We start from the raw sequence: 72,089 nt of genomic DNA, 5'->3' as shown, positions 1-72,089 counted from the left end.
TTAGCAGTTATTGGTTAGTACTCATGACTCCAGATACAAATTCCATATCTACAAAAAAATCTGCACCTTTCTTCCCATGAAAATAGAAAAAACAGGTGTGATATTACTTTAACACAAATGTTTTGTCTACACTTCTTATTTATGTTTATGTTAATTATGTTTATGTTAATAATCATTGCAATCAATTCAGTTATTCATTCATCTTCAGTAACCACTTTATCCTGGTCAGGGTCATCATGGATTCAGTGAAGGAAACTATAGTACTCAAGGAGTCCTCTTTTCTAAGCATGTACAATCCAATGCATTAAGTCCAGTCTCTTGTGCATGAACTAATGACACAACAATATAAACATGCCCCAGAAATATAATTGATCATTATGGTCTCTTGCAGCATGGTGGTGCAGTGGGTAGTGTTGCCACCGCACAGCTCCAGGGTCCCTTCAGTCCTGAGTTTGGGTTAATATCTGTGCACTGCAGTACTATGGATGCAAGGCATAAACTCTGTACCCATAAAACTGTTTATGGATACTAAAATCATGGAACCAGTTTAACAATAAGGTCTTCCTAAAGAAATGCCTGAGAATATCAAAGCTACATCTGTATTATTCATAATCTTCACATTCATGCCAAACAAACTAGTCATTTTTTTTCCAGGCCTGATGATACACAGCTCAGCTTTATTGGTGATGTCAGGTTTTAATGTTTGCTGTGATTGTTGATTAAAAACTCCTCCATATGCCTCATAAAGTGGCACTGCCGACCACAAAACACCAGAATACCCGTAATGTCAACACAAGGCATTTAAGCACCATGGACAGTGCACACAGTGTAACCCCGAACATGCAGAAGAGGTAAGGCTAAAGTCAAGCACGTGCTGCTGGGAGCCACTCATCACAGCAGTGACACACAGCAAGTGGCTTGTGCTATTGATTGCTCCTAACCTCTAATCTTTATCTGCCTCTTTCAGATTCTTCTGCAAAGCAGCTCAGTGGTGAGCTCCCACTCAATGGCAAGGCTTTCCAAACACTGAGATATCTTACTCTATCCCTCTCTCCCTCATGCCCCCCTTGAATTTAGCATTCTTCACATCTCACTATATAGGATTCATCTGTTTTTGTTCACACTAGCCTTGAGATGGTGCAACATCATAATCGTAAGCTAACTTATTAAAGTCTTTGCTGATGCAAGGTCAATATAGACAAACCTGCTCTGGCAGAAACCTTTAGAGTGGTCGTAATTTCAATCAGTGTGTTCAGGGCCATTTTCGGTACAAGAAGCATAAGCAGTCACTTAAGGGCTCTGAGCCACCAAGGGAAGTCTTAGGTGTTTGTTAAAAAGGAGAAAAAAGCGTTAAAAAAATCCTGGACCCAAGATTCTGGCAGTCAGCATGGGGATCCAGATGAAATCCAAAATACCAAAGGTTTGTGTGCAGTGACATGATCAGGATGAAGCATGCATACTTCTCTGTAGCTGAGAATTAAAGAAATATTAAGACAGTAGATAGAGAAGCAACCAGCTCATACTAACTCATTGGATTTAGTCTGTTTTCCTACTATTAAATTTGTTATAGATGTTCAGATGAAGAAGTTAGTGGATAACTGTTTTCCCTGTTCACAACACCTGATTTAACAACCCTTCCTGAGATGAAGTGTGTGTGTTAGAACAGGAAAAACTGTAAAATGAGCAGGACAGGCAGTACTCTAGGACCAGAGTTGGGAACCTGGGAATAGTAAAAACAAACCTAGTAAACTATGTTATACAGAAGTGTTGTTGTGGACTCTCCTTTTTGGCTGCGAGCGCAGCTAGGTATTTCCTATTCACAATTATAAACCACCCTTTACTGATGCTGAGTCACTCCTGGGTTCATCGTGGGGTCGTAACAAATATAAAGCTTTATGCAAACTCATGTAAGTCTCAAGCATATTCAAATACTACTAAATACTGATTATTCAGCCAAACTACAGTAACATCAGCGAAACTAATAGTAATGTATAAGTATGTTAATATTATGTACAGTTGTCACATCCAAATCCACCACCAATCCAGGAGCCACCACAATTCCACACTCAAATCCAGTCCATATATTCTATTGTTAACTGCACCTGTTTCCTGTTTAGCCTCATTTGGTCAGTATAGTTAAGCTACTCACTCACTTCTAATCTTTGTGTGGTGTTGTATTTCTGAGAATTGTTTTCTCTCTTTGCTGCTACCAGTTTTGACTTTTGCTTTGTTTCTTCTTGATTTGGATTCTCTAATAAAGCTCTCAGTTTCATCCAACTGCTTCTGCTTCGTATCAGTAGTTAAAATGAGGAACAGAAGTCTAAACTCAGCAGTGATGTTTTTGGAGTCTCAATGTAAACAGCGTGCTATGTTCTCGTGTTACCTAGCTAGTCTCAATGATTGGAATAGACAGCCGTACTCTGTTTGTCTGTTACTTGTCAAGTACAATTTCCTTTTAAACAGCCAGTTTTAGGTTCATTATAGTGGAATACAACTTATTTATCTCAAGCTGTGTTGGTGTAATGCTTTACAGAATGCTAATCCTTTTACAAGCAACAGGTGCTACACTATTATATCTATTATTGAGTTCTTTTAGATAGTTTGACTGTTCATTTGAACTGAATGAGTTTAATCCAAACCTCAACTCAAAAACAAGTATAAATAATGTCAACTTTGAAGTAGCATATTCTGTTAGTGGAATAAAAAATTGTATGGCTCCTATAAACATCCAATTTCAGCATACTCTTTTTCCAACCATTTGAATGCATTACCATTGAGCAAAGTGCTTTAAAATTATTTCCCAAAAGACCTTGATGCTTTGAGCATTGTATGTTGGCCTTATCTAGATTAGAAGATTTGGGTCATTGGCAAGTAAAGCTTTTATTGCTCAACCTGTAGAAAATCCATATCTGAAAGACATTGAAGAAGAATACAGTTATAAACTTAGAATATGTGAGTGCCTTCAGGAATGTCATCATATATCATTCGTGTCAATGTCTTATTGATGTAATACAATTTCAGGAGCAAATCCATGCAAATTTTACTTCTAATACCCATCTTTCACTTTGTTTGGGGTCTTCTGTCTTCTAATTGACTACAGAGAATATAGGCATTCTCCTCTACCATAATAAGTAATAACGAAGAAAACTGACAGCTGCTTCATGGTGCTTGAGAACTGTGCTGCCCAGTGCCACAGGTTTAGACTAGGCTGTCCTGCTGGAGGTTTAATGAAAAATATTGAACCATCTCAATGACCCTCATGCTTCATTAGCCACTACTTGCAGCCAAGGCTGCTCCCGAGCCAGGCAGGTGGGTGGGTGAAAAGAGCACACACTCATACCACCGAGCCAAAACACACATTTAGGTCCCACATGGTTTAGTGAGCAAACATGAGCTGGAATACTGCAATCTTAACATCAGCTATCTTTCTGTGCAGTGTTATGATGATTGATGTTGCGCTTGCAGATATCAAACACCTGGTTCCCACAGATGGGTAGATCCGAGGATGAAACGGAATGAGAGCACAAAATGGCCGTCTGGGATTGCTGACAATAGCAGATAGCACAACTCTACTCCTAGATACTTTTTGGATGGGTTTCACAGCCAGGAGCAGGAAAGACAACCTTCTTGGAATCAGTTAGTTTTAAACTACAGAACTATGCCTTTCAGGATTCATGCCAAATTCTGTGCTTTACCCCCAACACTGTCATCTGCGCACTGTCCTGATGTATAGATTTGAAGTATAGAGTTTTTCCTCTGCCAGTGGCTTAGCTATAAATCAAGCTTTCTAAGCCTTACTACTAGGTGGTTTTTCAAATAATGAAATTATGTGCATAGGGAAAGTGCTTGATGGTTGTTTTCTAGACTCTTCTTATTCCGTTGTAAGTATAGGCTACCTTGCTAAGGAATGGAGAACAGAATGGAGAGCAGACTGGCTGGTAGTATAGTAGTGTAATTGCTATAATCCTTTCATTTAACCCACATTTAAAGACTAAAACATAGAATTTCATGATCGCCTATTTTGACACTTTTTTGTGTCCTCATGTTGAGATGTAAGACGCTGCCCTAGTTCTAGAAATTTCTATAGTTTGCAAGGGCATTCAGGCTTCTTCCAGTATACCCATTCGTTGATTGAAACACACCCACTTTTTAAGGTAAATCAGAGCCTGAATGTTTCCCTGTCAGAAAAGGTTCAAAGTAGAAACCCTTTGGAAGCCAAGAAACCTTGGAAGGATGTACAAGCCATTGCATAATATATTGATTCATTCAACTAAAGTAACTACTTTATCCTGGTCAGGGTCTTAGTGGACCTGGAGCCTATTACCGGAACACCGGGCTTAGGGCAGGATGCACCCTAGACAGTACACCAGTCCACCGGGGAGCATCACAAACACACACATTTGCCGACATGATTTATAGAATAATATATTCATAATGTACAGATGGATGAGAAAATTAAAGGACAGAACAACAAGTGATTTAGTAAGATGATGGGCTACCACAAGCCACTAGAACAGTTTTAATGTGGCTTAGCATATATTCTAGTCTCAAAAGATATTCCCTTAGTTGTTGCTTTGATGCTGGTGATGAAGAGCAGTATTTAACTATCCATCTGTAGGTGTTCACTTGGGTTGAGATCTGGTGAATGTGAAGGCCATAGTATATGATTTTCATTTGATATGTTCCAGTGCCTTTGTTTTCGTTTCAGCCCTGTCTCCACCCCTGTCTCCACCCCTGTCTTACCATTGGTTTGTTCCCCAAATGTGTGCACCTGTTCCATGTTAAGCCATTAATTAATTTGTCCATTTACAACCTGCTGTTTCTGGCAGAAGTCCTGTTGTTTTCAGGCAGAAGTCTTGTCGTTTGTCATTTGTCCTTGTATAATCCAAAATTTCAGTCCAGTCTGCTGTTAGTAATGGTGGGGCCCATGCTAGTGACCTCTATATGTTACAAACTGCTGGGTTTTTATAAAAGAATTTGCATGCTTTACTGAACACTTTCAATGATGCAGTTCCACACAATAAAAACCATTTACCTGTGCAGCTAATCAGAGTAGGCTTGCTTTAGTAATACACGTTTATTGCTGAGGAAATCAGCCTCTCAATCATTTCCTAATGTATTGCTGTATTGTGATTGAAATGTTCAAGTCTCTCAAATATGCTGTGTCATTTAGAAGGTAACAATGCAGCATACAATGTATACTATATGGGCTGGACTCCTAATGTTATAAGCTTCATAACAGTAACCACATATTTTATTTTTGAATGGCAGTGTGGCTTATTGGGCACCGTGACGATGTGAAGATTTCAAAAGGCCTACGAGTCAGTGCAGAGAAAGCCTTTCCCATTAGCACTGTCTTTACTACCTCACGGATTAACCTTTGCCTGTCATTTCCATTAAACCTTTTCACCTTGCTGCACTTTTTTATTATACAGCATTATACAAGGTTCATGGATGAGCATTTGGAAGCTGCCTCCAAAACATTTGTGGGGATGTAGGAGCAGGCCGGGGTGACTTGCCTTTACATTTTACAGCTGTCCCAGCTCAAGCACTCCATCATTATTTAATGAGCTCTTAGGCTGGAATGTCATTTTAAAGCGACATGGGGTCAGTGATTAAAATGCAGTCCAGCTGGGCTGTACCCTTCTCTTACATGCTGCTTTTTTTTAACTGATGGTACTCTTTTTCTCTTTGTATCCGTCTCAGTTTTTTCTATCGCCCATTTTCTATCCATTTCTCCCTTTTGCATTTGTAATTAATCCTAATGCTCAGCTGTAATTCATTAGAGTGGGAGTGTTTGTGGAAACCTCTTTCCTCTGAATAGAGTGTATGACCTTGTTCATGCTGGGTGGGTGAGAGATCTCTCCCCATGCGTTAATTTGTGCTGTCTTTCCTCTCTCTGTCTCTCTGCCTGGTTGTGTATGGGGAATATCTATGAGGATGACCCAGGCTACTCCTCATGTAAATGGGCTCTGTGTGGTAGACATCACATCTAGTTATCACAGGCCTGTGAGGACCCTTCTCCCCTCATGAAGGAGAATTAATGCTGACATGTTGTGCTTTAACGTCATAGTAATTGTTTCAATTCACATGTGATGCAGTAGGCTACAGAGCTACAGCAGCAAGAATTATGTCAATATCCAAGTGCATACGGACTTGAACCAATGCACCACTGCACTAGGACATAATATAGCCTATTTAGCTGCTTCAGTCTTCATATTATTAATCTCACCCTCCAAAAACCTTTGTCAATCTTTGTCGAACTCAGTTAATTTTGTCATTTCATTTTATAAGCCTGTAAGCTGGCAAAAGTGGAGGCGCAGCAGTAAACAATCTGCAATCTGTCCCCAGACACATCTCCTTGATTTTACAACGTCTTGGTTTAAACTGAACCAAAGCATCCAGCCTAAAGCTTTCCAGAAGTATTACTCACACCATGAATTCAGTCACCACATGCCGCTGTACAATTTCTGTCCATTGTAGAAACTAGGGCAGTTACATAGATTTGTAAGGCCTTGTCCAATTGGCTAAATGTAACACAGTCACTGATAACTTTGTGGTCTTTTCAAATGCAAAAGCATTATCACACACACCAAAAAACAGACATCATGCAATCCCACCATGCAACTCAGCTAACATTTTAGCTAGCAAGCTAAAGTTGCATTGTTTTGTGGGAAAGGTGACAGCATCAACAGGTTGTTGAACCAAGAGCTAGAAATAGTAGTCTGACAAGGGGATAAATATAGCATCTGTGTTGTCCACACTGATTAGAATTTAAAATGGTTTTACTCCTTTATTACAATGGAGTGTACTAGTTTAACAAGCTTAACATTTTAGAATACAAAGATCTTTATGTAATCAGGCTCTATATGGATGATGAATAAATGAGGTATCAAATGTAGCATTGCATGAGGACAGAAAGAGGGCAGAACAGAGATACCACACATAAAGGTAGGGAGGGATGAAAATATTCTAGCATTACATGAAAAAGTTAGATTAATCACAGTTATTCTTTATTTCCTTTTCACCTCTAAAAATCTCATTTAAAATTAAATCTCATCAAATTAAAATTAAAATTACATTTTAAAAATGTAAAAGTCTCAACGTCTGTTTGCTTTTGATCGTACAAACGGTCTGTGTAGGAGGTGAAATGAGAAAGAGCAGGATGGAGAGGCCACAAATGCTGAGAGAGAAAGAGAACATTACAAATAAAAGCACAAGGTGGGAGGTAGTGGAGACAAATTAGCCAAAACTCTAATAGGGAGCTTGGAAGTAGTCTGATAAGTTCTATCTTTAGCAAAATGCATATGGAGCATCAGTGTTTGGAAGAAACTTTTTGGGGGGAAAAGTAACTGTAAAAGTTAATTGTTGTTAATCAGTTCAAATCTCTTATGTTTAAACTACCATATCAGCTAATATTGCATATTTGCTGATAGAGGTATAGTAGTATAGTGTATAGAGGTATAGTAGTATAGTGTACATGCATGCAAATGTGTACACACAAAAGTGACTTCTATTTACAGAACTATTACTGGTTCCTCATTATTTGCACATCATACACTACAATTCCTAATGGTTAAACTCTAAAGTCCTAGTCTTAGATTTCACAGAGGACAGGGGAGACATGTCCACCTTTAGTGCTTGTAAAGAAGTGAATTAAACCCACACCCCTGATAACATTTGCTGAATGTATCCTAAGATGTATATTTTTTTAAATAGAATTTTGATTACATTTAGTAGTTAAAGTAGGCTTGACTATAATATAAGCATAGATTCCTGGTATAATGCATACATATTGTTTGGTCAGACATGATTGGACAGTCAATAATGATACTCAAACCCTGTCATACAGAGGGGTCCAACAGTCTGAGAGCACTATTTTGCATTCTTTTTTAATTTAATACAACAAATGTCATTACAAATTATATTACTGACAACAACTTGAGTGAAAAGCAGAATCTTTGAAATATTTACATGAATTTCAGAGTTTCTTAGTATTTGGTATGTCCCTTTTTTGCTTTAATGAAAGTGTGCACTTGAGCTGGCATGGACTCCACAAGTTTGTGTAAAACCTCATGATCCATTTTAGATCAAATCCATCAGTGTCGTCTGAATACATGCTTCAGTAGAAGAGATTAGACATGAGGAAAATCTGACCCTTTGTGCAAAGCAGTTAACATGGTCAGTATCACAAATTTGCTTACATTTATACTGGACCCTAGAAATAGTGCAGTATCTTGAATATTAAATAATTCAAGGTATTGAACATTTACTTTCTTTGTTTTAAATATTTCAAAGTTCTGTTTGTTTCCAATTTAACCTTCCCTTTATTTCCAATTTAAAAAAAAAAAACAGATTTTAAATGTGGTCTCAGACTTTTGGACCCCACTGTATATTTATCCTTAACTTTTTGCCCTTGTTCTGATCTCCCTTAGTTATTGTACAGTATTAGCATGTCTTTTTGACTGTGACTGTGTTTTTTCATTGTTGGCTTTTAAAACTCTCCCACCTGTATAAGTAAAATCTGTATAAAATTTTTTTTTAAAACCCTGTATGTCATCGTGAAAATGTAGACTGCACTGCACAGTGTAAGGAGCAGAATTAATTATATATCACAGCAGGATTCCTAACTACACCTCTTAGCAATGAGTTCATTCTAACTCATTCGAACTTTATTTTTGCACTTGTGCCATGATCACAAATGTCAGCCAGAGCATGTGCAGTAGATACAGCAGGTCGGACAGTGTGTCTGCTTCTCGCCCACCCATAATGGTCGTGAACATTTACTACTTCATGCTGGTAGCGTGCGCGTTAAGAGCTATTACCTGAAGTGCAAGTGCAAGATGGAGCATCAGACACTATCTCAAAGTGTTAAGTACAGTGTTATTAATAAATATGTAAAATGCTGAATTGTAGTCATATAATTTGCACAAGTATATAGATATTACCATCATCAGGAAAAGATTTGAGTGATGATTGGCTGAGCTATCTTTTCCTAGCTAGCTGACATTAGCTAATCCATCATGTTAATCAAAGTAATCTAAGTACAAGTAGCTAATATAATGTACCGAATGAAAATATACTGGTAAACAGCAGTCAACATTTACATGAAACACAACCTATGTATCTGCTCTCCATGATTTTCATCTAGCACTGTCACCTGCAGTAATTACCCATCTGAATGAAGAAGTGCACTGTTTTATGCTTCGCTCATTCTGTTGGTGGAGTTTTAAAAAGGAGTGACTGGTTAACCTTAACTAGCTACTTTGTGTGTTTGTTAAGGTCATACAGTTAATAGTAAATTATTATAAAATTTAGCTAGTGTTAGCTGTCTTGGTTTATGCCATCACTTTGTTCACTCGTGTTGTTTTCCTAATTATAATATCAGTAAAATGAGCTAGCTTAGACATCAAATTGAGCAACATACCAGGAAAAACTGCAAAGAACGTCCTGCTGAGGGTCTGTTAGAACAGTTTACAGCAGAACACGAAAAGGCTTAGCTACAGAACTGTCAAGAGCCTCGGGTGCGTGTTGGAAAGCGTGTGTGTTCATGAGGCTCGACTGTCATGTCCAAAACGTCAATCACCTCATTAACCATAACATTATATTTATAATTTCTATAAAACACATTTATCATAAGGAATAATATTGGGGGAGATATCAAGGTCAGCTGAAACTGTAAAGACGACTGAACACTATTTCCAAAAATAATTTGTGGAGATACTTAAAATGTAAGTTTGGCTTGTTTTCTACTCACTTATATGGAAATGGGCGGGGTTAAAAATTGTAGTGTAGCTAGCCACTAGAGGGCATCAGAGACATTTTGGCTTCACTTCTCCATCCCGGTTACTACTTCCACCCATATTTACAGTCATTGGATCTCCACTACTGAATATGAACTTCCCAGTTGCCACTGTGATTTCTTTAGGCTGGATTGAATCAGCAAAGAACTTGCCTGAATGAACTTTGCTCTGTCTATGTGTGTGTGTGTGTGTGTGTGTGTGTGTGTGTGTATGCATGCCATGGTGCATTATACACTATAATGTTTTGTTCCACCACTCATTAGCCATCAGCATAAAGACTTGAGGGAATCTTCCAGTTCCTGCTTGCTGCTTGAATGAATGTAGCATGCAGGAGTGTGGACATGATTACGTTTCGATATTTACTTCACCTCATGTAACATAAACAATATTTTATGTGGAATAGCTTACTTTATTATGCATCGTGCTGAATGAATTAGTCAATATGCAGCCATATCAAACCGAGAGCCTTGTTTCGAACAAAACTGTATCATTACACTCACAGTAATTATACTGTATACTTTTAGTTACTCTTTTTTACTTGTGAACAGAAGAATGGGAATAACCTACAGTCTGCAATCTCTTTCGTTTAACATTACTATAGCAGACAGTGGTGAAAACATTTTCTAGTGCATTTCTGTAAATAATAAATATCACCTATCATCTCCTTTCATCTTTTCATAGCTGTAATTGTTTAATTGTTTTTCATAGTTACTAACAGCTATTCATTTGAGTTCCCTTGTTAGCTTGCTAGGTTTGTCACTCCCATGCTGTCAATGAGTTAGCTATGAAATGTTTTGTTGCTCAGTAGGGCACTCAGATTGCAGTCCCTTGCCAGGTGCATCTTTCCTCAACACTCTTTTTTTTCCACATTGCCCGCCATCTGGTGACCTGTGGGCATGTGAATACATATCAGTAGCATGGTTGAGTGGTTCTTGTCCACCAGGAGTCTGCATACCTCTAAAAGAAATATGGAGGTGGGTGATTGAAAACCTGTAAAGTCTGTTTAAAAAAAAACTTGATTCATGCTGAGCTCCCGTGAAAATGCTCTTCACCCTTTTCCTTTTTATTTTATCTTTTTATTGTCATTGTGTTTTTGTAAACTAGTGCAGGTCCGTTTTTGGCTTTGTAGGCAAGCAGGGGGAGTGAATGACCAGCGCTCTCTTCCACCCTCAATACCATGACTGAGGTGAGACCCTTGAGCAAGGCACCGAACCCCCAACTGCTCCCCGGGCGCCGCAGCAAAAAAGGCTGCCCACTGCTCCGGGTGTGTGTTCACGGTGTGTGTGTGTGTTCACTACTGTGTGTGTGCACTTGGATGGGTTTAAATGCAGAGCACAAATTCCGAGAATGGGTCACCATACTTGGCCACAAGTCACTTCACTTCATGAAAACCCAGAGCATCTCATGTGGGCAGCTACAGGTAGCCAATGGTGGGAGTGTAGCATTAGGGTGGTGTAGGAGAATTTGAAGAGGTTGAAAGCAAGTCAATGCAGCTGCGTTCTGGATCAGTTGCAGGGGTTGGATGGCATGCAAAGGCAGACCTGCCAGGAGTGATTTGCAGTAGTCCAGTCTTGAAATGACAAGGGACTGAACAAGTGCCTGAGTGGCCTCTGTGGATTGAAATGGCCGGATCCTTCTGATGATGTAAAGTCTTGCTGGGATTTAGTTTCAGCTGAGGAGCTGCCAGCCATGATGAGATGCCTGCCAGATATTCTGACATCCATGCAGAAACATGAACGTCTGAGGGAAAGAAGAGGATGAGTTGAGTGTCATTAGCATAGCAGTAGTGTGAAAGACCATCTGAAGATATGGCCTCACTGATAGAGCAGGTATAGAGGGAGAACAGAACTGAGCCTTGTGGGACACAAATGGAGAGTCTGCATGGAGCACATGAGGATTTCCTCCATGTATCCTTCCATATAGGAGGTAAACCATTGCCATGCTGTGCTGTGAATTCCGAGGATAGACAGGAGAGTCTTATGATTGACTGTGTCAAGGCTGAGGACTGATGACAGTTTGGCTGATCTAGCAGCGTGAAGCTTCTGATTAATGGCCACAAGGGCAGTTTCTGTGGAATGTGCCACTTTGAAGCCAGATTGGTTAGGATCTTGGAAATCATTTTGAGTAAGATAGAGAGACAGTTGATTTTATACAGCATATTCAAGAATTTTACACAAAAATATAGAGAGAAGTGACACTGGTTGGTACTTGCTGATCTCTGAGGTGTCTTGGGGTTCTTCAGGAATAATCTTAAATATCTAAAATTCAGATAGTGGTTTTCATGGGAAACTAGCAATATCCTATATGGCCTTACATTCCTCTGCATGCAGTCTATCTCTTTAAAGTAGACATGTAAATGAAGACTATCATGGATCCTAGAAATCCTTGAGTCATAAAAGCAGCTGTTAAAGACAACAGAACATTCTGAGCTACAAGATCTAGATCTATCTAGATTTAACAGGCTTCAGCTTTAAAATGGAACTCAGTTCTGTGCTGAAACAGCTTTCTGCTTTTCTGCTAACAGAATCTGCCACAGTTTTGGCCTGTTATGCAGGTCCGTCAGATGTTTCAGCACAGAAATTGGTTAATGACTAAGAGGTGGAGTGTTTTTTTAAATTATTACTAACTCTATGTAACATGTATTTACATAGAAAAAATACACAATGTATTATGTTAACTGAGAGAGAGAGAGAGAGAGAGATTGGAGGAACATCTTATCCCCTTGCACTTACTGGCAATATCTGGGCAGCAGGTGTTTCACTGGAGGGAGTCCAATCACAGGGCATGTCTGTGGAGCATGCCAGAGCTGGAGCCAATCAATTTCAGCAAGAAAAAAAGTTCCCACCTTCTAATCCTGCAGCTGAGTCCTTTTCAAGTCCTATTCAATCTGTTCTATGAGCTGAGTGCTGTGATCTACTTTTTAGGTATCCCCAAACAAGACAGTGCTCCTTTCGTATGCTTTGGGGAAAAAAAAGTGAATCTGTTTGAAAATGACAGCTGAGGCTTGGAGTTTTGCAGCAGTTTCTTTATTGTAAATGCATTGTTTGTGGGTAGAAAGAGTATAAAATGTAGAATATTGCACAATATAAATCAATTGCACTTTCTCAAAGGTAAAGCAATGCATCTGTGTCTCAGTATGCTACACTTACAGCTAGTCCACACTGTGCAATTCGACTGTAAATCTAAACTAATTTGTGTATGAATTATAAAAAATATATGGTTTAACTGATGTTTGGACATCAAGTGATTGGTTCCTAACAATATATATACTGCATTTAGCATTGAAGTAGATGTAGGCTAAGTAATGGCTTGAGGGAAGTTGACATTTCTTGAGTAGCTAATACAAAGCTGACAAGTAATAACTGCTTAAATTGATATAAATTAGATATTTACATAGCCCTCTTTTAGTCTGTATCATTTCACTTTTCAGGTCTCGAAGGATTTCAGGTTTTGAGTTTGTACACAAATAAGCATGTACAGTTCCAGTGTTTGTGTTATTAAGGTGACATTGTAGAAAACACCATGTAAATTAACCTGAAAAGATACAATAAAACTTCATTATTTTATGTTTGGACAATCGCCTCGGCCATACCACCATAGATATTGTTCAGTATGAAAGACAGACTATTGTTGAAATCAAAACCCAGTACAATTTATAGAAAACATTTGTTTTTGAGAACGCTCGAAGAGAAAGACAGTTCCTCTTGAGCTCACAGAATATTACAATACTGACATAATTACTTCTCAACAGCCAAATCCTCAACATCTAATTATTAACATAAAAGTCTTGACATTTGTAATGGAAAATATATCAAGTTAGCTACGAACTAAAGTAGGCATGTATAAAGTCATGTATTGTGCATGCAGTCAATTAATTCTGCATTTACACATTGTCTTTCAGAACAAACCAAAATATGAACAACTTTCCTATTACAGTGAATAAAAGAAAAAAAGAAAGAAAATAAGAAAATGTTTTAAAGCTTAAACAATCACTACATTTTTTCCCAACGTTTGTGCTTTGCTGACCAAATGTCTTAGATGACCATCCAAAGTAGAATTATGGTGAACTACCTGTGAAGGTTATTTGTTCCACCCTATAGAGCCACTGCAGAAGGAGATGGGAGTTAGGATAAGAAAAGGAGAGAAAAAGATTTTTTGGAGTTTAGTAGTAGCCCTAATCTATCCTATCCAAAATGCTGGCTATCCTTTTGGCTATACTCATTAAACATAACTTTATATTAAAAAAAATAAATAAACTTTTGGTAAACATGATTCCAGTTTCCATTAAAGATGATTGAATGAAAACAAATTCAATTCCTCATTAAAATCCAAGGTCTAAATGCATCCCCAGTGCTACAACCTCAAAACACTGGATTGTGGTGTTTTCTTTCTGTTTGTCAGTGCAGAAATGAACAGATTGGGCTCTGGATGTTCTTGTAACATTATGGCGCATAAATGCTGGAAATAAGAGAGGTGAAAGTCTCGATTCAGAGAAACCAGAGTCTCCAGCGTGCATGCTTCTTGGCTTCAGTCTTGGACTTGCGCTTGGGGGTGGAAGTGTACACTTCATGCGTATAAGGCAGAGAAGGGTAGGGCGGGTCTACAGCTGGACACAGTCTTTTCATCAATGGCTGGAATTTATCTTCTTGCAACTTAAAGTCCAGCTCGACACTAAAAAAAGAGACATACACATTAACTTTAGGTGTGATTCTTCAGGGATTATAATGATTATAATGCATCAATACTAATACCAGTATCAGGTACTTGTACTCATACACATAAAAAATGCTCCAACATCCAATACCGTGTGATAATATGTGATGTAAGCCTAGTGTACATTGCAGCGCTAATGAACATACGGCACAAAATGACAGCGATCTGGATGTATTTCACAATTAATGATGGCAAAAAATGTGCTCTGTGTGTACAGTGGGGTCCAAAAGTCTGAGATCACATTGAAAATCTGGGATTTTTTCATTATTTAAAACGGGAAATAAACAGAAGGTTTTAGAATTTTGAAAATTCTAAAACAAAAGGAAATGTGTGACATCCTGACTATTCCTGAATATTCAAGATTCTGTGCTACTTCTAGGTCACAATGTAAATGTGAGCAAATTTGTAATATTGACCATGTTAACTGTTTTATACAAAAGGTCCGATTGGGTCTTATCCCTTCCATTGAAGCATGTGTTCTGACAACACATTGATGGATTTGATCTAACATGGATCATCAGGTTTTACAGAAACATGTGGAGTCTATGCCAGCTCGAGTGCACACTGCCATTAAAGCAAAAAGGAGACATACCAAATACTAAGATACTTTCTAAGATTCTAATTTTCAGAAGTTGTTGCTGATAATATCATTAGTAATGAAAACCTTTGTGTTAAATTGAAAAAGATGCCAAATGCCAAACAGAAGCATTTCACTACTACAGCATCTTTCTACAATACTTATGACCTGAACAAACATCTTTTGGCATTTAAAAAGTATCTTTAATAGAGAGCACAACTGTTGCACATGAGAGCGCTTCAGTTCTGCAAGCATTGCTTCCTTTCTCCTCGCTCGCCAGGATCTAAACTTTGCGAGTGAGTCAAGGCGCAAAACTGTTTAAATGGCAGAATGTTTTTAAACATAAACTCAGCACAAGGAGTTAATTGCTAGCAAGACATAGAAGAAACCAACATATTGCTAAATATTATGCAAATTAGTCATTGCAGTATCTGTATTGGCATCAACAAAACCAAAAACGTACTCATGTTTGTAAAAAAAAAAAAAATGGCATTGATGTATCCCTAATTATAACAGACAAGATAATAAACACATAATCAGGATGTTAAATGGTAGGAAGGCACAAAGCTGGCTTAACACAGAGATTTTAGAATAACAACATGGCAGGAATTTTTAAATATTGGCAGTCTGATCTTTGTTTAATCTGATATGTACCATATGACACACTCATTTTTTTTTTGTTTCACTGATTCACTCGTTTTGTGCTTATTATAAACTGTAATTAGAAAAGGATCATTAGTTCAATATAAAAACACAATTGCATATGTGTTTAGGATACTAGTTGTGCTATGTGTGTGTCAGTGTGAGCCATCTGACCCACTCTCCTCCCTACAGTTATGATCCCTAGCTGATAAGATGATCTATGTGGACAGGAGCAGTTAAATCCTCAGATTAGCGGCCTGCTCCAGCTTTAATCTGATCTAAATAAAATCATTCTGCATGCAGCCGTGTCCTGCATACTGTGACTCATTGATGAACAGTGCTGAGATGGAGAAGCTCTGCAGTCCATAGACGCATACAACCCCCCCCTCCCCCTCAGTAATTTATTAAATTCCAAATACACATAACAGGATGGATATGAGTACAGTCATGATCGTCAATTACATCTATTTATTTAAGATTAGTGGGTGCTCTAAATAAATTACAACCACTTTGGCAGGCAATTGTATTCACCCATGCACAAAGCCCATGGTTTATTTTGCTTGTTATGAGATCACTTGGCACTGGAAGATACAGCGTGTGAGTGTCAGACTGCAGCCTGTGATGATCTACACCAATCCCTCCTGCAGGAAATAAAACGTGTCCTCTGGATTTCTGTCCTGTTTTGCTGTGACTGTGCGCCTTGACAACCAACGCAATTCTAGTGACTGACAGATCCGTGCAAATGATTGGAGTAAATTTCTCTCCAGTGTGTTAAATTTAGAAGTAACAGTCAAGCTTGTGTTTTATTCTTCTTGCACTGTTTGTGAAAGCTCAGCAATTCTTGGCTCCTACAGACTGAAGAGAATGGGGTAGCTGTGCACTGCTCCAGCACGGATGTAAGACCGGACTGAGCAATTAATCAGTGTGTAGTTCTGGACAATTGCTTTCTCTGTACACACTCCTTATCTTATACGAGACCAAGTTTATATAGATGGCTAGTAACAAAAGTACTTTGTTGACCAATAGAATGACTTTGATTGACTATTTCATCAAAATGAATCACTTAATAATAATGATAATATTCTGTTCAAGGTTCATATTCATTTTTACACATGAAGTTTGTATTATTCCAGCATACATTACTTTTACTTTGACTGGCAGAATAGTTATGGATCCATAAAACTCTCTCTTTTGTTAACACCAGATAAAAGTAACCTCAGGTCTTTCTCAATTATATGCTCTGATGCTTTAGCTGACACACACATACACTAACACACTCACAAAGTAGGATTTAGAGAGTATCCCCTCGAGTATTTTATCACCAAAATACAGACTAGCCTAGCTGTGTGTATTGCCATAAATATTTGAACAATAGGGTTTTCTATTAAGCCACTGCTTCTGTGTTGGCACAAAGCAAGATTTTTAGATCAAGATTGATTGAGATTGGTGTTTACTCTGCAAGTGGCTGGATCTTTAGCAGTAAGCGAGGGCAAGTTGGAGTACCTACTGTCTGTATCTCAGTAGGTTACTTTGAGGAACAGATTATTCTGGAGGCTTGGCTTAAGATGTGCATGAGCACTGTGCCTCATCTCTTTACTTTAAGACATTATCAGTTCTCAACACAAGAGTTTTGTTACAGCCACAATATGGCCATCCCAGGAGTAGATCTTTCCTAGCTGAGAGTGTGCTAAGTAAATAATAAAACATGATGAGTCATGCTGTTATAGGAAAATAATCAGCGCCTGGGTGGAGTGATGGCGCTACCCTACCCAAAGCTGATTACCGATTATTATTAATTTCCAGTACCAACACGTCCTGAATAGTTTTTAACCATTAGTTAGTTAACTATTGCATTATTCTAAAAAGTGGATCCTGAGAATGATCACACCTGCTTATGACTTGGCTATAGATAACAGCAGGTCTGAGTACAGGCAGGATGCCGAGAGGGTCAAGATCCCAAAAAAAGACATCCTAGATCTCCTCCATTTCAAAATGAATGTGGCCTAGTGTCTGGTGAGGGTGCAAAAGCCTGTAATGCTTCCAGCAAGTACACATAAACACACCCACAAGCGCACACAGACATATACACACATACTCAGACTCACACACTGCAAGGAACAAAAAGAATAAAACATGTTTTTTGAGACTTCATTGTATCATACAACAACCATTTTTCTACATTCTTATCGCATTATTCATTGCAGTATGTATGTTCTTTTCAAAATCTTTAAGACCTGTTCACACACTGTATATGTTTAAACTCTAGTTCACAAGTATGGTTAAAATATGAGGATTCCTGCCAAAGGTTTCTTGAAATTTTATGTTGCTTCAGTTGTGGTGTCCATTGTAGTGGATATGAAAACAATGTAATAAAAACATGAGTTATCACAAATCCTCTTTAGAATCATTTCTGCACTGGAGAAGAATAAATATCAAGTGGGTACAAAATTTTTGCTCAGTGGAAAAAAATCAGATCTGAAGGAGGTAAATAAAGACATAACATCATACTTTTTATTTGTGTTGCGGAACATCCACAAATCAAGTTGGTTCCTGTTAACTTTTATGATATAGCAGCTATAAACACTCATTCCTTCACCAGCCACTCTTTTCCTCTCTTATGAAATGAGTAAGACATAAAAAACTCAGCTTTTCACGCTACAGAGAAGTCCTCCTATGTCCAAAAGCTTAAAGTTACAGCTTTACCACTGTTTGTTACAAAGTGTTGACACTGGACACTAGTTCAAAAAATCATACACACAACTTTACCATATCAGCCAATACACATTTTTAAATCTGTTTGCACTGTAACAAGTGCAAGTTGTTACTATAGAAATGTTAATGCATTACAATAAGTGCATTAATATACTTGCAACTGGAACCTTGGTCAGAGCCATGACGTTATGGAAAATTAATCCTGACCAATCAGAATTGAGCATTCAAGAGTACTGTGGTATAATTATAGTCATGTCAGTTGATGCATGTCATGTCAGTTGATGCATTATTGTTGTTCAGAAAGAACTGTTAAAACAAGGCAAAACAGCTGCAATATTCAGTAGTTTATGATTCTACTTTCTAGTAGTGTTGTAAAACATGGCTACCTCTGCCGCTTCTCCATCCATCTCCTGTTCTCCTCCTGTGTTTAATGAGCCATCAATGTCCATTCTCTAGGATGCTTGGGATGGATAGAGGGTACAAGGAAACAGAGGAGAATTCACTCAGAAGCAGGAGAGAGGGAGGAACAGGACTGGGCCGATCATCTGATTGGCACTTCAGGCTAAAATGCAGAGCTAACCATCAACTGTCAGGTCATGCTCTCTAGACAGCTCAGGAACAGATTGGAGCAATCAGACATCCTCTTTTCCCCCTTTTCCTGTTTCAGATTGTTTCAATGAGTCAGCAGGGCTCATTAGTGCTGACTACAGCCCGGTGTTCAAACCATTGCAGGCTCCCAGCTGCACACAGTATCTTCTCTCTTTATCTCTTTTTCTAACAGCTTAGCAGACTAAAGCTAATCACACAGTGTGAAAGAGAGCTCCTACAGCTGAAAGAATTCATCTGGACCCGCCATAAAGCATTGGATTGTCTCAGTTTATTCCGCTGCCATAAATTCTTTATTGGAAACAGACCTACGACTTACAATGCAAAACAGAGCTCATAAAAGAGACAGGGAAAGAAATCAACCACTGTGTTAATAATTAATACTAACAGGATAGTAACAATAATTGGAGAGAATTGGAGTCGTGGAGAGAAACAAAGGCAGGCAGAATGCTGCATAGTACTTACAACAGCCTGGTTAAATACATTTTATGTAAACGATGTTGAAGTTTTGGAAAGTTGAATTTGCCTTACATTAAAAATGCATCCAGTTGTGTTTTCTTCTGCATAATATAAGTGGATACCCACTTAAACAGCTGAAGATGTGAAGACAGTGGGCATTAAAGCTTACGATTATTCCAGCTCTACTGTGGACAGTCATATTAGATTCATAATGGATGCTATGAAAAAAAGAACAAGCTTTCTGGTAAGCAAAAAATGAGGGGAAAAAAACATAATTTAATTTTTTATTGATCTGTATATCCATTCTCTATATACTATGGCCTGGCTTTATGCATCTTTCCATATGCCTTTAGAAGTGCATTGAAATTAAAATGATAAAGTGTACAAAGAGAGAAAAAACCTCTAGGCATGTAATTAAATAGACAATAGAGATTCAATGTCCGTATTAAATTTCAGACTGTTTCAGAAGTTTGCAGTCTTACCTATCCATATGTGTGGTGGCTTGCGAAAAAGTCTTTACATGGTCAAATTTTTAATAGTTATATTTTATAGTTGTGAAACCTATAGGCTTTCTTGTCCTGAAAAATGTTTCTCTGTTGCATGTATCTCAAAATGAAGTGAATTTCTAGCTGTTTAAAATCTGGTTAAAATGTGAAAAGTGAAAGAATTATGAGTTTACAATGGGAAATGAGTTCTCACTTTGATTATATCCATCATCCACATCAGTCTCTGTCTCATTACATGAGTTAAAAGTCGCTTGCAGCATTTGATGAGTCGGAGCCACATTGTCGTCTCTTCACTCGACTCAGTAAGAAAATAATTGCTGATTATCTCAGTTCCATTCTGTTAACTAAATATCTTGTTGTCCGTATATCCATTTAGGTCGTTTAAACTTTTTAAAATGTTGTCTACTGTCTGTAGTGTGTGCACACTCTTCTCTCTGTTTTGATGATGATGATGTGACGGCAGAGCATCACTGATATTTTGACAGTCAGGATCTGATTACAAAGTGAACTGATCAGGCTTATATCCATTTCACTACTTGTGTAACTATCCAAAAACCTGATCAAATCATGTGAAAATCATACTTAGCTAGCAAGGTTTTAGACATCTTTAGGCAGGGTATTCACTGCATTTATTACTGCTGCATTTGTTAAACTAGCTCCTTGCAGCTTGCTTGCACACTCTACTCTTTCTGGATTGCTACTGTAATCAGTGAATTAATGAAGTGATCTATCTATCCATCTATCTATCTTTCTATCTGCCTGTAGGCAAGCCAAGGTAAAAAAAATTACCTAAATAAAATAATTTCTACATCGTTTTTCTATTTCTGTTTTCAGTACAGTACAGATATCAGTGTCAAAGTATATAATTGGCAGAAAAAAAACTACATTATATGGCCAAAAGTATGTGGACACCTGACCAATCACACCCATATGTGCTTGTTGTACATCCCCTTATTATATAATCCACCTTTGCTGTTATAATAACCTCCACTCTTCTGGGAAGGATTTCCACTAGAGTTTGGAGTGTGGCTTTGGGGATTTGAGCTCATTCAGCCACAAGAGCATTAGTGATGTCAGGCACTGAGAAGATCTGGGGTGCAGTTGGTGTTCAAATTCATCCTAAAGGTGTTCATTGGGGTTGAGGTCGGGGTTTTGTGCAGGCCACTCAAGTTCTTCCACTCTAACAAACTATGTCTTCATGGATCTCGCTTTGTGCACAGCACAATTTTGAACTTTTTCAGCAATTTATGATACAGTAGCTCTTCTGTGGGATTGGACCAGACGGGCAAGCCTTCGCTTTCCACACGCATCAATGAGCCTTGGGCTCCCATGACCCTGTTGCCAGTTCACTGGTTGTCCTTCCTTGGACCACTTTTGGTAGGTACTAACCACTGCATACCAGGAACACCCCACGAGACCTGCCAATTTTGAGATGCTCTGACCCAGTCGTCTAGCCATCACAACTTGTCAAAGTCACTGAGATCCTTGTGTTTGCCCATTTTTTCCTGCTTCCAACATTTCAACTATGAGAACTGACTGTTCACTTATTGCCTTATATATCCTACCCCATGACAGGTGCCATTGTAATGAGATAATCAATGTTATTCACTTCACCTGTCAGTGGTTTTAATGTTATGGCTGATCAGAGTATATATATATATATATATATATATATATATATATATATATATATATATATATATATATATATATATATATATATATGGCTTTCTTTTTTGAATCATGAAAGGCTGTTAATAACTGTGGTTCTAGAGTATAGCATAGACCTAAATGTAACTAGCTCGAGAGTGTAATTGGCTATGGTCTGTTAGGGGAGGGATGATTACTCTCTCCTCTAGCCAGTCGTGGGTGTCTGTCAGCTGATGTCTTAGCAGGCAGGTGTAAGATTTGATAAGTTTTCAATTCCAAGGTAAAAATATATCAATAAATAACTAAAGAAAGAAAAAAAGAAAATCTACATTTGTAGACCAGATTTTTAGACCCATGTTCTTCCTCTTCAAAAATCTAGTTTTGTGTAGCCTATAATTCAGTTTTACAACCAGGGTAATTATTGCCCTCTAAATTGCTTGTTTTCTTTAGTTATTTAAAGCCTACCACACTGCTTGATACATGTGAATGTGCTGAACAATTATCAAATGGAACTGATGAAAATCAGCCCAAAACAAAGTAGATGAAATGCCATTCCCCTTGGTTTCAACTCTGTGTTTATGCAAACATGAGAAATAATTATACCCTATACCGTATTAACTTTCTCTTTTCATTTATTTCTAATCTATCTAGACAAATGCATTGGCAACCCATTGCCATCTGCAGTGTGCTGGGCTTTTTAATGATAAATGGGAAGCTCACATACACAGCATCTCCTTTAATTTAAAGTCCATATACAGCAAATGAATGGAAATGTGTTGCATAAAAAAGTTTGTGCGTAGTGCATTAATATGGTTACATGCTGATATAAACATTCATAAGTAGATATCCAACTGTTAACGTGCAAATGTGGCGTATAAGTGTGCTTGTTGGGATGCGTGTGACAGCACTGAACCATGATAACCTTGTTGGTCTTGGATGACAAAAGCAGCACTATGCATTATGAATGTAAAATTCCTCAACAGGAACCTCAGTGTTTTTCCACTGTAAGTCTTTCCACTCGGTCTCATACTCTGTCATTGACACACACATTCACACACATCTTATAGGTCATCCTGTGATTATATAACGATGCAATCCTATGCTCTGTGTTGCAGACAGAATGCCCTCTGGCTCTGTATTACATATATAAACACTTACAGGATGAATGATCACAGAAGGAAAAGGTTGCATTATTCTGTCATTCATTTTTATGAAAAATGTTCCAATACCTGCTATTCATTTTAAAATTGTTGCTGTATTTACATCTTATATACATGTTCTTACACACTCTTACACAGTTTTGTTTTGTTTAAAGGTTTCTTTACTTCCCTATAGCACAGTTTAGGTTACTGATTAAATTGGACAAGCTATTCTGTGTGTAGGCATGAACCCAAGTATGTCCAAAAATATGTCCTAAAAGGTCTGAGTCCTGAATGAATATCACATTAGTGGTGTAACTGATGGGAAGAAACTGTCCTCTTCCAACTGTTGAACTGGAACAATGAGATCAAGATTCATCTGTGTGCATTTTAATAAATAAAGGTACCATCGACGGTATCCTTTGTACCTTTAATAGATATTTCTTACCTGGAAACGTAAATATATTATACCTTTAATAATATTTAACATAATTGGACCTTAAGGACTACTGATGTAGCTAATACAAGTTACTACATACACCTTCCCAGATACATTCCTGTACATAAATTTCTAGAATAACCCTGTAATACACAGTTGAGAGATAGCAAGACTTAAACAATGTTTAAGTCATGCCAAAGAAAAGAACAGAAAGATGTAGTCTGGTCTAAAAGCCAGTGCACCCAGCATAGGCAAATAGCCTTAAAAAAGTCAGTCAATTCCCTTAGTTGACCAAACTGAACATCTCTTATACATCATTGCTATTTTACTCTTTAATTTGTCTCATTTGTAAATAAATTTAGCTTGTCCATTTTATAAATGCACAAATTTTTGATCACTGCTTTATTGTAATCTGCCATTATAATTTTATAAGCAATTGGTGCAGTTAAGGTGGTTTCTGGTTTCAGATAATGGTACTCCAAAGACACTTAAACAGCCTAGCTAGTTACATAGCTAGCTGGATAACAATGTAGATTAAACTTGCTAATCACATCATTTCTAATGAGGGCTAAAAACTATTGACTAAAAAGAAAGCAGTGTTCATTTACATTCAAATGGATTTTTAAAAGAAATTCAACTGTGTTGATACAGCATGTGTGGTTCCCATCGCTATTGTCCCAGTGTGTAGAGGTAATAACATTAACTGTCCTGGCCACTGCTAATCCCCCATTCACAAACAAAACATTCATAGAGTGAGTATGTGGCACAGTCGCTCCTGCCCCAATGAGCCTCTCTTAGCAGTTTTTATAGTTCCTATTTTTCACCACTAGATGCAATAATAATTATACCGGGTTTGATTGCTCAACATCTAGAAAGGCATCCAAATCAAAGGAATATCAGCTTATATTTGTCAATTAACATTTTTTAAACCGTCGATTACTCAAAATAGGTAATTAGTACTTTAACAGAATTTAAAATGTATGGGGCTGTAAATGAGGACTTTACAAAATTTAAAATTATTATTGAATGGCAGGTATATATATGGTTAGGCTCTGCCCCTAACTTAATTTTAACAAATGATGGTGTTTAGGAAAATGTAAAAGTTAAAAGATTTGAGAAAGTGTACATACTGAGTCACAAAAATGAGGCCCTAGAAGTGAGAACTTCATAAGTTTACACAAATCAACATGCTTAGTTAAAGCCTGGGGACAAATCTGAACTCTATGCTTCAAATTGCATTGGTAACCTTGTGCATTATTTTATTTTTAAATGTTATAGCCTACTTGTAATTCATCAAAGGTATTTCTTGGTGTTGAAATTGATGTACAGAGAGGTGACAAATGAAAGGAAAAACCAGTAGATCTGTTTTGCTGTGGGATTTTGCTGGCATGCTTTGGGTCTTATCCCCTTACAGCGAAGAGTCATTGAGAATCAATACAAAGTTATTCTGGCACATCTTTACCCTATGATGAAACATGTCTATCCTGATGAGTATAAGAATTATGTAAATATGGACTTTACTGCCACCAGATCTCAACCTATTTGGACACCTATGGGAGATTTTGAATGAACATGTTAGATCACTCCACCTTCACCACCAAAACACCAACTGAGGGAATATCTTTTGGAAGAATGGTGTTCATCTCTCCAGTACAGTACAGCAGAATCTGTGCCATTTGTTACCTGCCTGTATGTTTGCAGTGTATTATGGGACTAACTTACACAGTATACTATCAAGATCTATGGAGTCTAGCCATTGGGATATTTCATTGTAATGTCACACATTGTAATAAAAGTGTGTAATGTAGTTCTGAATGGCTCATAATATGCACAATAATAAAATCGAATTTGACTGTTGACTTTGACAAAAACACTAACGCTAAATATGAAATACACTGTTTAGCATTAGTCTGGTGGAGTGAGCAGCTGTCAAGCCCTAAGACACTCCCACCTCCCATTGAACCTATCAGCATTCAACATCTCCAGGCTTATAATTATCACCCCATTTAACGACTCATTAGCCTGTGTATTTATACTCCCTGTTTCCAACTGTATACTTTATAAATCTCACTATTACCATGCACAATTTGAAGTTGTGTGGACTTTATTACTGTATAGCTTGATTTTAGGCTCTCGCTCTGGACATTCCCTGTCTAACGCCTCATTTCCACCTGACTTTCTGTCCGTAATGGTTTTTTTGTGCTGTTTCCTACTAAAATGTGCATGCATTTCTGTAACATATGAGCCCATATAAACAACAAACCTCAGAAAAGAAGCCTCATGCAATGTAATCCATTTTAGTCAGTGTGTGTGAAAATGCAAGGCAGACACATAAACAACGTTCCTATTCTAAAATACAGTATTTCATAAAATTGAGTTAATTGTATAATTTTATGGTAACCACAGTTCATAGTGTCTCACCTGTAGATGATGCAGGCACTATTGCGGCACGTGTCACAGTTGGCTGTATCCTGCCCTGTTCGGTATGATAGTCGTCTGCAAAAGAAAAAGAAAATATGTGAAAGATCTGCTTTCTCATTCTAACAGTATTCCTACTGACCTAAATTACAGTATATGATTTAATTATTGTTTTTAAAGATAACATTTGGTTTAACTTGGGGTAACTGCTATCACAAGGCAGGAAGACACCCTGGATGGGAGGCCAGTCTATTGCAGAGCCGTCACACACACATGCATGCTTACTCATTCACACCTAGAGTAATTTAGACCAGCCAGTCCACCACCTAGCATGTTGTTGGGAGGTGTGAGGAAACTGGAGAACTCAAAGGAAACTGACGCAGACACATGCAAAATTCTGAATAGAAAATAACCCTGGACTGTGGTGCTGTGAGTTAGCAATGCTACCTGCTCCACCCACTTTTATTCCACTGAAGGTCAACACTCACATAATGAAATATAGGCACAAAATGTTTGACCAGTCCAATACCATGCTTATTTAATTGTAAAAATGCTCTGATACCAACAACCAAGTCCATGTGACACTTGTGGCATGTGACACAAGCCCACGCTGCCATTTAAATAAACAGACAACAGGTGAGAAAAAATGTAGGTGAGTGTAGGAGAGTGGAAATAACAGCTCTTACTCAGTATATTGTTAGTGATAATCAGCCACTATAAGTGGCGGACAACAAGGAATCCTGATGCAGTGAAGATAATGAAACATACTTTACCTACAGCTATAGAGAAGTGCTTTTCCAAACTGAAACAATACCCACTCTCCTTTACAACCCTACTCCATGCCAGGTAATTAATGCAGCTAGTGAATGCACTACATTTAAAATCAACTAGCTGACGTTAAAGCATGAACCTGGTAGCTTACGTGCAGGAACACGTACATGTGCGCTGTTCGTATCAACTAAATAAACAGCGCTAGATAAAATGGTCTACGATGCCCCTGATTGCTTAATACTAAGTAGCTGCAGGAGGGCAGCATCCAATCCATCTTCCCAGGATTACAGATGGGCATCAAGTATCCAGTGTTCTCTTGACAGGCCCTTGGCTATGGCTCGGCTGATGTGAATATGCACAGCAAGGAATTTGGCTACACATCACCCTGGCCAAGTTATCGCAGTTTGATGTATTATTTGTATGCTGCCATGACAGGAGAGTCTCATTTCTCCTGAGAAAATAATGCTCAGCACCCAGAAGCCATGCAGTTATGCCTTTTCATTAAAGCTTAATGAAAACTTAATTGCATCACTTTATTTGTCAGTGCACTGGAGCGTCATGGTGGTCATTGATATTCTGTACGTAGTTCCATGTAAAACAGCTGGTGCTGTTGTATGTGCCACGTCACATACCCTACATTTGCCTAGCGTAGATGAAGATTATCTGATATATGAAAAAAATGAAGATCAGTGTAAATTAGGGATGTAACAGAATACAAAGAGTATTCAGAATGATCAGATAATGTGTTTTTAAAGAGATGTAAATATATACAGTGGTGTCCAGAAGTCTGAGACCACATTGAAAATCTGATTTTTTTTATTTAAAATTGGAAATAAACAAGGTTTAGAATTTTGAACTATATAAAAGAAAGAAACTAATTGTTCAATATCTTGAATATTTAATATTCAAGATTCTGCACTATTTCTATGTCCTATTTCTAGAATATTTGTGATATTGACCATGATAACTGCTATGTACAAAAGGTCAGATTTTCCTCATGCTTAATCTCTTCTATTGAAGCATGTGTTCAGATGACACTCTGATGGATTTTATCTAAAATGGATCATAAGGTTTTGCACAAACTTATGGAGACCATGTCAGCTCAAGTTCACACTCATTAAAGCAAAAAAGGGACATACCAAATACTAAGAAACTCTTCATGTAAATATTTCAAAGATTCTACTTTTCACTCACACTGTTGTCAATAATATAATTTTTATTGAAAATTGTTGTATTAAATTAGAAAAGAATGCAAAATAGAAGCATTTTCACTCGTGCTCTCAGACTGTTGGACCCCTCTGTACGTATGCGGCATGACAGGGTTTGAGTATCATTACTGACTGTCCAATCATGTCTGACCAAACAATATGTATGCATTATACCAGGAATTTATGCTTATATTATAGTCAAGCCTACTTTAACTACTAAATGTAATCAAAATTCTATTAAAAAAATGTATTATACTTAGAATACATTCAGCAGATGTTATCAGGGGTGTGGGTTTCACTAGTGGGCTCAGACTTTTGGACACAATGTATATGAATAGGATGTGCACTTGTTTTGTTTTTGTTGTTTTTGGGGGTTTTATAGATAGCTTGCCCACACAGGACATCAGAGGTCTGCACTGTGACTGGGATCATGCAGGACACAAGCAGGAGGTTTGTAGTTTCAAATGGGTAAGAGCTTGGTAAGATATGAAGCTGGGATGCGGCTGGGATGCAGGACAAAGAAAGACTATGTTCATTAATGTAAATGTGAGTTGCTGTACAATACATTTAGCATTCATTCCTCCTTAGTAACTGCCTGGGCAAAATCACAGTGGTTTAAATTAGGCTACTACAGTCATTTGTATATAGTATAAACAAAAAAAAACCAGCTCTAGATTATTAAAGAGCAGTCCCGTGCACTAACCAGATACAGATACATATACAGATAGCGATGTTGCATTTCACCCCTAATATAAAGCTTTATCTAAGGTGTATGCTCAATTTATTTGCAATATTTGCTGACTTACAGATTTCAGTCTTAAGGCTACCAAACTATTCATATTCTTTTGGGGTTTAACATTTAATAGGATTTCTAATAAGAACTGCACAAACCTATACCAAAAAGAAGAAATTATATTACCGTTGTATTAATGCAGCCATTATTTGATTGAACTCCTTATCATTTCTGTGCCATGGCGGTCTGCAGAAAATTTTTTCTAAAGGACGGTCGCAAACAGGTTGAGGCCAAAACTTATGACTGTATATATAAACGTGTGTTAAAAAAAATAAAAATAAAAAAAAAAAACTGACAAAATGTTTTGGGCTTCTCTTTAGAACCCAACATGTGAATCAACAAAACATCTTTCTTTTGTACCATTTCAAGTAGGAACTGCTAAGGCTTTAAGTACTTGATCTGTCAAAGTGCGAGAAAACATCATGCTAAACGAACTAAGCATTCGTGGGGTTGTGACATTTTTGAATGTGCTATCTAAGTGTTTACAGAAGGGCTCTTGTCTTTCCACTATACTTTGCTGCAGGGAGCTGGCACAACATCTTGTGCTAACTGTAGGCTTTAGCTCAGTTCACACTAGGAGAGGCTTTTTGGAGTGGAGCCCTGGGTTTACAGTCAGGGAGCACGACACCATGCTTCATCATTAACCTGTGAAAAACACCCTGGCAGCTACAGCCTGCCTTACATTACACACTGCATTAAAATATGTTCATGTTGCTTTACATTGGCTCCATGCAGTGTTTCAGTGTGCCGCTGAGATTTGGATCATGGTGGCATCATTTTCATTATTTGTTTGTATTAATATGCAAAAGAGCGATGGCTGAAAAACACAATGCTGCTAGGAGAAACCTGTTTCACTATACAAAATTACCTGCAAATTAACAGCTACTCATTATTATTTAACTATCTATAATCAGAGCCTGAAATTCACTCCATCTATCACTTCAGTTTTACCTGTCAATTCAGAAATCCATGTGGAGAAAGTTATAATTAATAAACATTTATTACAATAAATGAAGATAATTAAGCAAACATTTTGGTGTAAGATGCACATGTTTTGCTGTACCCTTCTTTTTTGTCTTCAGTGATTCTTCTTGGAAACCTGATACATATTCTAGATAGCACTGATACAGATTATATCTGAGCTAAAATGACTTCTAATTTGTTGTCATCTTTGTTTAGTGTTCTGAGACAGAATGAGCTGGAATGTTGGAATGCATTTTGACAGTCATGATAGTTGGCTGATACCAAACTTCAATGCCAGTGAGAGTGAAATAATGACTGCTGATTATGGCTAGGTTGCACATGCAACAAGTACTGATATCAAATGATAAAAATATGTGTAGTTTCTTATTTAAAAATGTATATATTATAGTACATTAAACCACCCTGGCTTCACATATCCCAGCTTTATGCTAGCTTCATGCTTTGTTGATTCTTACCTGTATGGTAGTTCAAAACCTATGTGTACTATAGCTTTATGCTAGCTTTGTGAATTCTCTATATAAGCACTATGCTTGAATGTACTTGACATGCACTATATGGCCAAAAGTATGTGGACACCTGACCATCACACCCATATGTGCTTGGTGAACATCTCATTCTGAAACCATCTGCATTAAGATGGAGTTGGACCTCCCTTTCCTTCTAGAATAGCCTCCACTCTTCTGGGAAGGCTTTCCACTACATATTAGAACATTGCTGTGGGGATCTGTGCTCATTCAGCCACAAGAGCATAAGTGAGGTCAGGCACTGATTTCGGGTGAGGAAGCCTGGCATGCAGTCAGTGTTCAAATACATCCCAAAGGTGTTAATTGGGGTTGAGGTCAGGGCCCTGTGCAGCCCACTTGAATTCTTCCACAACGACCTTGGTAAACCATGTCTTCATGGACCTTGCTTTACCCCAATGCTAACTGTCCAGCAGCTTCTTTTTTCTGTTTCAAAACATTCAATTTTAACTGACAAAACTGGTGGCTATTCACTTTGATTTATGTTATGACCCTTGCTTCCCGACAAGCCCACTGCTAACCTGTTTTTAGAGATGAACAAAAAGAGTTGCAACATAAATTGTAACAAAATAACACTGGCTTATTGATTTTGCACAACATTGTCAACATTTCACCCCTATTTCTAAGGTGGCAAATGACTTTTTATACAATCTATAATTATATACAGTGGATATAAAAATTCTACACACCCCTGTTAAAATGGCAGATCTACCTTTAATGTGCAATTGCAAATTATAAAATTAAAGTGAAAACCAATCCGAAACTTTTTAGGGAAAAGGAAGAAAAATAAAAAAAACTTACAACAACCTAGTTGCATAAGTGTGCACACTCCTAAACTAATATTTTGTTGAAGCACCTTTTGATTTTATTACACCACTCAGTCTTTTTGAGTAAGAGTCTTTCAGCATGGCACATCTTGACTTGGCAATATTTTCCCACTCTTTCCTGCTAAAACATTCTAGATCCATCAAATTGTAAAGGCATCTCCTGTGCACAGCCCGCTTCAGGTCAGCCCACAGATTTTTAGTTGGATTCAGGTCTGGGCTCTGGCTAGGCCATTCAAAACATTGATCTTCTTTTGGTTAAGCCTTTCTTTTGTTGATTTGGATGTATGCTTTGGGTCATTGTCATGCTGAAAGGTGAAACTCCTTTTCATTTTCAGCTTACTAGCAGATGCCTGAATGTTTTGCACTAAAATCGGCTGGTATCCGTAGCTGTTCATGACTCCCTCCACCTTGATAAAAGCCCCAGTTCCGGCTGAAGAAAAGCAGCCCTAAAGCATGATGCTGCCACCACCATGCTTCACCGTGGGTATAGTGTTCTTTTGTTGATGTACTTTTTTTTTTGCACCAAACATACCTTTTGGAATTGGTCTCATCAGACCATAACACATTTTGCCACATGCTTTGGGGTGATTTAGTTGGGCTTGGATGTTTTTTTTGTTAGAAAGGGCTTCCATCTATCCACCCTACCCCATAACACAGACATGTGAAGAATATGAGAGATTGTTATCACATGCAGAGAGTAATCAGTACTCGTCACATATTCCTGCAGCTTCTTTAATGTTGCTGTAGGTCTCTTGGCAGCCTCCCTGGTAAGTTTTTGTCTTGTTCTTCTGTAAATTTCGGAAGGATGTCCTGTTCTTAGTAATGTCACTGTGGTGCTCCATTTTCGCCACTTGTTGATGATGGCCTTCACAGTGCTCCATGGTATATCAAATGTTTTGGAATTTTTTTGTACCCCTCTCCTGATCGATTCCTTTTGACAGTGGGACCCTGTACAGGCTTCGTAATCTCTTTCCAGACCATGGCTTCAGCAGTCAGATGAAACCAAAATGATGTCAAGAAAATCCTACAGCTCTCAGATAGAGCTGATATTTATTTGGGATTAATCAGAATAATTTAATTGATGACAGCTGTGTGATAATTACTTTTGAACATGAGATTGAATGTGATTGGTTCATTTTGAATCCCCAATTATAAAGGGTGTGCACACTTATGCGACAAGGTTATTGTAACTTTTTTATTTTTCCTATTTTTTCCTAAAATGGTTCTGATTGATTTTCACTTAATTTTATACATTGTAATTTCACATTGAGGACAGGAAAATTTCTGACATTTTATCTTTTTATCTTTTATGACATTTATCTTGGTATTGTAACAGGGGTGTGTAGACTTTTTATATCCACTGTACCAGCAGAAGCACATCTTTTCAAATGTACACCCTGTGTGTATTCTCTATGAACATGAGAAGGCACTGAAAAATGCAGGTTTTGTCAAATATGGCATCCCTGCAGGGGGTTGCTTTGTGAGCACTATTGTCAGCCAGCTACAGGCAATCTGTTGCCAGTCTGGATAGACTGTTGCGTAATTGACATGCTAACGAGCCAGCCGTGATAATGATCAGAAATTGGTTTGGGCTGCTGAATTTCTTTTTGGATACATTGTGGAACAACAGTCCTTGGAAAGTACTGTTGCAAAAACGCCTGCTATTAGCTAATGTACCCTCAAAATGAATACCATCAAGCAAAATGATTACTCCCAGAGACAGTTAAGTATTGCTGCCATCTGTGAGACAGTCAAAATAATGTCAGAATCACGTCTGGGTCTCTAATGTATTAGTCTGGGAAGTGTGGCACAGAGTACAGTAGAAGTGCCAAATTTTTACTGTACAAATCAATTAGTACTCACTAAATAAAATAGTGTAGACTAGAGATGTTTGAGACTAGGGGTGTATGAACAGGTGGTGCACTACTAATTTTTAACTTGCCAGAAAGTTTCACATGGCATCAGGTTGAGACTAGAAATGTGTATCAGGACTCGGATCCCATGGACAACTAAAACAGAAAAGGAGGTTTGTACTTTCAAGTGGGTGCAAGCAAGTGTTCAGATTTGAAGCTCAAATTAAAAAAAAAACAAACAAGTTTATTAACATGAATATGTGGCAGTCCGGAGTAACTGCTTGGTTAGGGTGGCAGTGGCTTAAATTAGGCTACTGGTTATATTTTGTGAAATAGAACCAACTAAATGTGTTATAAAATATTGCAGGCTGGTACAAACAAAAATTATAACCGCACAAGCAGGATTAAAAACACTTGGGAGATATGATGTCGAGGTTCTGTCACAGCCAGAAGTCACAGATCATATTTCCAGTGCTGGCATTTCTACCTCTGACTTTTTTCCAGTGTTTCTGGGGGCGTAGTGGTAGGATTCATATTTAATTAAAAAAAAACAGAATACAGATACAAATATAATATTTGGAGCAGTGAACATATACAGATACATATAGAGGCATTGAGTTGCACCCCTAGTGTAGACTCTTCAAGATTCTATGGAAAGCTAAGTCCATCTTAGTGATCATTATATATTAGATGGCAATATAATACCAGAACTGCTGAACACTCTGCTTTTTCAGCTCTGTCCACCTTGCCTGTCTGGGCCATGCTGCCATTTGGTTTAAGTCTAAATTCAATGCTCACAGTCTGAGAAACACAGAAAATCCCTTGGCGGCAGCTTTCCTGGCCAGCTGAGACAAACAGGAGCTTTTAGATGCCCCTGCTGCTCTGCTTCCCCTCATGAACACAGCTGCTTTAAAGACAGCACAAGCCTGAGTAGGGGATCAGAGGGTGTCACTCTAATAATAACTGCAGAATGGTAGGAAGGCTCTCTAACATCCACACACACACACACACACACATACACACAGAGGGCCATACTCCTTTGGAAGATGAAAGGCCTGCCTGATGAGGCACTACTAATTGAGGCTGTTTGAGTGGTGGTTTTGTGCTTCCAAGACCAGGCAGGGCTTTTGCTTCTCTCCTGGTGGGGAATTAGCCAGTACTCCACTGTTTCTGTGTCTATGTGGAGCAGGTTTTAAAGCCATTAGCTACCCTACACACAGCCCTGATGGCCCTTTTATGCTGATACAAAGGGGGTTTAGCCCAGGTTCACTGCCGAGGGTGAGTAGCCAATTTAAAATACTTCAGGGAAAATGTATTTCTGGGTAAAAGATTCAACAGGTACCCAAGGTGTTACGCTAAACCAAGGATGTCAAACATATGGCCACAGGATGGGACTGGCCCAAAAAAGGTTCTAATCTGGCCACCAATTGAATATAGAATTCAATTTGTAAATTAAATTTGTCTTGCGGAATGTAACTACATTGAAATATTTGGGAAAACGAGCTAGTCTCTGTAAATTCCAATGGGGGAAAAATAGAGCAATAAACACAGGGCCATGAACTCAGCTACAGACAAAATGTGCTTAAGATACACTATATGGCCAAAAGTATGTGGACATCTGTCCATTAAACCCATATGTGGGTCTCTGCCAAACTGTTGCCACAAAGTAGAAAGCACACAATAGTCGTGAATGTCTTTGTATGCTGTAGCTTTAAGATTCCCCTTCAAACATGTTCCAGCATGACAATGCTCCTGTGCACAAAGCTAGGACCCTAAAGACATTGTTGTCAAGGTTGGTGTGGAAGAACTCAAGTGGCCCGCACAGTCCTGACCTCAACCCCACTGAACATCTTTTGGATGAACTGGAATGCCAACTGCGCCCCAGGCTTCCCCACCTGATATCAGTGCCTCACCATGCTAACACTCTTATGGCTTAATCCTCACAGCCATGCTCCAAAATCTAGTGGAAAATCTTCCCAGAAGAGTGGAGGTTATTATAACAGCAAAGGGGGACTAAATCCAGAATGGGATGTTCAAAAAGCACTTATGATTGTGATTGATCAGGTGTCCACAAACTTTTGGCCATATAGTGTATGTAATTCTTCATTAGCAAGCTGAAAATGGTATGCTATAACCATGTATCTTTCCAAGAAAAGAATTAAATTAGAGATTTCAAAGCAATGGGGGTGAATATTTATGCAATCTTTTTAACTTTTATTTGTAAATTATTTTGCAGACTGTATTTATTTTTCCCCTCAATATTACGGACCATACTTTCAGGTAAATACCAGTAAATAAACACTTTTAAGAGAAGTTGTTGATGTATTATGTTTTTTTTTTTTTGGTCTGACCCACTTGACACTGGACTAAGTGGAATGTGGCCTGTAACCTGAAACGAGTGTGACGCCCCTGAGCTAACAAGCTATTTGTTATATAATGATAGTATTGACTGTCTTCACTATGTATCATAGTAATGATAGTACATGACACTTGTAGTATACTTGTAATTCTAGTATATAATACATAGATAACACATGCATGTTTGAGTAGTATCAGTGTATTACAAACTTGGCACACACATATATAACTCTGTAGCAGTGCTGGCAAATTGAGAATCCCAGAATTCACTCTCAATGGCTTTCGCTTTCAGCTGTATGTGATGTTTGTATATTAACATTTCCACTGGCTAGCATAATATCATCTGCAAGCCTGAGCCAAAAGTGCATTAACCCCTTAAAGACCCAGAACCTTCACCAGGTCCAAATTTACATTGCATACTCTCATAACCTCAGACATTTCCTAATAGTTTCAATGTAGTTCATAGTAGTTACAGAAAAATATGCTTTAATTTGAATAACTAAATAATAAGCTGGGCCTTTAAAAGGGTTAAAAGCTTTAAAAGCTTATATGCTAGAAAAGCTATAAAAGTTTATAAATGGCTCAAATGCAACTATTGTTTGTCTGACGTTTTTGGGCCAAAAGTGGCCCAGCTGTAAGCAAGCACTGCTCTGAGACAGAGTGTCATCAAGGCTGAGTTGTGATTCTGTTCTGGCAGCTAGATTCAAATGTCTTCATTGCGATCACTCCATGGTACTAGGGATGGAAGCATAGACTATGTCATAGAAATGGCATCGCTCTGCCATACAGTAGGTTTTTGGGAAATGCTACACTGCTGAAAGCATCACGTACTGGAAGGATGCTCTCAAAGTGGATTATAAAATCACTCTTTATTCTGCAGTGGTTGTTTTTTGTGAACAGACATTATGTCAAGGTCAGCTCCATGCCTATGGTAGAGGAATAAATTACGTGGACAGAGTATTTTATGAAGTATTTGTAAGGGTGCCAATGTCTTATGAAGGGTTATCACAACAATACATCATGTATTACCCTGACAACTGATTGAGATTCACAAAAGCTCATCTATCTCTCCACGAACAGTGAACCTTGCATTGAGAAGGCACAGATAACTGCTGTGATATGGTGATTGTGCATGTGTAGCATTTTTAGTGGCATATGTGTTTATATATAGGGTGTGACTCACCCCTCCCGCTGTGCCTCTCCTTTCTCTAGTTCCTGAATGACCCCCAGCAGCACTTTAATGGTCTCCTGGCTTGAGCTGATGAGAGTCTCCATGGCCTGCAGTCGGGCTTTCACGTCTCCATCTGCCCCAGGCAGCGGAATCATCTGCCCACACACGTGACTCCGGGAGACTTCTCGAGTATCTGTACTACCAAAGCCATAGCTACCATGGAAGTGAGCCTGACTGGTATCCTGGGAGGGGCAGCTGGCTGCACGTGGTAAGGTCTGAGACTGCAGACCATTCAATGGCACAGGCTCTTTCTTACGCTTGCACTGCACTGAGGGACTGTCCAGACATTCCACTTGTGTCAAAGATGTCCATGCAATGGGGCCTGTGACCTTTGAAATGGCACCTCTGTCCTGCAGAGGTTGTGTTGATGAAGATGAGGAGGAGCTTTTGGTGCAGTTGGGCTCTTGATCTGCTCCCACTTCACTCTGATTGGGTAATCCTTTGTGCTTGCTACTTCCTTGGACACACTCTTCTTCCTTTGAGTCTGGTTGGTGCAGGTTTGTATCTGTCTCTCTGCCTTGACCTGAGGAATCAAGGCTGCTATCTGGGCACAAATCCTGCACATCAACACATGGTGGCATACTGTGCAGAAGAACTCGAGTCTTCTGTACCCTTGCCCCAAGTGGCCTTTCCTCCTCAGTAGCTTGTATTTCACTTAAGAACCCATTGTTCTGGTTCTCATAGTTCTCTACTAGAGCAGTGTGTTTGATAGTGTGCCCCTTTTTGCGCTCAAAGGGGAAAGTCTGATAACGCTTCTTTAATTCGGGTGAGGTTTGCACAGCTGTGCTCTTGGTCACATTGGGTATGGAGCGGCGTGCCGGCATGGTCATGTACCTCTTGTGTACGACCTTGCATGAAACAGAGCGCGCCCTGGCACCCCGGGCTAGACGTGCTGCCTCATTCTGGGCCTCGCAGATGTCCTTGAAGCGGACCTGTAGGGCTTTGTTTCTTTTGTTCACTACGTTCCCACTTCTGCTGCTCTCACTTCCGAGGGTTGGACCTCCGGCCTCTGAGTCCGACTCTGAATTTGACAGGATGCAGGGGCCTGCCTCCTTACTAACCATCACTCCTAAGTGAGAGGGAGAGAGAGAGAGAGAGAGAGAGATGGGGAAATACAGTGCATAAAATGACAGTGATTGCAGCTTCAGCACAGATGGCCTAGTTTTATTTATTGCTTAACTCACGACATCCTGGCAGTCAAAGCTCATTTTTCTCCCTGTTTTATTTAGAGGTGGAAGTCACAGCTGACACTGAGCCCGCTGAATTCAGACTCATCTCTATAGCAATGCTTGGTGTGTAGAAAAGCTCTGAATGAGATAGATACAGTATGCCTGCTGATAGGGCTTTTGTGGTGTTAGACTATGTAGTCCCATTTTTGACAGCAAATATAGAAAAAGAAAAGATTAATTAAGATAGGACAATCGGGTAGCATTAGAGATGAAGGTCTATGCTTGCTGAGGTTTAAAATCTTCCTGAATAGTACAGTATTTCATATGTTGCAAATTAAACTCCCCTTGTCACATTTGTAACTGTCTCACACGTAAGACATCTACCATTAAAATAATCATGTCTCTGAATTTCTGATTGACTTAATGTATTAAGGGAGGTAACATAAAACCAGTCTTTTTTGCTTCATCCAAAATGAACAGTTGGTTGAAAACTCACTTACAAACACAGCCAAGCAGTTAGGGAGGGTTGCTGCAAAAAATAGACTTTGTTTACTGCACAAATTGTCACAGGCAAAATGTGTCAGTTTTGCAATTTGTGACAGGGCTGCAATTAGGAAAATATAAAGTGACTGCTTGAAATCACATAACCTGGTGAGTAATAGACTATAGAAAAGCAGAGGGATGAAGACATGGCAGTGAATTCACAGTCCTGAACCTCAGCCTGCCCATTTTTTGTTCGTCATCCTACCCATGAAAGATTTATAGTAGACTCAGCTCTACTAACAAAATTGTGTGTGGAAAATAAAAGGCAGTGCCATGTTTGTCCCTACTTTGGGCATTTAAACAGAAACTACAGTATGATTCCCAGGAATGTCACAGCAGCCAAACATTGTGCACCACACAGTGCCTGGAATTAGTATTCACCCACTTGAACTTTTCCATATTTTGTAGTGCTAGAACCTGGAACTGAAATGGACTTAATTGCAATGACATGTCATGAATTTACAGTATGTCATGAATAGTTTGTAAAATTATTTACCAATAAAAATTTAAAAGTTGTGATTGCATAACTATTCACCCCTATAGTTGTGAAACCCCTAAATAAGGTGCACCAGCTGCCATCAGAGGTCACATAATTAGCGGATTGTAGTCCACCTGTGCATAATCAAATTGTCACGTGATCTCTATATACAGTCAGGTCCATACATATTTGGACATTGATAAAGTTATTGTTATTTTAGCTCTCAACAACATTATATTAGAGATGAAATTAAATAATGAATATCAGCTCAAAGTGCAAACAGTGATGGAATTAAAGCACTTTTTATATGTTGTAACACCTTTGTAAGGGACCAGAAGTAATTGGACAATTGGTTGCTCAGCTGTTCCATGGCCAGTTGTGTGTTATTCCCTCATTATTTCACTTACAAGTAAGCAGATGAAAGGTCTGGAGTTGATTTCAAGTGTTTTCATTTGGAATCTATTGTTGTTAACTCTCAATATGAAGTCCAAAGGGCTGTCACTGTCAGTGAGGAAGGCCATCATTAGGCTGAAAAATCAAAATAAACCAACTAACAAATAGGCAACAACATTAGGTGTGGCCAAATCAACAATTTTTTTAAAAAAAGAAAGAAAGCACTGGCAAGCTCAGGAACACCAAAAGGCACAGAAAACCACATAAGAATTGTGGTGGAAGCCAGAAGAATTCTTCCCCTGGTGAAGAAAAACCCCTCCATAACAGTTGACCAGATCAAGGACTCCCTCCAGGAGGTAGTTGTATCTGTGTCAAAATCAACAATCAAGAGAAGTCTTCACCAGCATAAATACAGAGGGTTTATCACAAGATGTAAACCTTTGGTAAGCCTGAAAAATGTGAAGACCAGATAAGAGTTTGCCAAAACATCTTTAAAAAAAGTGTACAGTTCTAGAACAACATCCTATGGACAGATGAGACAAAGATCAACTTGTACCAAAATGAAGGGAAGAGAAGAGTATGGAGAAGGGAAGGAACTGCTCAAGATCTAAAGCATTCCACCTCATCTTATGGCATGGGCATGTATAGCTGTTAATATAATTCTGGAGGCGCTGCAGAGATCCACAGCATCAGATCAAAGAAAGTTTTTCCACATGATTGTCTAGCCTCCAACATGCCTTTTGGCAAACTCCAAATGGGATTTTATATGAGTCACCACTCTAGCATACAGCCTAGTTTTGTGGAGCGTCCAGGCTATGTTTGTCTTGGTTCTCACTTCATACAGGCTGTATGGTAGAGTGGCAACTCATTTGGAGTTTGCAAAAAGGCATGTTAGAGACTAAACAAACATGTGGAAAAACTGTCTGATCTGATGAGACCAAAACATGAACATTTCGGTCTTGCTACAACACGTTATATTTGGCAGAAACACAACACTGTTCATCACTTTGAGAAGACCATTCCCACATTGAAGCATGGTGGTGGTAGCTTCATGTTTTGGGGATGCTTTTCATTACAAGAAACTGGCCAGAGGTGCAGGCAAGATCTATGGAACCGAATACAGGGCAATCCTAGAAGAAAACCTGTTCTAACATTTAATGAATCTGATTATTTAGCAGGATTGACTATTGACAAGATTGACTAAGTGAGACTGGATAATTAGGTAGATTTATAGCACCTACATTGGAAGTATAGTCACTATAATTTTTTTATGCTTCCTGTATGACAAATCCTGAACATTTCTGGCTTCCAGTTTGATGAGGTATATTGGTGCTTCCTGGGTGAGGAGGCACATATTTCCTTTATAATTATAAAATCATGGTGTCCTTGCGTTACTGTGAAGCACCTTGGAAATGCTTCAGAGTGAATCACCACATTACAAGAACGCCATGTTTCAGGGTATTATTTCTCTACTGGCTCAATAATGCTACTTATGTATTTCTTATCAAAAACACAGCCAAAGATTTCCCTAGTGCACTAGCATTCACGATTAAAAGGACCAGAAATTAATAAAGCACCCTTCAATGTACTATTCTGTTTGTTATGGAATAAATTATGCATGCAATATATGAAATAGCACACAATTGACTTTTCATGAACTGGTTGAAATAAAACAAATGAAAGAAACATCAGGATAGAACGTACCTACTCATAGTTGAAGAGCTAATTCACCAGCCAAATGATATGATTTGATATGCTATGAACAATGTTACTTATGGCAGTGGATGGAGAAACAGACTTATTCCTATTGACTCACTTCTCTGACTGACAGCCCATGCACAATACCACATTTGCAATTGCTAGTTGACTTTTCAGTGTTTTTGACATTCTACACTTAATTCATCAGTGAATATCAGTTTAGACCATCTCTGGACAACTTAATCACTTACAGCATTAATGTCCATGTTTTAGCTGCCCAGCAGTCTCAGTGTCTTTCGGTGTCTGATTTTCACTGTGTAAGCTCATCTGCGTAGACAGTAATACACTTTTCCTCACTATATCATGAAGCTGTCCTCAGGATACCATCAATTCTATTCTGCCTTTCAAAATAATAAGCAGATGGCTCTGTCAAACAGATAACCAGTGAATATATGAAAGGAGACATTTAATATACTGCCCACAATGTATGTTGCAAAATATGATATGGCAAATTAATGCATTTATTGACCAAATCTAATAATATGATCATACAGCATATATCCAGTGATGAAAGTCAGATGTATGAACTATAACTGAATTTAGTGTAGATGCTAACTTTTGTACAAGGTCTGCCCAAGGCTCCTAACAGCCTCTGCAGTCTCACCTATCTCTCATTTGTTAACACCATCTGTTATCTGTTGTAAACAGATGGCAATGGCTGATTGATTCATTGATTTGATAATTCAATTAACATCATGCTTGTGGCACACCTGTGAGGTGGCGCTATTTTTGAATTAGAAATAAAGAAAAATTAATCTCACTCATGTTATTATTTTCTGTACTGTCATCTTTATAAAAGACATTATGTACCCATTTTGCATCATTTATCGGTATTTTCATTTGTGCAACAACATCTGGTGCACTACTATCAGCCATTGTTCTGGCAATCTATTAGTTATTATGAACATGGATCATTTACCTTAATCATAAAGACTCCTAAATAATTAATTAGACGACAGCACAGTACATACATTTTACATGTAAGGGCACCATAAGCAAAGATTAGAGGAATCTAATCTACCCTTGAGTGAGATTTCTGTATCTGCTAAAACACAGAAACAATAGAAAGATCTTTTTTCATATTTTGTTACATATATGTATCTGTGTTAAAAAGGTCTAAAATATGTCATCTATTTTTAGATACAGTGAACATTTTGACATGCATACAGTATTAAAGGGCCCCACCATTCAGTTTACAGCAGGATAGCTCCACCCATTCACTTTACAGTAGGTTAGCTTTTTCTTTTGTTTGTTTTGTTCCTTTCTCTCTGCATCATAACCACTTCTCCTTTCCTATTCACCCAGAAGTTATTATTGATATTTCTTGCACTGCCTTGTTTTTTTTGGAAGGCACACTTTGCTGACTTCAAGCTGGTATCTTTATTTATTTATTTTTTTTAACGCTCAGCATTTTATCAAAAGCCCAATTAAATTCAATATTAGATTTTAAAGTCATCTGACTGCTTTACTGTCATGGGCTTTATTTTAATGAGGTGTTCCGTGCAAAAACTTTCGCTAAATACAATAATCTTTTTGTTTGGGTTTTTTTTTCACTCACTTCTCTTTACAATTCTTAATCTCATCATAACCTATCACTGTGTGTTAAGTGTGAAATGCTATTCCTCAGCCCTGCTCTAATCTGTACATCTATATAGTTGTAGCACTAAAGAAAGGAATCTGTTTACAAGGAGGCAGTTGGCACATTGGTGATCATTTCCCCGTAAAATCTTCTTCTTGTTTTATTTAAAAAATCCTAATACAAAGCATAGTCATTTTGACAGAGTTATATTTCATGGTGCTTCTCTCTCTCTCTCTCTTTCTCCATTAGACATAATGTATCTAATCCTCTTCCTGATTTATCTTTCTCTTCATAATCCCAGGTTGCAGGTGGTGTGTGAGTGGCTCGAGCTGATCTCTACCCCCCCACCCACATCACTGGCAATGATGCAGTAGCCCTAAACCTTAGTCTAGCCAAAAGTGTAATGATTTCTGAAGCTAGTGTAGCGTTAAGCTTATTCCTCATGGTCGACCAATCTAAAATCCCACGGGCACTGCCATTAAGTGAAAAGTGAAGTTAGCTGAAAAGTTAGCTCAGTGTGAACTCTGGAACCTTTGCTTGGATCTAGATAATTACATTAAATAATTTAGTCTAAAAGTTTAAGGATTGTCTATACAGTCCCTCATGGATGAGTCATAGGTTTTGTATTTCTGCTACCAGTCTCTCCATATTTCTCCATTTTTCCTTTCCTTGGCTGCACTACCATGTAGATACACAAATGTTCATGTGCACAAAGCAGTGACGGACAGCCAGGTGAGGCCCCAGTACTGCTTTCTCTCCATTTCATTTGTAAGTGAAGCATAAACTCAATAGAAATTCATTGAAATCATACAATCAATTTTCTATATGCTTTATTTAGAATAGTATAAATAAATAACTTTATTTAAAAATAGTAATCTAAAAAGATGCCATGATAGTACAACCTGTAGTTTCATAGAAAAGTATTTGCACGTTAATGATAATCTTATATAACCAGAAAAAAGACAAGGTGAATAGACTGCACTGCCTCATTGTCTCATTCCATGTTTTTATTGAGCTGTGTTGTAATTAAAGCTGGACCAACTTCAGCTGTAGGTATCCCACTGACAAGGTTGTGCCTTTGGGCATTAGTTTTCTTGATAACTAGCACATGCCAGTCACACTTGCAAAATGTGGATGGGACCGATAGAAATGACACGCCGCTCTCAGCAAGCAGCTGCAACCCTTAGAAGCGTGTAACATCTTCATCAATTTCATCCCATATTTTTCTCTGTGCAGCAACATGGAGATGTTAAACACACGCATGAGCTTTGGTAGTTTCTTTTTAAAACTTTATGCCATTGTCATGATTGTTGTCATGAGCTGCGTCTCAAAAACGAAAACCATGACCATATATTCAGAAGTATTTACTAATATAGAAGATCTAGGCTGATTCTTGGTAAGTTTGAAGGCTACATTCAAACACTAATCATGATACGGATTACTTAAAAACTGTCTAGAATAGTGCATAAATATGCAATTTGAAGCACAGTTCTAGTTTGTTTAGTCTGTTGTGAACATGTCACATCACGCTATACTGCCTCCACTATTTATATTGGTATTGCACAACACACGTCTTAATTTTTTTTTTTTTTGGATGTGCGCAATCAATGCACAGAATGAACGCAGGATACAGGTAGCTGCTATTTGGCATATGCATAAATAAAGGCAAGTATAAAACTGCCCTTATGTTACGCATCTGGTGTGAATTCAGGGTCACTCTCATTCCGAGACGATGTATCCTCTGGCTCCATTCAGGCCAATTCAAACTGAACGCATTTCTGATGAGTGCCACATGCAGCATTTACTCTTCCATTTTAAAGGATTCATTCCACACCAGCTGCCTTAGAGGTGGTTAAAATGCGAGCCCTTGTGTCACACTGCATTTGTTGCTGTCTCTATTTTTTCACTCGCACATAAGTGAAGAGTGAACTAAATATGAATCTACTGAAATAACACAATCACACTTCCTATATGCTGTGAACCTCCACTTAGTTTGGATGTGTAGCCAGACACACTGTTATTATTAGTGTTAGTGCTATATGAGTGCTGGTATGCAAAAAAAAAAAGTATTCAAAAGAGTAAAATATAGAAATGCAGATACTGTGTACTGATGAGTACCAGCATACTTCAAGTACTGCTGCACTGAGATAGGCTGAATGAAGCTTGCCTGATCCTTAGTCTGTCCAGCTACCAGCTGCCAAAACACAGGCCAAGCTGGTCAAAATAGTAGACCATCTTTACCAGCTGGTAAGTGCTAGTAAACAAGAAACAGTTTCTGACTTACTGCTACTAATTCTACATTGTAGACAAGATATTTTTAAGAAAGAAAAAATGCAATAGTAAGGCAATTGGAAAATATCAAAAATTTTTGGATCAATATAGTTTATTAAGTAATAAGAAATGCTTAAAAACGAATTGCCAACTGGTAAAAATGGTCTATCACTTCTGCCTGTGTTTTGGTCAGACCTAGCTGCATTTTCAGCACTGGTGGGTTTATAGCCACACTGTCTACTATAGCAGCTGTTTTTGTGAAAATACCTGTGCCTAGCAGATGAATGAGTATTCACTGACTATTCTTGCTGTATAGGAATCAGCTGAACTTGTTTTTTCTTCTTGCTGCCAACATGAAGATGCTCCTCATGACATTGGATTAGCTGCCTTATTGGCAGACCGTGGTTTCAAAGTAAGGAGGAGCACAGTAGGATCAAATGGCTGTTATTACAACTGCTCGGTGGGGAAGGATGTGAATTAGAAACTCAGAGCTAATCCTGCTAAAAAAGCAGATGAATGGAAATAGACGAGAGGGGTGGATTAGACATAGATGAACATATAGAAGAGAGAGTAATAGAATGAGTGAGGAAGAAAGAACATAATGTGGGCATGAACAAGGCTGTACGTATCTATATATAAATGAATTATTATATCAATAATGATTTGTGTTTCATTCACCAAATATAAAACTGCGTTTAAAATATCTGGTGTTTGTGGACAAATGAACAATGGGGGCAAAAAAAAAAAAAAAGCTGCCTTCTCAGATGGGTTTTGACAGTGAGATATACAGTAACTAATTTAACACAATCTCGTTATCCTGCCAGGGACAGACATTTGAAAGGTGTGACAGAAAAGAAGATTAAAAAAAAGCCTCCAGATAAAGCCTTTGGACAGCAGGAGGATGAGCGGGAAACCACCAGTGTGAGGGAGGGGGGAGAGAGAGAGAGAAAGAGATGCAATGGTTAAGGAGAAGGAGAAATAGAGGTGAGTTTCATATCCTCCTGGAGAAGAGGTCGAAAAGTAATATGGTATTTCTTTCAATGGCATGTATGTGAGCAAGCATGCGAGCAAGAAAGTTATTTTCTGAGGAAAGAATGTAAGCTGCTGTCGCATACTGAAGAACTATATCATTCTCTCACAGAGAAAAAGATATCATCACATGCTCAGGCAGTGACAAGAAGGAAATTCTTCTCTCTCACTCACACACTCTCATACGCACATACACACACACACACACACACACACACAGCCATTCTGTATTGGTAAATGTTCCAGTAAAGCTGCCATCACTCAGAGTTGGCCCCAGTAACCCTTATGTGCTTCAGGATATTGCTGAAACCAGCCACTTCTTTCTTGGTTTAAACTGCGGAACCAAAAGCATTACAACACTTGATGGTTTAGACTGCAGCCTATTGGACTACAGATTAAAATGCGTAACCAAAATGGGCCTGAGCATATTTTTGTATCATTGATTTAAAAAATAAATGCTTTTAAATTAAATGTCTATGATAATAATAAATGATGAAGCAGGTAATCCATGGGTTGTGAAACCTCTTACATAAAACATCAGTGCTTCTGCTAATAACACCAATTCAGCAATTTTTAATACTGTATATATTTTTGTGTGTAAGAGAATTAAAACTGTTATTTCAGATACTGAAAACAAAACTATATAAACAGACTAAGTATGATTTAGCAGATTCACTAACTCACTGAGCCCCAGAAAAGGTACATAACCATCAGCTGAGCAGATCTCCATCAAGCACATACTCGCTGACTGCTCGGACATCGGCTTGTCCGCATCAGGCGCACGGTTCTCATATCTGATTGCAAGCGGAAAAGAGAAACGCAGGCACACTCACCCTGAGAGGAGCATGAGAGCAGAGCGAGAGCTGCAGCCTCCCGTTGTGCTGGGACATCTCCGTTCACTTAGCGCATCACTCTGGGGAGGCTCGAGGAGCCGAGACACTCGCAGTGTTGCTCGAGGTGATGCCAGAACTGTGCCTTACACACACAAACACACACACACACTGCAGAAAGTGTGTGTGCGTGAGTGCAAAGACACGGATGGTGTTGCACATCCACAGCAGATGAAAGTGTTAGAGTGAGGATCTGCTTGAAGAAGCTTGGGAGAGGGGTTCAAATTCCAGAAAAGTCCAGGATATATGTCTCAGGTTCTCACATCACTGAGGGTGTCTCACACATCCACACGCTCTCGGCACACGCCACACACACGCACACACACACTCATGCACAGATTCACGGAAGCTCTGTCTCCCACTGCTGCAGTCTTGTGAATGTGTATGTAAGGAGGAGAGGTAAAAAAGGAAGGGGGGTGGACAGGGAGGCAGAACAGGAGATTGAGTTGGAAAGGGTTAGAGGATGGAGAGATAGAAAGGGGGAAGTGTGAGAAAGAGGAGGAGGAGAAGACGTGTGGATGAGAGAGAGAGAGAGAGAGAGAGAGAGAGAGAGAGCGCTCTGGGGAAGTCCGGACTCATACTAGTCAGCATGCGTTGATCAGTGAGCAGTTATATAATCACTGAACAGGGAGGAGAGAAATGTGTGTGTGTGTATATGCCTGCATGTTTGTCTTCTGTATTGTCTGATTGATTTTAGCTTATTAGAAGAAGAAATAGAAAGAGAGAGAGAGAGAAAAAAAGAGAGAGAGGCCAACAGAAAGGAGAAAGGTGGACGTAGCGGTAATTGGATTGTTAATTAATGTGTGTCTACTATGTGACTAGTAATTAACAGCATTCCTCTGGGACTGGATCAACATGGTTCTTAACCACTGCTTCTGACACAGAACGCACACACACATACACATACACACACACACACACACACACAAAAACACCTCTCACACATGTCATTGTTCATCATCTACAACACCATTTTGATCACCAGAATACCTCTCAGCAGGATTTTATTTTTCTTCATAGTTTTTTTTATAAGTTAACATAAGGACTTCTGTGCTGCTTGAATATAATGGCTTTGTGGCTAAAATGAAGAATCACAACATCAAGAATAAAAAATGCCTATACATTATGGGTGTAATGCAACGCCAATGTCTATATCTGTATATGTATCTATTTAGTGCTTCAAATATTCATATCTGTATCTCTACCTGTATTTAAACCCACATGAAAGTAAAAACTTCCCTTTTGTGCAATTTTTTTTGTTCTGTCCTATGGGATCCTAGTTCAAATGCACACCTCAAGTCTCAACCAGACGCCCTGTGAACATTTCTGACAAGCCTTCTCCTATTCATACCTGTATTTGCATCTATTTAGAACATGTTTCTTTTTTATTCGTTCATTCTAAATAATGTATTCATATTCAATTTCATCCCTACTATACATTACTTATTTCTTTTCAAGGTTTTAGGTCAGAAACTTTTTTTTACTATTCTGCAATGTTCCCCTCACATTTCAGAAGGTATCAACAAAATATCTGCTCAAAGGAAAATCTCCTGTCTCTGCAGCACTCTAGAAAACAGAAAAAATGACCACCAACATCTAGCTAATCAGGGCAAGGAGCCTTCTCTAATTAACTCCTTGGAACTCTCTATGAAAAGGAAACCCTCTGCTGCCTCTGCCTCTACTAAATGGCTATTGCCAGGATGGAAGAACAGGAACAATAGTTAGATTGAAGGGTTGGAAGGATGGTATAAGCTGGTCGGTATAAGAGACTGGCAGGAGTTTGGAAGTATGGCTAGAAAGTTTATTATAATGTTATTTATAGTTTATTGTAAGTTATTATAATGTGGTGGTGGGGGCGTGGTTGAGCGTCAGCTACCAGCAGGTAATATTTGCTTTCAGGGTCTGCCATAATGAGAGAGAGAGAGACGGTGGCATAGCTGGTGAAGCCTGCTACACACACTCTCATGTACACACCGCGGAGCGTGAACTTGAACTGTGAACTTGGCAGAGCGAAAGTAGTATGGTAGTGTGGGAGAACTTGGGGAGGTTGAAAAGCTGTCGTTGATAAGTCATGCAGCTCCATTCTGGATTAGTTGCCGAGGTAGGATTGCACATAGGGGCAAACATGTCAGGAGTGAGCTGTAGTAGTCCACCTGATACAAAGCTAAGATATGCAAAATACTCTGACAGTGGAATATTTGTGGAGCTAAGCGTTACTCAGACAGAAAACATGGATGGACGGTACCAAAGAAAAAAATAAAATAAACTTAGACAAACTACATTTTGAGGAACTGTTTTGTTTTGTTTGTTTTGTTTTGTTTCTAAGAGTGGACTGTATTCACACAAGGACTTTCCCAGAAATATTTCGTTTGATTCACTTAATAATAGCTAACGTAAAGACCTAATAAATCATAGTATGTACAAAGTATTAAAAAATGATTATTATTCCTTCAGAAAGAAAAAAAATCTGGTACTTGTGGGAGAATTTTAGCAATGCTGTCTGTCAAACGTCTCTGAGAGCCCTATTAGTTTGTGCTAGAGGCGGAGGACAAAGTTCTGCTGCTTCTCACTGTCTGTCTGTTGGTGTGAACACAGTCTCAGCTGCTCAGCTATGGGAAATGGAGAACTCCATGGTGGAGTCCTCCAGAAGTGATTCCAAGAAAAGGAAGCAAGATGTTTACTGTATTGTTTTCTCTCAGGACATTAAGTTGTAGCTGTGAAGCAGCTCTTCAGCAAAATCCCCTAGCATGTAACTGTCTAGAGATCTAGTGCAGTCATCTCTTCACTAACTGAAGTATCTAGAGTATAATTCCACACAAATAGAATTTTAATCAGTGTTATTATTTGTAGTGTGTATGTATATGATCAAAATGTTGCACTGTCTATTTTGTGTATGATAACGGAATATCTAATACCGTAAAGTCTAAAAGAGCATAGGTTGTTGGTAATTAATACACGGCTAACAAAGGCCACTTAGTTCTCTGCAAATGAAACCACTTTAAATAAACTTTCATTCCTTCTTAGCACAATAAGATTTTGGGTAGACCTGTGTTTCCCAATCTGCTTCTTGGGGCCCATCAGATGATCTGTTTTTTTGTTTGTTTGTTTTGTTTTTTTGCTGCCTCTCTCTAGCTCCTAACACACCTGAACCAGATATTCATTGTTGGGGACTATAAATGAGTAAAAGTGTAGACCAAGACTTCATACATGTTGTGAGGCACAATGAGGCTTCATTTTCAAGAGGTTTGTTTCAAGTTTTAGCAAACATACCAGAAACCAGAAATCCAGATTTCAAAACATATAGACAGGCAAAAGGTCAAAGCATGGTCAGTCATAAGCATTACATTTACATTTATTCATTTAACAGATACTTTTATCCAAAGTGACTTACAGTTGAGGGAACACAAGCAAAATGATACATCAAGCACAGAACAATACAAGTAGTGCTAAGCATATAAGATTTTTAATTGAGTGCTAGAGGATATACTGGTATCAAACTCATGTCCCCTGCATACAAGCACCACTGCGATAGGTTAGAGATATGTAGCCCACTACACTACCTCACCAACACATTAATATGCAAGGGCAATCCAGTGACAAAATCCAAAACAAGGTAAGTGGTCAAACACGGTATAGCAATCAGAACAAACAAGGCTCAGAATTTACACAGTCGCACAGAAAGGCAAGACTTCACAATGATTAAATGTGAATGAAATTTTTAGATATGGTTAAACCAGGAAGAGATCCAGAAGTGACTTTTAGAGGTCACACTAGTACTTTGGTGAGTGCAACCTCTACTGCTGAGGAGGGGAATTGTCCTTGTTACAATACACATTGTGACGACGGGCCGTTCCAGCCCTATCACATTGAGCAGATCATGGCTCCCGAAAGAGACACAGTGGTGCTGAACAGACGGTGCCATCTCAGCACCATTGTAAAGGCACACATGGGAGGGGAGTGGAGAGCAGTAAGAAGACACGGCTGGTGCCAGATGATTGCCACAGCTACTCCCTCTCTCCAGAGCACCCCGGGGGAGATAAAAGAAAGCATTCTCAGAGAGAAGGGAGGAGAAGCTGCTCGAGAACTAACACAATTTTCTCTTCCCCAACCATTGCAGATTCAAGCCCGGACGAGCCTTTCCCCCACCACAGTGTTGAGCTGCGGGACTCGTCGCTTCCCCGAGACACAATGTCATAACCATTCTTCTGCTACAAGGCCACCGCGATGCCAAGGTCCAGTTCCACACCAAGAACCATACAGCTCCCTCACTGCCTCACCTCCATTCACATTAACCCCCACTCCATTACCCTCAAAAGATTATTTAAAATAGTTTCTATCACTTACGCCACATGTGTCAGTGTGTTTGCATTCTGCGTCGCTCCAGCACTTGATGCCACAGTGGTGGAGAATGCAGGCATAAACGCAACCGCCACCCTTCTAAACCCTAAACCCTAAAGAAAAAAAAATAACGCTCACATGCATACCCTCTTCCAGCACCTCCCTGAATCCAGTTTGCGGCAGCAGTAGGTCATGCAGGAGTTGGCCCGCGGGCTACTTGCCGCCACCAATCCACACCAAGCCACACAAATCCGGGCCAATACGCTCCCTGACCCATGTCATGACGCCCACCACCTACTCCCCAAACTCACTGGTGACGATGATGTTGAAGCTTATCTACGCGCCTTTGAGCACATCGCCGTCTGAGAGGGGTGAGTTCAAGGGAATTGGGCCCAGTTGCTGGCACCCATGTTGTCAGGAGAGCCGCAGCTTACATATTATGCATACTGCCGGCTGAAACAAGGGACTATGAGAAGGTCAAGGCTGAGATTCTGGCCCGTATGTCTGCTTGTGAATTGCAAAAGTGATCCTTTAAACCAACAGCCACTCCCCGCCAGCAAATGGACTCCCTTATGAGCATAGCAAAGTGTTGGCTCCAGCTGGAACTCCTGACTGTGGACCAAGTGTTAAAGAGGATCACTATAGACAAATTCCTCAGAGTGCTACCCTTGAAGGAATGCAAGGCCGTGAGTGTCCGGGTGCTCACCACTCCGAGGGAGGTGGTAGAGGCCCTGGAGCATGCACTCGCCATGCTTGAGATGGGGAAATTAGAGAAAAGGGATAGTTTCCACCAGAGAGATGGCCCCAGTTTGGGCCCTTGGGTTAATCCATGATAGGAAAGGAGGGAGCCCAGAGGATGACCCAGCTATTCCACTCCTCGAGATGAACCTATGCCCAGATAACCCGAACCCCTGCACCACATACCCCCCTCATGAAGGCATGGCTAGTGGGCTGTGTCATTCACCAAAAAAACTCCCCGATGCACCCACCATAAGCTTGTGGCTAGAAGCCCTACTCGACTCCAAGAGCACAGTGACACTGGCCCGCCAGCCTCAGTGATCCCTCAGGCTGCTCAGATGGGTGAGACCCTCTAAGTTGCCTGTGTCCATGGAGATGTCAAAGAGGTTCCTGTCACCAAGGTTCGAGTGGGGGGGCCAAACAGGTGAGTGGCCTCTCCTCATTGGGTTAATGACTGACATACCCATTCCTCTTCTTGTAGGGAGAGCTTGGCCAGAGTTTTCTGCCACTCTGCCCACTCTAAAACAGCCCCAAGACCCAGACAGCCACAGCGACAGCAAACCGCAGAAGGAAAGCCCAACCTACCTAGCTGGGGAGGGAGAGGACAGAGCAGATGGTGGTGCCAAATGATGAGTGCCCTTTCTCCACTAATCCCTTCCTTGCTGTGTATCAGCAGGCCACTCAGGAGGGTAGCTATAGCAGAGGGCAGAAGGAGGATGACTGCCTAAAACACTGCTGGAGTCAGGTACTGGAAATAGACCTTCCTCATTAGAGGTAACCTCTAATTTCATAAGGAGGGCCGGGGCCAGATGCTCAACCTCCTCGTGGTGCCCTGCTCAAAAACTGACAGGATAATGCACCTGGCCCACTCCCAGCCACTAGAAGGCCATCTGGGGTCCCATAACACACTGGAAAAAGTACAAGATAGGTTCCACTGGCCGGGCATGGAGGCAGAGGTTAAAAAAGTCTGTCAGTGGTGTCCACAGTGCCAACTAACTGCTTCTCAAAAACCCCCATGGGCCCTGCTCATTGCGTTGCCTATCACTGGGGTTCTTTTCAAAAGGATAGGAATGGACCTTGTATGGCCACTGCCAAAGTCAGCACGAGGACACGAGTATACCCTGGTGATTGTGCACTATGCCATCCTTTACCCAGAGGCCTTACCTCTGCAGAAGGCCACATCTTGGACCATCGCCTGGGAACTCATGATGATTTTCAGTTGAGTTGGGATCCCCAAAGACCTACTGACAGACATAAGGTATGCCCTTTATGTCTAAACTAATGGCAGGTTTGTGTCAGCTGTTGCAGATACAACAAATCAAGACCTCCATATATCACCCCCAAACAGATGGGCTGGTGGAGCATTTTAACCAGACACTGAAATGAATGTGCCGAGTGGTGGACAAGGAGGGAATAAACTGGGACGTCTTGATGCCCTTTGTCCTCTTTGCATCCACCAGGGTGTACCCTGGTCAACAAGGGAGAAGAGCTGTCCCACACCCAGAAACAAGACCTCGCCAAACTGATAGACCAGTTTTCAGATGTCTTTCCAATATATGTAATATGCGGCAGTGGAACCAGAAGCTCTTGCCATCAAATTCCTGTATCAAATTCCTGTATTACCTATAATTTCAGGTGCAGCACAGAGAGGGGTGCAGCATGGCAGTGCTGACAGGCTGTCTCGACTCTATGGACTCTGGACCCAGTCTGCCTCAGCATTTGGCTCAACACTAAAAGGGGGAAACTGTGACAACGGGCCGTTCCAGCCCTATCGCAAGTGGCAGATCGCGCCTCCCCAAACAGACACAGTAGTGCTGAATGGACGATGCAAGGTCAGCACCACTGTTGTGGACAGGCACAATTGGGAGGGGAGGGGAGAGTAGTAAGAAGACACGGCTGGTGATGGATGATTGCTGCAGTTGCTTCCTCTCCCCGGAGCATGCCGGGGGAGATAAAAGATGGTGTTCTCAGAGACAGGGGAGGAGAAGCTGTTTGAGAACTAACATGATTTTCTCTTCCTCTAACCATTGCAGATTTGAGCCCAGATGAGCCATTCCCGCCACCATGCCATTGAGCTGTGGGATTCATCGCTTCCCAGAGACCCCACGCTGTTGCTGTCCTTCTGCCACAAGGCCGCCGTGATGCTGAGGTCCAGTTCCATGCCAGGAACGGCTCCCTCACTGCCCCACCTCCACTCACATTAATCCCCACTCCCTTACCCTCAAAAGCGCATTAAAAATAGTTTCTTTCACCTACTCCACGTGTGTCAGTGTGTTTGTGTTCTGCCTCGCTCCAGCGTTCAATGCCACAACATTCAAATGAAATCTTAAAATCTATCTTGTTTGCAGAGTTTCAGTTCAGTAAATAAATCAGGTTTAAGATTTGGCTGAATTCACAAGAAAAAAAGCACACAAAAGAAACAAAAAAATAGTTAAAGCTATGATTAATAATGACCAAAATACAAATATTTTAGCACCCTGATGGAAACCAATCCAGTAAAACATTTCCAGGAGGAAATCTCTTCTTAGCTCTCATTGTTTATCCTCTCAATGGAACAGGCCAAGAGGATTGTGGCTGACGTGCAATTATCAGAGAGAGAGAAACTCTTTTGAGTTCTTTACAGTTGCATTACATTGATATTTAGCCACACTCCTGGGCTAAAAATAGTGTGAAGATGAGAAGGGAAATTCTTTGCTCCATCTGCTCTCTTCTACTCTAAAGCCTCTACTTAGATGCTTGTGCTTTCTTCTCTCTCTGCCGATGAATTGGATGTTTGACTCATGCTTCAGCTGTGCCCTTGAAGGTCATTATTCTTCCTTTTGCTTTTTAGTGGTGTGGTTTATCACGATTCCTTTATGGTCTATGTAATTTGTTTATTTTCTCTATATATAATATGTAAAGCACAATGGTAGTGCAGGTAGCGTTGATAGCATTGTCGCTTCTCAGCTCCCGGGTTCCCTAAGCTAGATGTTCTCCCTGTGGCCACATGGGTTTAAGCTGGGTTTCCTTCCATCTCTAAAACATGCCAGCAGGTGGATTGGCTACTCTGAATTGCCCCTAGATGTGAATGTGTGTGTGAATCTTCTCACATTCACACCTACAGTAGGGGCAATTTAGAGAAGACAATCTACCTATGTTTTTAGGAAGTGGGAGGATACCAGAAAATTCAGAGGAAACCCACGAGAACACAGTAAGAACATGCACAGACAGTAACCCCACCCTGCTAGAAACCAGTTTCTAACATGAACCCTGGAGCTATGAAGCAGCCATTCTAACCACTACACCACTGTTCCACCCATGGGCCAAAAAACGTACATGAAATAGAGCAATGTACTGGCAGCAGATCAGGAAAATGGCAAGGCAGATTTCAGCTTAGCAATTATAATTAAAAAAGTTCAACAAAACATCAGCAGCAGCTTATTATTTGCAAACAAAATAATTTAGAACTCTAATTTCCCAGCAGACTATCCTTAGTCTGCTTGACTCTATGGGTGTCTCCAGGTCTTTTACTGTAATTCTGGGGTTACTACTAGGTGTTTAACTACTAGGTATGCCTTTATTAGCATGGTTTAAGCTGGTGTTATTGGGGCCCGAGGAAACTAGTGGTTCTGAATGCTCTCTACAGTGCAGTGCACAGGCTATGTAAAGCAGATGGGCTGTGATTATCAGCATCACTGCTGATTGTTTAAATGGTAACTCCCTCTTTGCAGTGTGAGCAGAACTCCTGGTGTGTGCATTAAGAGAGAAAAGGAGATGCAAGTAACATTTGTACATTTAAAGCTACTGAAGCTTTACTGTCCCCATATTCAACAATTTCTCACCTCTTTACATATAAACAAATACACAGACAAAATTATTTCCATAATAACAGGGGTTTAGAGATCATTAGACACAGATGGTGGCTGCACAAATGACAAAACTTTAATTGTTTCTTGTACTACTTATGGCAACACTGACCCCAATTCTTCCCAAGAGAAGCACTGACATTTCAGTGTGGTGTCCAGACACAGCAAATCACCCATCTACTTGTAACAAACTTTAACAAACTCTTCCCTTAAAAAATTGAGAAATTGTTAATGGGATTAAACTAGACAAAGAGGACGTAATATTAAATTATGCATTTTAGTGTTATTGCAATTTTTTTGTTTAGTATATAATGCTTTTTAATTTTTGTACAATAGAATAGAGTGCTATCAATGTACTGGTATCATCCATGTTTGTAGTTTAAAGTTAATTTCATGCTATGAATGGGTTATTATAAAATTATTGTGCTAAAAAAACATGTATATCTATGTATATATAGTTTTTTCTTTTGTTATCTTTAGTAATCCTCCTTCATCAAACCTATGGAATTGAACCTTCCGAGGGATATGCAGAGTAATAATAAGCATACACTGGCTTCTCTTGAGCTACACTACAGTGGATATAAAAAGTTTACACACCCCTGTTAAAATGCCACGTTTTTGTGCTTAATCATTGCATAAAGGCCAGCTGTTTCTGTAGGATCTTCTTGGTTTCATCTGACCTCTGAAGCCATGGTCTGCAAAGAGCTTACAAAGCCTCTACAGGGTCCCACTGTCAAAAGGTATTGATCAGGAAAGAGGTTCAAAAAATTTCCAAAACATTAGACGTACTATGGAGCACTGTGAAGACCATCATCAACAAGTGGAGAAAATGGAGCACCGCAGTGACATCACCAAAAACAGGACGTCCCTCCAAAATTTATAAAAAGACAAGACAAAAACTTACCAGGGAGGCTGCCAAGAGACCTACAGCAACATTAAAGGAGCTGCAGGAATATCTGACAAGTATTGATTACTTTCTGTACTCTGCATGTGACAACAACCTCTCATATTCTTCAAATGTCTGGGCTGTGGGGTAGGGTGGCTAGACAGAAGCCCTGTCTCACAAAAAAAAGTTCCAAAAAGGTATAATAATTCCATAATTCCAAAAGGTATGTTTCGTGCAAAAAAAAAGCACATCAGCAAATGAACACCATACCCACAGTGAAGCATGGTGGTGGCAGCATCATGCTTTAGGGCTGCCTTTCTTCAGCCAGAACCAGGGCTTTTATCAAGGTGGAGGGAATCTTGAATAACTACAAATACCAGTCAATTTTAGTGCAAAACCTTGAGGCATCTGCTAGTAAGCTGAAGATGAAAAAGAATTTCACTTTTCAGCATGACAATGACCCAAAGCATACATCCAAATCAACAAAGGAATAGTTTAACCAAAAGAAGATCAATGTTCTGAATGGCCTAGCCAGAGCCCAGACCTGAATCCACCTAAAAATCCGAGGGGTGACCTGAAGCTGGCTGTGCACAGGAGATGCCCTCTCAAATTGATGGATCTAGAATGTTTTTGCAAGAAAGAGTGAGAAAATATTGGCAAGTCAAGATGTGCCATGCTGATAGACTCTAAGCCAAAAAGACTGATTGGTGTAATAAAGTCAAAAGGTACTTCACCAAGTATTAGTTTAGGAGTGTGCACACTTATGCAACCAGGTTATTGTAAGGTTTTTATTTTTCCTATATTTCCCTAAAATGTTTCTGATTGTTTTTCACTAAATTTATATATGTTGTAATTTCACACTGGGGGTGGAAAAAGTTCTGACAAAAACCTGCCATTTTAACAGGGGTGTGTAGACTTTTTATATCCACTGTATATTGCCAAAAGTATGTGGATACCTGACCATCACGCCAATATGTGGGTCTTCCCCAAACTGTTACCGCAAAGTTAGAGGTGCACAATTGTATAGATGGTCTTTGTATGCTTTAGAATTGCGATTTCTCTTCACTGCCACTAAGGGGCCCAAACCTGCTCCAGCATGACAATGCCCCTGTGTGCAAAGCAAGCTCCATGAAGACATAGTTTGCCAAGGTTGGTGTAGAAGAACTCAAGTAGTCTGCACAGAGCCCTGACCTCAACCCCACTGAACACCTTCGGGATGAACTGGAATGCCCCAGGTCTTCTCGCCCAGAAGCATGGCTGAATGAACACAAACCCCCACAGCAACACTCCAAAATCTAGTGGAAATCCTTCCCAGAAGAATGGACATTATAGCTGCAAAGAAGACTGTTATAGCTGCAAAGAAGGGATATGTATAACTGCAAAGGGAGGTATGTACTCAATAGGTCTAACACACCAGATTTGTGACTTTTCTTTAATTTAAACCCACTGGTCAATATAATGTCTTTCCTTTTGCTTAAGACTACCTTTTAATGTCATACCTTTTAAATACTCAAACCTTTTACCTTCATCTACCTCTGTATGAGGAGTAGCTATCCCTCTGATCTCTGCACCATCCTCCAACACCATAGTGTGTGTTTAATGCATTTCATGCTATAAACCTACAAAAGAAATTATTGTAGTTAACAGTTAAGATCTTGATTCCCCTTACATCAATAAGTAAATAAATACATCAAATATTTTACTATGTGAATAGAATGACACCCAAATTCTGTGAAAACAGTTGTTGTGCCACATAGTCATTACTTGGTTGACAAAGTTATTATGGGAAATAAATTTAATACATGAAAAACAAAACGACACTCTTAGTGAACTATAGGTGTCAAATTAGGTTTCCTGGTTTAATTTCACCAAAAACATGACACAGAGAAGAAACCAGAAAAACACAGATCTCATGTATGACAAGTAAGAAAGTGACTAATAGCTCATATTTCCTCTTTTTGCTAAAGACTTCCAGTTCAATTCTGCACTTGCTTTTAAATGTAGTAAAGTAACAAAAGTACTGTGAGTTATTGCTGTTATGTGTTATGATGATTCAGTTATTATTATTATTATTATTATTAATAATGTTTTTTTCTGCTAAGGAGACCTGTATGGGGAAAGACATGAACAACTAATTTATGTATGCCGTCACTCAAATTTCCTTAACAGAAAGTTTCCATTAACTGCAGTAACTGATACTTATAGAGTTTTATATCTAAGGACATTTACAAGTATTTCTATACTTCAGAAATATAAATGGAAAACCTCTACTTTTACTCAGGTACAAGATATTTTGCATTTTGTTAGCTGCTAATTTTGAATATGAGCGTAGCTATTTGACTTTGCAAGCTACTGTTATGAACAGACGTAGCTAATGTTAGCTTACTAGCTAGCCCGGCTCACACTTTTATTGGAGAACAAACTCCTGAAATAACTGAATCCTTGTCTGCACCAGCTGCTATTTAGGGAAACCAGACAGCACTGGGCAAACAACTAGCTTAATTTCAGTAACATACAACATCATTTACACATTGATGTGTTGATATCCTCCTGACAAGATGCCACCTCTGAGTTTTCACTGGAGAATCAGAGCCCAAACACTTTGGTATTGGAGGCTCCTGCATAGGTCCTCTGTCCACAAAGTGCAAACAGCAAACGTACAGTCACTTCGGTGGTTGCTTTAGATTCCAAGCTTTTAACCAAAGCCAAAGAGCTTCTTCATGTTTAGGAGTCTGCATGGAGGGGGATCGATGTGGAACACAGAGACATGCTAGCACACAGTCCTCCCACAAGCTAACTGTGCATTGTGCATATCTCTGGTGTTCTGTGTTCACTGGTCGGCAAAGAGGTTGGCAAGAGGCGCATACCCAGAAACGATGTGACACTTCTTGCATGGGTTTAATCAAATCTGTAACATCATTTAATTCACAGTAATATTATTCCAAATACGTTTAAAGTGTAAATAATAACTTGTATAAAATGATAGCCAAGGCTATGATATTAATATTTTAGGGTCTCTGAGAAGAAATTTAGGGGTGCTTGAGCCCCCTAAAAAGGGTCTAAATCCTGCTTATGATAACTGTAATATGGCCGCCATTTGCTTTCTGCCAGAAGAGGTGCCTACTGGATGGGTCCACATCACTGCAAAGTGTCACATTGTAGTTTTTTTTATTGTCTAACATCTGTGAGGCAAGTTTGCTCCAGTTATTACTGTTATTACTGTTATAGCAGCTATAAACAGGTGTTTTCTCTCACTTGCCTCTCTTTTTTCTCTCTCTCTTAAAGGTAATGTTATAGAGAAACCGGAAAGTGCAAAGTCCTCTCTCCAGTGCTGAAAAACAGACCATTATAAAGCACTGTCATTCAAGACTCCTTCCATAAATGTCAAATGAATGCCTTCTTACAGAAAAGTCCACCATATCAACAATTATAGGTTTTTCTTTGTTACAAACAACACACTATTCAATGACTTTATTGTTATACGTAGAGCTGCTTTCATAGAAAATTGATCAACCTTCTGACTAATCAGATTTGACAATTCAACTGTGCTCTGGTATAAACAATAAATAACTTCTGGTTGTAAAAAGTGTAAATGGAATGTATTTCTGCAGGATTCTCCTATGGAGGTAGAGCAAAACTTTAGAGTTTAGGCAGAACATAGTACAAACAAACCCAGTTTTCAATGCTGGAGCAAGTGGCTGCAATATTTCCAATTCAGTCCCACGCATACTCTAACCTGTGGCATGTCCTACACTATGCTTCAGTATGTTAATCATGGGGAGTCTCTGTGCCTCTCTGCTTGGCACAAGATCCTTTTATCAAAGGATATGCTGGGCTTGATTTTCCTGAGATGCATGCAGGAGAGCTGCAGACAGCTGTCAAAGGTACCCTTGTCACATTGGGGAGCAAACAACAGGAAACTATCCAATCTCATTTTGTTTGTATTGCAGTACTGGGCTGCTTGCTCTTGTCATGAGAGTAAGAGCAATTACAGATTGGAGAGCAATTACAGATTGGATACCTGTATGCACAGAGTTACTGGTTGAACATGTTGTCTTAGGATTTTTTTTTTACTGTCCATGTAGATTTTGTGAAGAGAACATGCTCAGAGGTAATGCTGTAAGAAATAGGTGAAATTATGGCATGATGAACATATAGTATGATGAATACCAGCAGCTCTCTCTCAAATCACCTCATTAATCATCTACTAGTAGATGTCAATAGTGACACAAGCAACCTGTCAAATAAAATTGTGAGTATTTAGGTATAATTACTAATCACAGCCACCCTATGTTGCTTTTGAGTGACTAATACGTTCAAATAAGATGTACTACCAAAAGCTGACTTATTATTAAGTAATGTAATCTTGCTATTCTGCTGAGAGGTGTGTTAAAATGTGATTATATGCATTTAAATTATAAAGTGTCAGGTTATGGTTATGGTTTCACTGAAGGAGATGACTTGAGTCCACCAAAAGTAGTCTGGCCTGGCCACTGTGTACCGCGGGTTGTGATTTATGACGTGATGATGAACATTTTTTTAATGACACCCAGATCCCTCTCCTTATGTGTCATTAGTAATTTGCTCATCAGGGGTGTGAATCCTCCTTGCTTTTTTCAGCCGACAGTAATGAAAGGAGAATACATGATTTTTTAATGAGCCTTGTGACTGTAGTTGATTGGGACGTAGATGGAGTGGAGTTCTTTCTAACATTATGATGCAAATGGAGCTGCTTTTTGAAGTTTTCTCTGGATGGGTAATTCATGTATTTAGTTTGTGAATGGTATTTCCACACTGATTCATGACATAAATGAGAGAATACAAAAATGTATTATGAGGCCTCTTTACTGACCAATTAATTGACTTTTGAGACTAGATAACCTTTCTTTCATCATAGCACAAATGATATTTTCATATTAGAATTTGATTATTGCTTGATTATTTTCTACATAAGTTACATGCTAAAAAATTGCTAGGTTAAAAATAATCCAATCTGGATTGGTTTGGAAATCCATGATGGATTGTTTTAACCCAGTGAGGTTGGATTAGGTTGTTGACCCACCATTATGCATTGATATTTTAACCAAACTTGTAGGTAGAAATGACTACATTGCTGGACTGTAGACCCCCAAGTTTTATGGTTACAGTTTGCATGTTGTGTGAACAGCATTTTTTTTAATTATCAGCATGAAAGGAGCTTGAGGCAGCCTTACTCAACTAAAACATGTTAACTTAATATCACATCCATGTACATGAGTGATAAATATTAAACACAGGATTAGAATTAACTTTACTCCTAAGATGGCCAATAGTCCAAGATAACGTTACAGAGAAAATGCGAGGTAATTCTTAACTAGCTAAAACTAACATTAATAGTTACATAGCAGCCAAAAAATGAGGTAATTTAATGTTAACTGTAAATATAATTATGAATTAAATCTAATCTTTAAAAATTTCTTGCCAAAATACTAATTTATCTTATTTATTACAAGAAGCCAACTTCAACCATATTTCCCACTCAAAAAAGTTAGAGTAACACAAAAACTCATAGGTTTATGCAGGAACTAAGCAGGAACAAATGAGTTCCTACTACTACTAGTTAATTATTCAGCAAGTATGTTAGTAGGAGTTCACTATTAATTAATCTTACATTTCTCCAGCAGAACTACTAGTTACCTATGACCTTTTTTATATAATTACTGATTAATTACTGATCACACCAGCAGCAATTCCCAATAGCAGAGCCTTACCTTATTCCTGGAGATCTACTACCTAGCAGACTATCAAGTGAAACTATCCAGTGAAACTACATTTTAAAAAGTTATTGCTTACATAATGTACACAAAAATATAATTTCTTCAACTAAATTAAACTTCAAGACTAAATTATTCTTCAACTAAATTATAAATTATATTAAATATGGATAGAAACTTATATTGTGTTTCAATTTCTTTTATTTCAGACTTTTTCTGTTTGCTACAATGTCTCAGTGGAAACTTTCAGAAAATTGACTCATGCCTGTTCCCTTTCAGCTTCACATCCCCAATCCAGCATGCTAGGTTGCCCATTATCAAACCAAATTTGGTTCACATTGACCGAACTACCTGACCCAACAAGCTAAACCCAGCAACTGTGTTGTAAAAAATATCGCATTTTTTAGAGTGTAGTCTTGATTGTTAGATGGCTGAGTCAGGTGAACATGCTAACAAGATGTTTGTAAGTTGTTTTTAAGGGAGCAAGAATGTCAGTGTGACTATTACTCCAATAGTGTTGTATTGTACAAATGATTAACACTGGGTATTTCTGTTTTCTTTGTTTTGGAATTCCTTCCAACAAGATACAGAAAATGAGTGCAACAAAGAAATAATATCTATGTCTATGAGCTCAACTACTTTCTGTAAACTAATATCTATGTTATGGAGCTCTAGTAATGCGCATTGACTATGTTATTATGTTGTGCAAATACTACAGTCTCATCTGTACATCTGTTCATCTGCTCACAGCTGGGATACACATTAGGCAACTATAGTAGTGGTAGTTTTGGTTCTATGCTGTTGACTGGACAGTTGAGTTAAAATGTTTCAAAGCCACTACTGGACCCTTGGGCAATGTCCTTAATCTTTGTCTTTATGGATTTTGCCACTTTGGCTTGCGTTCTTCCTCCGTTTTAGTTGTGATATATATTAATTTAACAATACCACTGTAGATGACTTGTTTGTAGAACTTTCTATACTCTATACTTTCTATATTCATTTGACATTTGTCTCGACAGTATTACAGATCTACAGTAATTCTCAATTACCCAGCAAGATTATATAGGTACATGACGAGGCGCAGCACTAAACAGGACTTGATGTGGTCGCAAAATGCCCTCATAATACATCTGACATTAAACATTAAAATTATTTTTGAGACTGTGGCTCATCAAGCAAACCATGCCTGGGACTGCATTTTGCACTCCGTGTAAGGTGTAAATTGCAGTTTTAAAAGTCACTATAAAATGGTTGGAATGGTGAACCACAAAGCTGTCAAAAAAGCTTGGGGCAAAAGAGGACATGCAAGTTCAGTAAGGGAGCAAGAAATGTGTTAATAAATGAAATCCCTGCTGGAAAATCTTAGACCAGAAAATCTTAGTTGAAATGATTAAACTGGTTTACCAGCCTGCTTTAACTGGTCAGAGCTGGTTGAACTGTTACTCCAGGCTGGTAAAGTTGGTTATGAGCTGGTATACTAGGTTGATGAGGCTGGTGAAAGCAGGACTAAACGGGTGAAACAGTTTTATGAAGCTGGATAAACCATAGTTAACTGATAGACCGAGAGATATACAGTAAGTTTTAACATTTTTGAATCACCCTGTATTTATATCTGTGTCACTGGTTGTGTTTGGCCTATCCTGGAATTTAATTTTAGAGTTTGGCTAATCTACATAACGAGAGCTTCATGAAGAGATCTAACCTCCTGCATGGCCTCCTGCATATCTGTTACGGCCTGTACATTGTCAGTGGTAATTTTACTGATTGGTAGGGTAGGTGGTCTCTTGGGCATGTTTTGCTCACCTCTTGTCAGTGGCACGGTAGATAATGTAACTCCACATTTAGAGCCCATCTCAGTGCATTCACACTTAAACTGCTAATCCCTCTGATCTGATTAAAACCAAATTACATTACATTATAAATGTGTTTATTAAAAAGACAGAGTGATGAACACCACACACACACACACACACACACACGCACACATACAAAATTTTGTTGCTCAAATTAACCAATTGTTGAAGTTGTATTTTAACCATTTTACTATTCAACTTTACAATATTCACTATTCAGGTGGAAATACACACATTCTTACACTCTTTCACACCTAGGGACAATTGAGCATAGCCATTCTACCTACTGGCATGTTTTTGGGAGGCGGAAGAAAACAAGAAAGCACGGAAGAAAACACATGCAGATACTGGAGCTATGAGGCCGCAACACTACACCAGTGCATCACCAATGTATTAATATAGTGTTTGTGTATGTGGTTTTTTATTTAGCTTAGTGGTATTATGACTTATTTATGTTAATGTGTTGCTGTGGGCATTCTTATTAATAGCTAGCTGTATTCAGAGTAGTGTGCTTTTAAAGCCTTGCTTAGAGGAGATTGGTGTGGGGATCTCTGATGAGCTGTGGGAGGCACTCTTGAACATTGAGAACACAATGCACATGTTTTCCAGAAATCTCCTGAATGAGTGCAAGGTATAAATGTCAGGAATTGGTAGAGGAGGTGGGTGCAAGGTGTAGGAGTAGATGTATTATAAATGAAAACACACAAAACACAAAGGCCATGAAACAAAATGAGGAGTATCAAAGCAAGGTAACAGTATAAGCATGACATGAATTAGGTAACGATGACAAAAGGTAGACAATGAGTGCTATGCAAGACATGATTTAAATACTAGTGCTCATTATACTTCAATGTGTACAACGTGATTCAGGTGCAAACAGTCATGTGACATGGTGAGTATCATGGTCAGATGATGTTCAGGGGCTGATGGGAATCATATTTCTGCCCCATATTTGGCACAACATGATAGAACCCCCTTTAATGCTCATCTCCTGAAGTATGATATGTCTTCAAGAGGGGGTCCTGGACAAAAAAGTCTCTCCATTTCTGGAGGCCCTTGGGTCGATGAGGAGTGGTACGCTTAGCATAGCAGGCAGGAGCGGGGGGGGGCATCCACCGCGAAGCCAGAGGTGGGGGCGACGCAAGCGAAGCAAGGGGAAGGAGCGATGTCCTCAGCGGAGTACAGTGGAGCAGTGATGTCCTCAGCAGAGCAAGGAGGCAGAGCAACGTCCGCAGCTGAGCAAGGAGGCAGAGTGATGTCCTCAGAGGAGCAGGAAGGCGGAGCAACTTCCAAAGAACAGCCAAGTGGCATAATGACGTTCGAGGCAGAGCAGGGAGACAGAGTGACACCCATGGTGTCCTCTGCAGGGGCAGAGGGGCAGAGGGATGTCCTGAGCTGAGCAACAAGGTGGAGTGTATATGGCAACTGATATTGAGTCATATAGGGAAATAACGGAAGAAATTGCTGCTCTCTTATGGAGGCATTTTACTGAAATGCTTTGAGTCTACTTAGAACCTTAGAGGGCAGAGTCATTGCAAATCAACACAAAGTTATTCTCAGTGATCACCTTTATCCTATGATGAAACATTTCTGTCCTGATGGGAGTGATCTCTTCCAGGATGAAAATCCAGTCAACAGATCTTAATCTAATTAAACACTTATGGGAGATTTTGGACCAACGTATTAGATAGCGTGCTCCACCACAATCATCAAAACACCAGCTGCGGGAATATCTTTTGGAGGCTTGGTGTTCATCCCCCAACAACAGTTCCAGAGACTTGACAAATCTGTGCCCTGATGCATTGAAGCTGTTGGTGGCCCAACACCTTACCTCACAACAAGCATTACAATTACAGATCGACAGCTGAATCAACAGCTCTCTGTGTGAGTACTTATCACTTGAATTATGACTGTTGCTTTGATAAAAATGTATTCATGACTGTATTCTTCTCTTCTATTTTCAGTGTTCCATTTCACATATGTACCTGCAGTTATGGTGATACAGACATTTATAAGAAATTTTAGTAAAAGACATAAAATTTCTTTGGGTAAAGATGATATAATTGTGACTTCACATTCATAGCAGAAATTTTAATGTAACCAAGTATATCATCAGTAATGTCTGTGACTGAGAAACCATGGAATTTAAAGCTGAGTTTTAAATTCAATAATCATCTGCAACACCATATCTGCAACACCATATTTAACTGTGGCATAAGCATGAGGCATGATTTCTAATAACCTTGTCTCAGAAACATTGGGAAATGTCCAAAAGCATTAAGCATGATAGCATGAATTGGTGCTTGGGATAGTCATTAGTCATTTGTCCTATTTTTGTTTATCTAAGGTTATCTAGGCTTATGTAAGTGTGATTAAATATACCTCTGATATGATTCAGTATGTGTTGTGTGTCACTGGATTTACAAAATCTGTGCTCTAATTATTTTAGCTGGTGAAAATATTAGTTTCTTAAAATGTAATAGAATATTCATGCGCAGTTTGAATGAAATTAAAACTGATGAACAATGACCTCCATTTTACACGACAGTTATGTAATTAATGCTGACTTTATGTTGACAGACAGTACAATAACCTGGTTTAGTCGTTCATACCAGTGTATACACACTTTAAAACCACTGGGCTGTAGACTGATAGTTTGATACTTGAACCCAGCAATGCATAAAAGATCCCAGAAGATCCACACATCATAAAGACCTACATGATAAGTATAACTTAGTTTCATTAATAATATAATAATATAAATAAAAATGGCTTGACTATAATCTCCGTAATGGCGACCCTATCTCCCCTCCACTGCCCACACACTGGTCTATAAAAGTGATGCTTGTTGCATTTCAGTCAGCGTTGTTAAAAAGGTTGGAAAACCTTTAATGGTGCACTAGTGGCACCTTTTATCGTTCAGCTAAAGAGATGTATTTAGCAATCAAGGTTTCATCTGTTATTTTCCTAAATATTATTTTCCAGCTCCTATTTGCAATGTTGCACTCTAGGTTTATTTTATTTATACAGGAGTAAAACATGAGCAAGATGTTTAAATGGTAGATTTCTGTTTTTGTCAGTGTAATGTGGGCCATTTGGCCAGTGATTGACATTTTTGGCACACACAGTATTTTATTTTTATTTATGTATGTATTTATTTATTTATTTTTGCAGTGATCACAGGCATACTGTGTATTCTTGGTTAAATGCATATGCCTTAATGCAAAAACAGATAAGGCACAGTTCAGGAATGACAGCTCAGTGGCTTTCCATGGTTTACATTTTCAATAAATACCTTTACCACAAGCTTCTGAGATGTTTAATTTATAATCTGACAGTAGTGACAATACTTATATAGAAAAGAATGACACAATTTTTGACTGTTCGCCAGAAGCTGGATTTAAAGCTGTAAGTCTGTGGGCCCCTATAATCAGATTGTTGGCCCACTGGACAAAATTACATTGGGCTAACAACATTTTGCTATTTTGACGGTTGGCCAAACATTGGCAAAATGGATTTAAAGGTGGCTGAAAGTCTGCTGGTTAGTAATCAAATAGTTGACCCAAAGTTGGCCCCACAGACATGGTTTCAAATGCAGCCCACGGGATATTTGCAATTCTGAAACTGGTGTTAGACTATAATTCTATTTATGTTTAAGGAATGCAACACCAGTTCGATTAAATATAGAAGCATGATGCTGGGTGCCATGGGTTTTTTTTTCAAAAGATTCCCCCACCTTGTTTCCACTAAAAGATGATTCTTGGCTGCCACTCTATATCTCACACACCTCGTTACCACTCCAGCCTACATGCATAGAGAAATTCCAGCAGAAGCCTCATAGTACAGCAATTCTAATGAGTCATACCTTGTGGACATTTACTTGATTTAACTGTTGGTGGTCCAAAGAGTTATCAAGACTTTGAAAGGTAAATGAGTGCAGACACACATACATATAAAGTCCAGTCACAAGGGATGACTTAGAAAGGGAATAAAGTGTGGGAAGCTGCATGATCCAATCTATAACAACCGTGTTTTAGTGCTAACTCACTGCTACTTTAGAGCAATACTAACAGCTTGTTTACAGGGGCGGGGTATACGCATTCTAGAGAGCATTTGATTAGACACAAACTGGCTGAGTACAGTATGAGTCATCAATTTTTTTCAGTTTTCCCCGAAATGAGAAAATGGTAAAATTATAATAATGTAGCGTTGCGGAACTTCTGTAGCAGGTGCTAATTTACATATCCAAGAGCGTCTGCAGTAGCCTTGTTAGGATGTTAGTGTTAATGTTAATGTTGATCGCTCTGTAAAATTTAGTGTTTTATGTTAGTAAAAAAACATGCTAGGCGTTTACTCTGAAGCACCCATTTTGAGTTCATGGACACTTAAAAATACCCATTAGCAACCACTGCATCAATGTAAATTCATATCACTCTATTGGAACCAATTGGAACGTGCCGTTTCTAGGCTCTTGTTCTCATTCAAGAAGCAAGTAAAAAAAAACTTCATAAAAGTCGGTGCAGGTATTGCCAGCTTTGGCATCAAATATCAGGACTGGAATGAGACTTTGAGCACAGTGAGAGTGGAGGGTAAGTGGGGGTGACTGTACAGGGAACGAATGAACTTACAAGGCAGAGAGACTTAAAATGACAGCACCAAAAAGATTTGAGATTCAAAGAGAGCTGGCTTTAGTGGTATTTACTTTAGCACCTTTCAAATGATAAGGAGTATTAAAATCAAATGATGGAAAACATGCAATAAAACAATAAGAACAAACATAACACAACCATAAAAGCAGACACTAAAACACAAACAATAAAGCAAAAAGTGTTAGAATAAAGTGCTTTAAAATACAATAAGGCACTATGAAGAAAAAAAACTTCCTCCATTACACTCACTACTTCCTCTTGAACCACTATAAAAGAAGTCTTAGTTCTTGGCTGAGCGGCGTTCCAAGAGTGCCTATATTTCTTATAACCATACTGGGAAGTCACTGTGTGCATCACTCCGATCGTCTGTGTTCACCACGTAAAATTCTACTTCCTACTTTGAAACAGTTACTACAATAGAGTTAGCCACATCATCAGCAGATATGGCAAACGATACTCTTCCAGAATATAACTTCTGGCTTACAATATGAACTCTTATCAGTTGAAGATGTAGAGGAAGAAGGGAAACCAATTTCACCGGAAGCGCCTTTAACAGGAATGTACAAATCAAAGTGAGCCAGCTAGCCAGCTAGTTTACATGCTATAAAGTTGAGAGTTGGCTTCTTCAGGATCTGTTTCCACTAGTGGAGCAAAAATAAACAGAACATTTGGCCATATTGTGTCTGAAATATCACATACTCGATATGGCCTTGTGCCTGTGGTGAAACACAGCCATGCCGATATTAAGTATAACCGCACTCTTGCTTGTGCAATACTAACAATAATTGATGAACTATTATAGTAACACTTGATTACTTACTGCTAAGTTAGTAAGTAGTTAAGCATTAATTAAGGAACTGTATTGTAAAGTGTTACCAAGTTTTTCATAAGTTTTTTAAAATTAGCTAGCTAGAAACTGAACACTGAATACTGATTATAGTATTCTTTGTTTTGACAAGGACAATGTTGTGAACATGACTAGCAGCTCTAAATTATTAACCAAACCTATTACCAAGCCCCAAAACTTTACTAAAATAACACACAGCCATCTTAATTTAGTGAAAGGTTTTTGTGGAGGTAGTTGATTTTACTGACCACAAAAGCTCTTGAATGAACAAATCTCAGTGGCTACGTTTACATGCACATCAAATTCTGTTTAAGGTTTATATTCCGGTCACAGCCATATTCTGAATACGATGTTTATATGTGTTGCCTGAGTTGCCATTCCTAAATACTTAGCCTATAGCTAAGCATCTGTTAGCACCCACAATTCCTTGTGGACTGAGCATGCGCATATATCTCTTTTAAGGGGATTTTCTGAGGTGGTTATATGCAAAAAAAAATTCCGATTTAAATAGACATATTCCAGAGGTGGGAATCGGAATTTGGGGAATCAGAATATTGTCTTATTCTGAATTGGGTAATGGGATTACGGCATTTACGTGACTCAATACTCATTAGAATATTGCCAAATTCTGATTAATATCGGAATATTAATGTGCATATAAATGTAGCCAGTGTGACATGCTGAGAAAAACTGACTTAATCAGGGAGTATTATAGGGTTTTCATGTTTTGATGTGATGTGTTTGGGTGATGGCAGCACAGTAGCACAATAGGTAGTATTGCCACCTCAGCTTCAGGGTCCAGGTGGGTTTCCTCCAGGTTGTCTGGGTTCCTCTCACCTCCCAAAAACACGTCAGTAGGTAGATTGGCCAAATTAAATTGCTGCTAGGTGTGAATGTGCATGATTGTGTGTGTGTGTATGATTCCTTGCGATGGACAGCCATGCTAGCCAGGGTGTATTCCTGCCTCATGCCCAGTGTTGACAAGATAGGCTCAGAATCCACTGCAACTCTGACCAGGATGAGGCAGTTCCTGAAAATGAGATTGGGTGGTATGAAAATGTGACCCAGGACCCCAAAGCATGAGCCTCACACTGAAGGTGTTGTAGTTGGCAGCCTTGCTCACTGGGGATGTAGTGTTTCAAAATGCAGCCAACTGTTCTCAGATACACACCTGCACCATTGTAAGTCCTCTGTTACTATAGAAACTGTTTAGATAAGTTGAAGGGTGAGCATGGGCAATTAACCAATTATGCTTTCATCCTAGTTCATCTGAAGTTGTTTTCTCTTTAAATTATTAGGTCTATGGCAAATATTTTTACATATTGTTTAATTGGGTAGGATATGATTATAATAGAATCTCTATATTCTGTATGCCCCAAATGTTTATTGAGTCTGCACAAGAAGAGGTGCCATTGAATTTAGTATGCTAGTATACATATTTCTTCAAAGTTGCCCATTTGAACTTATGAACTCTGCCGTGTGTGTGTGTTCAGAGCAGAGAGTGGGCCGCCTCTCTGTTTGCCTCTCGCCTCTCCTCCTGTAATCTGCCTCCGAGAGTTAATTAGCACCAGAGCACCTCCTCGTTATTAGAGCTCTGCAATTACAATCAGCGCATTGTCACGCCGATCACAGAAGAGAACAGACAGCACATTAACCTCGGTGCTAGCCTGCACTCATCCACTTGAACTTTTTTACACAAAGTGCAGGCCTGTGCTCAACACTGCAAAGCTATGATGATGCCCAATACTCTGTCAGGCTCAGTTTATTTAGGCACAAAATGGCATCCTGCTAAATGTGTTTGAATTTGGGGTTGAATCCAGCCACTGCTTTCACTTTATCATTGATTATTTCTTTCTACTTCTAAGTGAAGCATATAAAGGTGCCCAACCGTTTTGTCAAATTCAGTGTGTTTATATACAAAATGATGTCGAAGGACCAGCATATATGTGATCTACCAAGAGAAGGTGATGTGAATGACCCACTGCATGCTCAATACAAGACCATCAGCCAATTACACAAAACCCACCACTTCCAGAACAAAGCGTAATAGCAACCGCGAAAAGCAAACCAAGAATACTTGCATGACAAAAAGAAGATACTTAAAAAAGATGCAAAGAAATGCATGACACTACACTATTTAATTGGTAACCAGAGCAGGGAACTGCCAGTATGAGATATATGGCTTAGCTGGCAAGTTCATTCGGTCTTACAGTCATACCTGTACAGTAATACTAGAGATGCCAAGCCTACTGTTAATGTATTAGTATGCACTAACGTTAACATTAACAACTAGCTACTTATCTAGCAAGCATTCCAAGCCGTAAGCCTACTGGAAATGCAGCTTTTTTTTTTTTTAGCATGTTCACACTGCGATTTTAGAGAGAAACGATGCTTGTAATTTCTGTATACAAAAACAAAATGATCAATGTTTTGTGAAAACAGTGAGAAATGTTTTCATAAATGTGAAAGTGGGCAGCAGGGTGGTGCAGCAGGTGTCACTGCCAGCTCACAGCTCCAGGTTCTTCAGCTTGATCTTGAGCTTGGGTTAGCTTTGTGTGGGTTTCCACTGGGTTCTACAATTTCCTTCCATTAAAACAATTATTTGGATTTAGCAACCCTAAATTGCCCTTATGTGTGAAGGAGTGTGTATTCTCACCTCTTGCTCAGTGTTCCTGGGATGGACTCGACTAAAGTTGTTACTGAAGATGAATGAAATAAACTTAATGTGAAAGCTCATGCTTTAGTTTAAATCCACCAATTTACTTTAAATGCTACCAATCATTCAAACACTTATTTACACATAGCAAGCAGTGACTAGAGGTTTTGAAAGACAGACAGGGAAAATAGAAAGAAAATAGAA

The 72,089-nt window shown here is 39.0% G+C and overlaps 1 protein-coding gene across 1 annotated transcript; it reads right to left on the bottom strand.

The window, feature by feature from the left end:
- Positions 1-12,827: 12,827 nt before the first annotated feature.
- Positions 12,828-46,741, bottom strand: insyn2ab (inhibitory synaptic factor 2Ab). The gene is made up of 4 exons (XM_026934437.3): positions 46,264-46,741; positions 36,163-37,279; positions 25,668-25,742; positions 12,828-14,474 (listed from the first exon to the last, which is right to left on the bottom strand). The coding sequence occupies exons 2-4, from the start codon at positions 37,272-37,274 to the stop codon at positions 14,291-14,293; spliced, it is 1,371 nt and encodes a 456-aa protein (XP_026790238.1). The 5' UTR covers positions 37,275-37,279; positions 46,264-46,741; the 3' UTR covers positions 12,828-14,290.
- Between the last annotated feature and the right edge of the window lie 25,348 nt (positions 46,742-72,089).

The sequence above is a fragment of the Pangasianodon hypophthalmus genome, chromosome 10 (genome assembly GCF_027358585.1).
Source record: "Pangasianodon hypophthalmus isolate fPanHyp1 chromosome 10, fPanHyp1.pri, whole genome shotgun sequence".
NCBI lineage: Eukaryota > Metazoa > Chordata > Actinopteri > Siluriformes > Pangasiidae > Pangasianodon > Pangasianodon hypophthalmus.
This window is presented reverse-complemented; position numbering and strand designations above follow the sequence as displayed.

Bases quoted from the DNA above. Each gene is read 5' to 3' on its own strand.
- insyn2ab (XM_026934437.3), bottom strand. From the start codon at position 37,274: ATGGTTAGTAAGGAGGCAGGCCCCTGCATCCTGTCAAATTCAGAGTCG. The intron at 25,743-36,162 runs GTGAGTCACACC...TTTCTTTTGCAG, and splicing joins GGAGAGGCACAGCGGGAGGG to ACGACTATCATACCGAACAG. The intron at 14,475-25,667 runs GTGAGACACTAT...CTCTTTTTTTAG, and splicing joins AGTGCCTGCATCATCTACAG to TGTCGAGCTGGACTTTAAGT.